The following is a 70,642-nucleotide window of genomic DNA, read 5'->3' as shown; positions in this document are numbered from 1 at the left end:
GGAGAGGGAGTGAGCGAGAGAGACTGTAGGCAAAATTCCGATGTACATTACTCATTAACACCATCACTGCCTATTTATTTTTGTAGCTTTTCTATCTTTGATTAGTATCAAAACATCTGAAGTCATAATAATGTACATGGTGTGATCTTCAGTAAACCAAATCTTGAAATAAATAGTCAAAATGTATATATATATATATAATTTTTTTTGCACATGTCCATCGTGTTTATTTACTTATAATACACACAGCTGCTTTTCTAGAAAGGTATTGTATGTATTGACAGGTGTAGAGAGGTACTGTAGGTAGTTTAACATTCATAATCTATAGGACAAAGGCAAAAATGAATTTAACATCGTGTTCATCTTACTTCAACTGATATTTGTGGAGAAACGTTAACATAGGCCTGGTCGGATCTGAACATCACATGCAAGTCTATCTTGCACATTCTAAAGAAGACAGAATTGATCAGAAATAGTATGATCATTGATTTAACAACTAATCTAAACTAATCTAAATTCAACACAATGCATTTTACAGTAGGAGATTGAACAGTTCTGTGTATAATACCTTTATTCAGTATTGCACTGCCCTCAAGTGTTCATAGATCACATTGTTATCACATAGCATTGGAGATGTACAGGCCAAAAGATAAACACTCTGCACAATAGCAAAAACTTGAATGAGTTTTTATGATTTACCATTCAGAGACTCAGCTGTATCGGTGAGTGGTCCTCCATGGATGGCTGCTCAGGTCAGCTGGTCAGATACAGTCACATACAATACACTCAGAAAAAACTGTAGAATAATAATCTCAGTCAGGCAAACTCAAAGATAAACCTATGGCAGTTTTATACACTGTCAACCCTGTGATCATTTGGTATGTAGGCCACAGTGACGCTGCAAGTTATTGTGTATGATGAACAGTAGGTCTATAGAAGTCATTGACCACCCTGCTGTTATGTTACGCCCCTGAAAAAGGGGAGAAATAATCACGAGAGTGATACGGTATTGTTTCCTCAATGAGAACTTTTACTGTAATGAGGAAAAGACCGCGATTTCCCCGCGAACTTGGGTGGAGACCAGAGCAATCGATCTCAGGCTCATGGATTAAAGAGCATTTAGTAGATCACAGATTAACACTTTTACCCTTCAATTAGGCACCACAAAATAAAGTAATCAATATAACGTTTGCACATTCCTTTTACAATTCTTACCCTTTGTACACTTGATGGATTTTAACTTTAACACAATTATATGAATGTTATCAATCTCTATCAACTAATACAGAATGCATGATCTTTTTAACCTTAGATGTTTTAAGATCCTCACATTCTATGAACTTACTAATACTTTTTAATGTATAACAGGCTATGAGTATTTCCTTTAACCTGTCACACTCTCCCCGACAAAATAAATGTTGTTCCAACATTACCAACATTGTCTTCTTCAACAGTCTGTATGCACTGGACCTAGGAAATCCTCTTCTGTAAGGTAGTACTTGAGCAGAGGTCAAGGGTCACAGTTCAAATATAACTAACAAGTTATTTCCACAGTCCATATCTGTTGACCAGCTGTATAAACAGTCCATAAGCAGTCTTTTCTCATACTATTGATCAACAGTCCATCACTTTTAATGATCTATATGCATAGTCTGCAAATTGTCTCTTGTGACAGTCTGAAATCAGTCAGTAGTCCATGGTCAAACATGTCAACTCTGTAGCCTCATGTTTGCTGAAGCCCATACATGTAAGGTGGCTGAAAGTAACATTGCTGTAGTGATGGCAGCCATGGAACCATTCCTGGTGCAGAGTAGACAGGGAACAACTGTGGCTGTGGCTGGATACTGTAGCAGGAAGGGATACCAAGATGATCATAGGTGACACGTCTTGGAGGGTGTCTCTCTCTTTGTGGCAGCTGGTAGGCTGGTTCCTCAGGTTCAGCAGCCACAGTTAATGAAGGAAAGGCACTTGGTGGACGATCATCAGGCAAATTTTCAGCAGGCAAGTTCATCTCCTCAGCAGGCCGGTCTTTAACTGTTGTCTCCTCCAGCCGCTTTTCAACCAGAGGCTGTGCTGGTTGCGTATCAGGGACTGGCACGGCAACTGTCTGTTTCACTGGTGGGGGCCTGTGTTCCCACTCTCTCGCTGGTTCAGCATTCCTCCCCTCAGGTACTGTAGATGTGGGAACCTGTAGCGGCTCATGATGAAGGTCATATTCATCACCGCTGTCTTCATCAGAATCTAGAGGCTCTGATTCAGGCTGATGTCTCCTTTTTTTCTGACTTTTGTCATCTTTGGTCATTTCTGGTTGCGTCTCAAAAGGTAAGTGGTCACAGGACATGAGCAGGTTTCTGTGCAGGACCCTGGAGCGTCCCCTACCCTTTTCTGGTCTCAATTCATAAATCGGCAGGTCTGAACCCATTTGTCTCACTACTGTGTGAATTGTATCTTCCCAATAGTTACGGAGTTTTCCTGGTCCTCCTCTTGGTGTCAGGTTTTTAATCAGAACTCGCTCGCCAGGCTGTAGCACTGAACTCCTAACTTTAGTGTCATAGTACTTCTTACTTCTTTCAGCGGCTTTCTGAGCATTTTCATTTGCAATGGCATATGCTTCTTCCATCCCTCGTTTCCAGTTCTCCACGTAGTCTCGCTGGTTACTGGAACCTGCCTCTGTGCACAATCCAAAGAGCATATCAACTGGAAGCCTGGGTGATCTCCCAAACAGAAGATAAAATGGTGAATAGCCAGTCACTTCGCAACGGGTGCAGTTATAGGCATAAACCAGTTTGTTCAGAGACTCCTTCCAATTTGACTTTTGTGTCTCAGTTAGTGTCTTTAACATTTGCAACACTGTTCTGTTCATGCGTTCCACTTGACCGTTCCCCATCGGGTGATAGGGTGTTGTTCTGGACCCCGCCATGCCACTGAGTTTCTTTAACTGATGGAACAACTGATTTTCAAATTCTCCCCCTTGGTCATGGTGGATGCGGGACGGGAACCCGAACTTCAGGGCAAAGTCATTGAAGATGAGATTTGCAGCAGTTTTACCTGACTTTGATGTGGTGGCGTAGGCTTGGGTGAAACGTGTAAAATGATCAACAATCACAAGGATGTACTCATATCCCCCTTTGCATCTGTCGAGATGAAGGAAGTCATACATACCAGTTCAAATGGCTGTGTCGTCACAATGTTTGTCAGAGGAGCTCTTGTTTCATGGGCTGGCTTTTTCTGCTTGACACAGCTACAAGTTTTAGTCACATAGTGCTCGATGTCAGCTTGCATATATGGCCAGAAGAAGCGGTCACGTACTAGTGATACAGTGCGGTCAGTACCTTGGTGTCCCATGTTATTGTGCAACTCTTCCATCACTTTACCTTTGTACTGCTCTGGTAGAACTAACTGCTTGCGGGCTGTAGTGATTCTGTACAGAATGCCATCACTGTCTATTGTCAATTTGTCCCATTCCCTGAATAGGCATCTTGTCTTTGGATTGCCTTCCTTTTGCTCTTTAACTGGCGGTTTGGAACCAGACAGTTTGAAATTGAGCACAGGACAGATGACTGGATCAGATTCTTGTGCTTCTCTTATCCCATCTTTTGGGATCGAGCTGATTGTTGCAGTGGTTGTCTCACCTTCAGCTGATACTGACATAGATGCAGCTGAAAGTGACCAAGGTACAACAGCCTCTTTCTGTACCTCAACTGCTTGTATCGTGGCGGCAATGGTGTCTGGTGGAAGCTCCTCAGAACATCCTTCCATCAGTGACTCTACATCCAGTGGCATCCTTGACAAAGCATCGGCATCACCGTTCTCTCTGCCTGGCCTGTACTTTATTGTAAAGTGAAAATCAGCCAATTCTGCAACCCACCTGGAAGTGGTTGCGTTCAGTTTTGCAGTAGACAGAATGTAGCTGAGCGGGTTGTTATCGCTGTATACAGTGAAGGTCGGAGCATAGTACAAATAATCACGGAACTTATCAGTGATTGCCCATTTCAGAGCTAGAAATTCTAGCTTGCCCGAGTGGTAGTGATAGTTCTTCTCAGCGGCTGTTAAGGTTCGAGAGCCATAAGCAATGACCCTAAGCTTCGCATCTTGCTTTTGATACAGAACTGCTCCCAAGCCTTGGTGCGACGCATCAGTGTGTACAACAAATGGCTGAGTGAAATCAGGGAAACCTAAGACTGGTGGGTGAAGCAAACACTCAATCAGCTGTTCAAGTGCCTGTTGATGCTGGTCAGTCCACAGGATTGGCTTGTTTGAGGGCACCACATGACTTGCTTTCTTTGTTTTTGTTTTCCGTGGGTGGTGAGGTAATTTCTCTGAATCTGCTTTCAGGAGGTCATACAGGCAGCTGGCCCTCCTAGAAAAGTCTTTGATGTACTGTCTGTAGTAAGTGAGCAAACCAAGCATTTTTCTGAGCTGGCCCACAGTCTCTGGTCTGATTTCTTTCAATGCTCTTACTGCTTCAAAATCGGCTGGGTCAACTCGGCTGCCCTCTGCAGACACTATTCTTCCCAAATAACGGACCTGGGGTTTAAAGAGATCACACTTACTTGGTTTGAGTTTAATGCCATACTCTCTGAGACGCTGCAAAACTTTTCGCACATCATTCACATGGCTGTTGAAGGTTTTACTGAAAACTAGCGTGTCGTCCAGATAAGGAATGCAGATGTTATCCCGGAGCCCTTCCAAACACTCCTCCATACACCGCTGAAAAGCTGCAGGAGCGTTCATGAGGCCGAATGGCATACGTATCCACTCATAGAGTCCCCATGGGGTCACAAATGCTGTCAGTGGTCTGCTTTCTTCAGAGATGAACCCCTGGTGATACGCTTTTCCCTGGTCTAAGAGGGAGAACCAGGGATTACCACCTAAACTGTCCATGATGTCTTGGACCCGAGGGATGGGCTGGCGGTCGGGATGTGTCTTTCTGTTCAGGTCTCTGTAATCTATACACAACCGGAGGGTCCCGTCCTTCTTCCGAACGCACACGACAGGTGAAGAATATGAAGAGTTTGACTTCCTAACCCAGCCCTGGGCTATGAGGTCATAAAGGTAACCCTTCATCTCCTGATACAGTGGCCTGGGCACTGACATGTATGTGCGCTTGACTGGTTCAGAGTCCTTTAGAGAAATAGTCATTTTCAATCGTTCAATACAGCCAATGTCATTGTCTGATCTGGAGAAGGAGTGGCACTCTTCTCTAAGCATTTGCCTAACAACCTCTCTCTGCTCTTCGGTGAGGTGATTTAAACCTACTGGTGGATCCCACTGTTCAGTAGCAGTACATGGGGTTCGAACGCTTGTGTGATTCACTGTGGCTGGGGTGACAGTTTTTTCAAAGACTTGGGCAGGTAACACAGTCATAATGGTTTGTACTGTACCGATTATTGTGCGTCCTAGCAGGGCAATGTCGTGGTCAGTGGGGTTAGAGACATCAAGCATGACAACTGGAAAAACACCTTTCCTGACTCTGACTAGTGTGTCAAACAACTCAAGGTCGTCTGGCCACTGCGGGTTCAGGTCTGGCTGGAAAAGCATTGTCATGTCCTCTTTGAAAGGCTGGGAAGCTACACGGCACTCAATCTGAATGCTACTGTGTTTTGGTACAGCAACCTTCTCTTTCTTGGTTTTCACTGCATATTCATCTGTCTGTTCTGCACTAACAGCCTGTATAAAAGCTCTCACCTTGTTTCTTTTGAGGCTTGGGAAAGCTGTTTTTACTGTACTGTATCGTTTAGTCTTTTCAGTCATTGTCAGGATGTGCTCGATAACATTGAAACCTATGATGGGATGCGATAGGTGACAGCCTTTCATTACCAGCACTGGGATGATCAGTTCCTTTGTTTGGTCAGTTTCAGAGGCTAGCCGAAAAGTTGTTTCAATCCATCCCAGGTACGGCATTTCAGTCCCATTTGCTGCAGTCAACCTTAGACCATCAGGTGAGTCCAGGATTTCTGAAACATCTCTCAGCCTTGCGTTTGGGAGAGATTTCTCTTTCCATCGTTCATCGATGACCGATACCTGAGAGCCTGTGTCCCATAGAGCTTGGAGGTGGTGGCGATTCAGGTGACACGCAATAAGGCACTGTCTGCCGACTAGCGAGGTGACCTTACGGGGGTGGCAACCTTGAGCTAGGGATGGTAAAGAGTGGGCATTTTCCTCTGTGCAGGAAAACCTTTCCCTGGTAGAGTCAATTTTCAGGTGAGTGCATTTTTCCCTATGTTTAGTCCAATGTTGGTTTTGACATACTTTGGAACAGTACAGTGTCTCTTTACATGATGAACATTGTTTCAGGTTCTCAAATGAATCTTCTCTGGCACAATTTGCACATTTCTGGGACTTTTTGGTAGCTACGGTTAACACTCGTCCCTCAGCGGTAACCCTTCCCCGTTTAAAGGGGCCTCTCTTGATGGTCTGACTCCCCGGATTTTACATCCAGCTTGAAAATGTTCTCCACTCCCACATCGGAAGCAGTGTGTGCAGCGTGCATCTGTTCTGGCCTGCTGGCAGACAAAACACCTCCTTGGAGCTTGAGCAGAACGGTTGGTATACAGGTTAGGTGCATATTGCTGCTGCGCAGGGTCAGGTGCTTGGGGGTGACTGTAGTTGCTGTAATACTGCTGCTGGGAAACAGGTGGCTGGGGGTCCCTATCTGGCCTCCTAACTGGAGGTGGGGCATAGACACAAGGCGGTGACTGAAACATAGGCTGCCGTAATGTCTCCTTAATCTGAGCAATCTCTGCACTGAGACCTTTTAGAGAAGCTACACCTGTCTTAAGTTCAGCTAACTCTGTTAACAGTTCTGCGGGTATCTTAGCGTTGGCTTCCTTCACAGGACACTTTGCCGATGGCGTATCTTCTAACTGGACTACACTTACCGTTGTAGCAGGCTGTGGAGAATTAAACCGCCTTTTGTTTCGTCTTTCTATCTCATTAGCACAAGCAATGTTAAGCTTCTCTAGCAAAACCTCATCTGGTGTTTCGCTATCTAGCAGGAGAGGCTGCATGTCTATCCTGATACTGTCACTCTGGAGACCTGTAAGGACTGTGTGTAAACACATGCGCTGGACTAGAGCAGGGTCATACTTAAGCCCTGATTCTGACTCCTGGGATGCAAACAGTACTTTCTGCCTCAAATCTAAGACGCGCATCAGGAAGCTTTGAGGGGTCTCCTTGCTATGCTGTGCTTCTGAAGCTAGCTGTTTGTAAAGCTCTGTTGCACTCTTCTCTTGGAAGTGGGAACGCAGGATACATCTAAGTGTGGTAAGAGTTAGCTGGGGTTTACCTTCCAAGTAGCTGCGTAGCTGTGAGCCTGGAGAAATAGCCCTGACTACTGCGTCTACTATTTCTACCTCAGGATAGCCTCTGTTAAGTCCATTCTCGATCTGATGGGCAAGGCTGGAAAAAATCTGTTTATCTTTCTGGCCCGGTTCACCTATCTGACCAGAAATTTTAAACTCTTTGCGCCAGTATGAGCTGGGCTGTGCACTGGGTGAGAGCGGCACGCTCACCTGAAGATTAGCATGGGGTTGGGGCTGACGCAGAGAATCACTGGCTTTGGCTGCAGTAATCTGCTCAGTTCCCACCCCTTGTTGTGGGGTTGCAGTTCTCAGTTCCTCTATTCTGTGATGTGTTCCGGCTGTTTCAATATCATGGTCAGTTTGCCCTGTTTTGTTATCTATGCCACTGATCATCTCTGTCATTTTGTCTTTAAGTAGCAACAATTCCGACATGCCGCCATCTTCTAACTCTGCAGCTTCCTCTCTTTCAAGGAACCTCATAATGTGAGTCATCAATGATATGCGGGATTTGTCTTGAACATCTCTTCTCTGTTCGCCTGAGATGTCAAGGAAATCACATATCTCTAGTAATTTGTCTTTAGTCAGGGTGTGCAATTCTCCTACTACCTCTTCCTGTAGTTCTTCCAAGGCAGTCGTCATGTTGACAGAACAGGAGAAACTTTTACTGTGCAGGAGTTGACTCTGAATTAGATGGTCCTTACTGTCTCTGATGGTCGATCAATGGCCTCAGCTGACACGTACTTAACCACCAACTTCCAGCTCTCCTCGAACAGCAACACTTTCCTCACTGCAGCCTGCCTGAGTTGTTATGTGGGGATTTAGCTGGCTCGGAATTCAGCAACCAGGATGTGGAAACTGGACATCTGAGCAGCCATCTCAGCGGAGCCTCCAAAAATGTTACGCCCCTGAAAAAGGGGAGAAATAATCACGAGAGTGATACGGTATTGTTTCCTCAATGAGAACTTTTACTGTAATGAGGAAAAGACCGCGATTTCCCTGCGAACTTGGGTGGAGACCAGAGCAATCGATCTCAGGCTCATGGATTAAAGAGCATTTAGTAGATCACAGATTAACACTTTTACCCTTCAATTAGGCACCACAAAATAAAGTAATCAATATAACGTTTGCACATTCCTTTTACAATTCTTACCCTTTGTACACTTGATGGATTTTAACTTTAACACAATTATATGAATGTTATCAATCTCTATCAACTAATACAGAATGCATGATCTTTTTAACCTTAGATGTTTTAAGATCCTCACATTCTATGAACTTACTAATACTTTTTAATGTATAACAGGCTATGAGTATTTCCTTTAACCTGTCACAGTTACAGTACTATTACTGTAATGCTGTGTGTTACTGACCATGGTGCTGTTTGCCACATTCTGTGTGTTTTATATGTAGGCCTAGTATGTATGTCCCCATCTGTGCTGTAGTATGTAATGTGCGACCCCCCCTACCCTCTCTATGGATCACTGTGGCATCAGCACATTTCTAGCCTCTGCGGGGTCACACTCACTGTCAGTGTTAATCTCTGTGATAGTTTTATTGAACTCACACAAAAGCATACAATCACACAATAGGAATAGAACTAACTATGAGCTGCATCGTCAGACACCAGACATTTCAGAATGGAGTTGGTGTCACAAGGACTAGAGTGGTGAGTAATACAGAATGATATTAGTAAATCCTTCCAACTCAATACCTAAATGTATTTTGAAGCAAGTGGAATTGATGAAATGTTGTTGAGATCTACTAAAATTACAATCCGTTATGATGTTATGAGGTTCATTCTCAGGTTAGGCCAATCAAAATGTGTTTGGGTGCATTGGTGTTTCACAAATGGACTAAGATGGCCTCAGTCTCTTGAAAATGGTTAATATTTAATGGAGTTCATAGTACAACACTGCCAAGATGAGATATACTGTTAACCGTTTGTTGACACTTTTACAGAGCTCTTTTCAGAATAAGCAGTTGCCTGGTTTTTAGGGCATGCTAGGGTTGCTATTTGTGTTATCATTCACCATAGCCAATGCGTGAGAAGGTAGGTCTATATTTTCCCCTAATACTTTTGCTGCATTGATAAATTATGTACATAATTTTTTGTTTTACACCCCGCCCTCTGTCTGTCTGTGTTCAGTCGTCGCTGTGTGTGTTGCATTTTTTGCTGTTTCGCTCATGTGCACCTCTATCGACTTAAGTTTGCATTGAAATACGTTTTTTCCAGACACCGATTGACATTTCGTGAAATGACAACTACTAGGTGAATACATAGCCTGTTAACGTGGCAAACTAGTTACGCTACTCAACTGAAAGAAAGGAGATTCATAGGCTACTGTAGTAATTTTGTTTGATAAGGAAAAAAGATGAAAGTGACTGCACTGTTATGTTTTCTGGATAACAAATTTATTGTGTAGATTTCTTGCTCTGTCATGGTAATTGTTTAGTATTGTGCTAGTCCAGTAGGCATTTTTACAAATGAAAAAAAAAACTGGTGTTGACAAGTAGGCTAGTTTTGCATGTTGTCCTTAATTTTCTTTGGGTAATTTGAGGTCATCCCTGTGGGCACCGATCCAAGCCCAGCTGTATTTTCAATGCAGTTTGTAATGCAGTGTAGCCTAGTTGTATTGAGAAGGGTTAATTGCAATCCACAATTCAGGGTGTTCCTGCATGTGGGCATTCCTGCATCTGCAGGAACTCCTCTTTATACATATATTGGTCCATTTTTAAGCTAGGACTCCGGTACACAGGCGGGAGGCGGGGGCGCTCCAGTACAGTAGGTGGAGTTAATGCACAATAACGTTGGTTGCCAACCTCCGATAAACCTTACAGAAGAAAAATAGGCAGGGATGACAACGGTAGCTAGTTAGCGAGGACACAGGTATGTCATAACAACAGCGAGGTCAGGTGTTGGCAGACAGAAGTGAAGGACACCGTGTGCTAGCTAGCTAGGACGCCGGTACACAGCAGGCTGATAGAAATAATCATATAGACAATCAGGGAAACTCCAGAACATCAAAAGTGTCACACAAGTATGAAGATGGCATGTTCGGGGAGTGGGGGGGAATGAAGGGGATGCTCAAGGGAGGGGGGTGTTCATGCAGTAACCAATGGGATGCTCGGGGTGTTCCCACATGCAAGATCCCAATCCCAAAATCATTTGGGGTTAATGCTGCGTTCGTAACCAAGTGGGAGGTGGGACTTTACCAGTTGTGAAGTCGTAAATACCAGTTGGATGCATTCACATGCTTTGAACTCGTTGAGAAACGCAGATTGGCTAATGGCCAAAAAGCTGCGTAAACCATAAACTAAAAGTACAACTATCATGCTTGTAATTAATATTAATAGATTGTTTTTTATACATAATGTTTTGTTGTTGCATTTGTTATCGAGTTAATTTCCTTAGTAGGTGAAATCAGAGGTCAGCATGTGGGAGAAGTGGGAGCTCAGGATGATAGACGAGTTGTCTACATGGAGGACCATTCAAGTGGATTTTTACCAGTCGTATGTGTTACGTTTCCACTTCCTTCTTGGTTACGAACGCAGCATTAACCCTCTGTAACGTGTGCGCTGGGAGTCAGGAATCAAGTTCAGTGAGTGAATAATTTAATAAATAAACTAAACATTATACAAAACAAGAAACACGAACAACGCACAGACATGAAACTGAAACAGAACCAATAACACCTGGGGAAGGAACCAAAGGGAGTGATATATAGAGGGAAGGTAATCAGGCAAGTGATGGAGTCCAGGTAAGTCTGATGCCGTCGCTGGTGCCATAACGATGGTGACAGGTGTGCGTAAAGAGCAGCCTCGTGACCTAGAGCGCCAGAGAGGGAGTATACGTGACACCCCCAGGTTCTGGTGACGCCACTGAATGTATTTGTGAATTTGTGTAAAATATGCACCAGAAGATGTTTGCAGTTATTGTATGCATTTAAATTGCACAATTTACAACTCAGCCTACAACAAAGAACAGTGTTTTTACTATTTTAAATCTCCACAAATGCCATAAGTATTTATCCATTCTGCTTTTAATACAGGATTACCTGATAGTGTAATTGACATATTGATAGCATTTCTTTTCAACTGCTGTCCCTGACAATGATCATATATCATACAGAGAGGGGACCTGCTGTGCTGAGATGGCTATGGTATGTCTCACAGACTTTGAGGAGTATGCGAAGGAGCACCTCTCCAAGGCCACATGGGACTACTACGCAGCCGGAGCAGACGAGTGCTGCACCAGGGATGACAATCTGCTGGCCTACAAACGGTAGGTACTTCTCCCAATCCTGCAAACTACAGTACCCACGATTCAATGTCAGTCACTAACATCACTCAATAACAGCACACCTCAAACTGTAGTGCTTGGAAGATCCAAAATAATCACTTTGTCTCGGTCCCAGGATCCGTCTGCGACCACGGATTCTACGGGACGTGTCAGTGAGTGACACCAGGACCACGGTGCAGGGCACAGAGATCAGCTTCCCTGTGGGCATCGCCCCCACTGCCTTCCACTGCCTGGCCTGGCATGAGGGAGAGATGGCCACCGCCAGGGGTGAGGACTAGGAGGGGTTTAACAGCTGTAGAGGCTGAGCTCTTTAGACCAATAGCTTTGTTGTCACTGAGTATCCTAGGGGTGGTCCACTCAAAATCTCTTTCTCTTGTTTACTATTGCTAATACTGCACAATTTAAACACTTTCCCCCAATACTCCCTTCCCTGATGCATGTGTAAATAAATTGTGCCTTCCTGTATTATACTTGTGCAAAAAAATATATATGTTCTACTTGAAACTCTCTCTCTCCTCAGCTACGGAGGCAGTGAACACATGTTACATCACCAGTACCTACTCCACCTGCTCTGTGGAGGAGATCGCAGCTGCAGCGCCTAACGGCTACCGCTGGTTTCAGCTCTATGTGTACCGGGACAGGAAGCTGTCTGAATCAATCATTCACCGTGTGGAGGCCCTGGGATACAAGGCCTTGGTCCTCACCGTCGACGTGCCCTACACTGGGAAGCGCCGCAACGATATACGCAACCAGTTCAAGCTCCCGCCACACCTCAAGGTCAAGAACTTTGACGGTGTCTTCCAGGTCAATATTTTTACAGTAATGATTTTTACCATAAAATCATATAGGGATGGTTTCCTGGACAAAGATTAAGTCTAGTCTTGGACTAAAAAACACTGTCAATGGAGAATCTTAATCTGTGTCTGGGAAACCAGCCCATAGTGCCATAGTAGCGAGACAGTAGCTGCTCTAGAATTATTTAAGAATAATCCAACTAATGTATTTCCCATGAGGCCTCCTTCTGTGTGTATGTGTTTTGTTCTGTACTGTACTGTCTCCTGTATTGTATTGTGTTCTGTATTGTATGCATCTGTCGTGTCTGGGTGGGTGTCCCTCTGACTACTTCTGAAGGAGGCTACAGGTCCTGCGGGTGAGGAGTATGGGGTCCCTGCTAACACCCTGGACCCCTCCATCAGCTGGAAGGACGTGTACTGGCTGCAGTCTCTCACCCGCCTGCCCATCATCATCAAAGGCATCCTGACAAAGGAGGACGCTGAGCTGGCCGTGGAGCACGGCGTCCAGGGCATCATCGTGTCCAACCACGGAGGACGCCAGCTGGACGGAGGGCCAGCCACAGTAAGAACGGGCACAGAGTATATCACTTCATCATCATCTCACCTCTATTTGACCCTACAGTCAGCAAGCCAAACACCATTTTGTTTATGAAATGTTGATTTTAAAGGACAGGGTCGTTCCATTTGATTTCAATCACTTTTGACCACACCCCTTTTCATACATATTTGCCCATTTTAGAAGTGGTCAGAAGTGAAATTTTGGACCTGAATGCCCACACATTCAAGACATAGAAGTCCTCAAAGTTGACCCTTTTTGCAAAACCCACCATACCATGAGACATCCGTGTCCTCATCACTGGAAAAGATAAACAATTGAGTTTATCATTGAAGATCTTAGAAACAGGGTTGTCAAACTGTTCTATACTTTTTTTTATTTCCTAGCCTAGACCCTATTTTACATAATCTGAAGTGTTTGTGTTGTGCCAGCCATCTGTTTAGATACAGCATGCTCTTGAATACAGGGTGGGTGTCATGTTTTGGCTGAGAAATGTACTACAAGGGAATACAATATAAATGTTCACTTTCAAATGGTACCACAAAGATGGTTGGAGGTCCACACATCATAGAATGTTGATTTGAATATCAGTTGTTTTAAATGATACTGTTAATATTCCATAGGAAGTTTCCTCTGCTCTCTTCTCTACCACCCAGATAGATGCCCTGTCTGAGATTGTGGACACAGTGCAGGGGCGGATCGAGGTATATCTGGACGGTGGCGTCCGCACTGGTAGTGACGTGCTGAAGGCTGTAGCTCTGGGAGCCAAGTGTGTGTTCATCGGCAGGCCTGCCGTGTGGGGCCTCGCCTATAAGGTAACAATTAACATTGTGTGAGATCAACCTATTAACTTGAGAAACTGAGAATAACAAACTGTCTTGCTGCCTGTGGTTGTTCCTTCAGGGTGAAGAGGGGTTGAAGGAGGTACTTCATATCCTCAACGATGAGTTCCGTCTGTCAATGGCTCTGTCTGGTGAGTGAGGAACCAAACTTCTTACATAATCATATTTTTTCCAGTCTGAGATTCAAACCCCTTGCTTAGCTATCATTTCCTCAACCTCATAACATTGCAACACTCATGTTTTGTTGGTCTTTCCTCCCTTAGGGTGCAGGAACGTGGCTGAGATCAACAGGAACCTCATCCAGTTCTCCAAACTGTGACTTAACAGCAGGGGGCGCCAGAACCAGCTTGACGAATAACGACGAAAGCAATACAGCGCTATCCATTCAATCAATAGAACTTCCAATTAAACCAGAATTTGGGACAACAAAATGAAACCTCTCATGTGAATCATAATGAACTGAAACTGAATCTGACATCAATCAAATAAATCCTGAAATCATAATAAATCTGAATAGTTTTATCCAATGTGGCTGCCTTAGTTCTTGTGAAAAAATAACCAGACATATTTAAATATAAGCATCTTCCATATGATATAAGCAACAAAATATGGTTTTCACTCAGCTATTCCTAACTCTCAATGGCTGCCGGCCCCCTGTCAACCCATCTATGAGTGAGAGAGGCCTGATATTGTGTCTCTGATGAACAGGGGTGGCAGAGAATATGGTGACTAAAATACAGTGCCTTCAGAAAATATTCATACCCCTTGACTTATTACACATTGTGTTGTGTTACTTCCTGAATTCAAAACGGAATAAATATATTTTCTCTCACCCATCTACACAATAATATCAAAGTGAAATCATGCTTTTAGATTTCTTTTTGAAAATGTAGTGAAAACTAAATAAAGAAATTGTAAGGAACAACACTGCAGAAGAGAAGCAGGTATGGGGAGTTGACATTTAATTAGGAATGGACATGTAACAGGAACAGCGTCAGAACTGGGAAAAACAAAGACAGATGACAATCAATGCAGCACCGGGGAACTGACAAATATAGGGGAGGTAATAAACAGATGATTGAGTCCAGGTGAGTCCAATAATCGCTGATGCGTGTGACGAAGGAAAGCAAATGTGCGTAATGATGGTGGCAGGAGTGCATAATGCAGGGCATCCTGGCGCCCTCGAGTGCCGGGGGGGAAGAGTGGGAGCAGGCGTGACAGTACCCTCCCCCCTCTAGGGGCACCACCCGGCGTCCCACCTGGGCGAGCCTGACGGGCCGGCCGAGACACGGGCGCTGGACAAGCCGGCTGGGGGTAGAATCCCGACGAACCAGCAGAGATGTGGGAGCCTGGCGGGCCGGCTGAGGCATAGGAGCCTGTCGATCCAGCTGAAGCATAGGAGCCTGATGATCCAGCTGAGGCGTAGCAGCCTGATGAACCGGCTTGGCGTAAAAACCTGATGATCCGGCTGAGACCTGACGTGGGATATGCGCCTTCCGAGCCAACCTGGGCAAGGAAACCTCGCGAGCCGGCTAGGGCATGGAAGCCCAACAATCCAGCTAAAGTACCCCCAGTTCCATCGGCGCCAACCCCTGGACCCAACGTCACCACCAACCGAACCGCCAGCACTCCCCGATGCTTTATTTGATGGCGGCTGCATTCTGTAAGGAACGACGCTGCAGAAGAGAAGCAGGTACGGGGAGTTGGCATTTAATTAGGAACGGACATGCAACAGGAAAGGAACAGCGTCAGAACTGGGAGACACAAAGACAGATGACAATCAATGCAGCACCAGGGAATTGACAAATATAGGGGAGGTAATAAACAGGTGATTGAGTCCAAGTGAGTCCAATAATCGCTGATGCGCGTGACGAGGGACGGCGTAATGATGGTGTCAGGAGTGCGTAATGCAGGGCAGCCTGGCCCCTTGAGCGCCGGGGGGGGAAGAGTGGGAGCAGGCATGACAGAAATATCAAGTTTACATAAGAATTCACACTCACATCTCTGAGTAAATACATGTTAGAATCACCTTTGGCAGCGATTACAGCTGTGAGTCTTTCTAGGTAAGTCTGTAAGAGCTTGGCACACCTGAATTGTACAATATTTACCCATTATTCTTTTCAAAATTCTTCAAGATCTGTCAAGTCTTGCCTTTGATTTTCAGGCAGATTTAAGTCAAAACTGTAACTTGCCCACTCAGGAACATTCATTGTCTTCTTGGTAAGCAACTCCAGTATATATTTGGCCTTGTGTTTTAGGTTATTGTCCAGCTGAAAGGTGAATAAATATCCCAGTGTCTGGTGGAAAGCAGACTGAACCAGGTTTTCTCTAGGATTTTGACTTTGCTTAGTTCCATTCCGTAAATCTTTTATCCTGAAAGACGCTGAATGTGTTGTATTGGATTTTCCCCAGAGATAACATTTTGTATTCAGGACAAAAAATGAATTGCTTTGCAACATTTTTTGCAGTATTACTTTAGTGCCTTGTTGCAAACAGGATGTATGTTTTAGAATAATTTTATTCTGTACAGGCTTCCTTCTTTTCACGCTGTGTCACGCCCTGACCTTAGAGATCTTATTTATTCTCTATGTTTGGTTAGGTCAGGGTGTGACTCGGGTGGGAATGTCTATGTTTTCTATTTCTTTGTTTTTGAGCCGAGTGTGGTTCCCAATCAGAGGCAGCTGTCTATCGTTGTCTCTGATTGGGAATCATACTTAAGCAGCCTGTTTTCCACCTGAGTTTTGTGGGAGGTTATTTTCTGTTTAGCGTGTGTGCCTGAACTGTGCGTTTTGGTTTTTTACTTTTGTTATTTTGTTTGAGTGTTTCTTGAAAATAAAATATCATGAGCACTTACCACGCTGCGCTTTGGTCCACTTCTTTTTATTTTATTTTTATTTTATTTTTATTTTATTTATTTATTTTATTTCACCTTTATTTAACCAGGTAGGCAAGTTGAGAACAAGTTCTCATTTACAATTGCGACCTGGCCAAGATAAAGCAAAGCAGTTCGACAACATACAAAAACACAGAGTTACACATGGAGTAAAACAACATACAATCAATGATGCAGTAGAAAAAAATAAGACTGTATACAATGTGAGCAAATGATGTGAGATAATGGAGGTAAAGGCAAAAAATGCCATGGTGGCAAAGTAAATAAAGTATGGCAAGAAAAAACACTGGAATGGTAGATTTGTAGTTTGAAGAAAGTTAAAAGTTAAAATATAAATAATATGGTGCAAAGGAGCAAAATAAATAAAATAAATAAATACAGTAGGGGAAAAGGTAGTAGTTTGGGCTCAATTAAAGATGGGCTATGTACAGGTGCAGAGATCTGTGAGCTGCTCTGACAGCTGGTGCTTAAAGCTAGTGAGGGAGATAAGTGTTTCCAGTTTTAGAGATTTTTGTAGTTCGTTCCAATCATTGGCAGCTGAGAACTGGAAGGAGAGACGACCAAAGGAGGAGTTGGCTTTAGGGGTGACCAGAGAGATATACCTGCTGGAGCGCGTGCTACAGGTGGGTGCTGCTATGGTGACCAGTGAGCGGAGATAAGGGGGGACTTTACCTAGCAGGGTCTTGTAGATGACCTGGAGCCAATGTGTTTGGCGACGATGATGAAGTGAAGGCCAGCCAACGAGAGCATACAGGTCGCAGTGGTGGGTTGTATATGGGGCTTTGGTGACAAAACGGATGGCACTGTGATAGACTGCATCCAGCTTGTTGAGTAGGGTATTGGAGGCTATTTTGTAAATGACATCGCCGAAGTCGAGGATTGGTAGGATGGTCAGTTTTACGAGGGTATGTTTGGCAGCATGAGTGAAGGATGCTTTGTTGCGAAATAGGAAGCCAATTCTAGATTTCACTTTGGATTGGAGATGATTGATGTGAGTCTGGAAGGAGAGTTTACAGTCTAACCAGACACCTAGGTATTTGTAGTTGTCCACAAATTCTAAGTTAGAACCGTCCAGAGAAGTTATGCTGGATGGGCGGGCAGGTGCAGGCAGCGATCGGTTGAAGACCATGCATTTAGTTTTACTTGTGTTTAGGAGCAGTTGGAGACCACGGAAGGAGAGTTGAATGGCATTGAAGCTCGTCTGGAGGGTTGTTAACACAGTGTCCAAAGAAGGGCCAGAAGTATACAGAATGGTGTCGTCTGCGTAGAGGTGGATCAGAGATTCACCAGCAGCAAGAGCGACATCATTTATGTATACAGAGAAAAGAGTTGGCCCAAGAATTGAACCCTGTGGTACCCCCATAGAGACTGCCAGAGGTCCAGACAGTAGGCCCTCCGATTTGACACACTGAACTCTGTCAGAGAAGTAGTTGGTGAACCAGGCGACGCAATCGTTTGAGAAACCAAGGCTACTAAGTCTGCCGATGAGGATGTGGTGATTAACAGAGTCAAAAGCTTTGGCCAGGTCAATGAATACGGCAGCACAGTAATGTTTCTTATCGATGGCGGTTACGATGTCGTTTAGGACCTTGAGCGTGGCTGAGGTGCACCCATGACCAGCTCTGAAACCAGATTGCATAGCGGAGAGGGTGCGGTGGGATTCAAAATAGTCGGTAATCTGTTTGTTGACTTGGCTTTCGAAGACCTTAGAAAGGCAGGGTAGGATGGATATAGGTCTGTAGCAACTTGGGTCAAGAGTGTCACCTCCTTTGAAGAGGGGGATGACAGCAGCTGCTTTCCAATCTATGGGAATCTCAGACGACACGAAAGAGAGGTTGAACAGGCTAGTAATAGGGGTTGCAATAATTTCGGCAGATAATTTTAGAAAGAAAGGGTCCAGATTGTCAAGCCCAGCTGATTTGTAGGGGTCCAGATTTTGCAGCTCTTTCAGAACATCAGCTGAATGGATTTGGGAGAAGGAGAAATGGGGGAGGCTTGGGCGAGTAGCTGTGGGGGGTGCAGTGCTGTTGAATGCAGTAGGGGTAGTTAGGTGGAAAGCATGGCCAGCCGTAGAAAAATGCTTATTGAAATTCTCAATTATAGTGGGCTTATCGGTGGTGACAGAGTTTCCTATCCTCAGTGCAGTGGGCAGTTGGGAGGAGGTGTTCTTATTCTCCATGGACTTTACAATGTCCCAGAACTTTTTAGAGTTGGAGTTGCACGAAGCAAATTTCTGTTTGAAAAAGCTAGCCTTGGCGTTTCTAACTGCCTGTGTGTATTGGTTTCTAACTTCCCTAAAAAGTTGCATATCGCGGGGGCAGTTCGATGCTAATGCAGAACGCCACAGGATATTTTTGTGTTGGTTAAGGGCAGTCAGGTCTGGGGAGAACCAAGGGCTATATCTGTTCCTGGTTCTAAATTTCTTGAAAGGGGCATGCTTATTTAAGATGGAGAGGAAGGCATTTTTAAAAAATAACCAGGCATCCTCTACTGACGGGATGAGGTCAATATCCTTCCAGGATACCAGGGCCAGTTCGATTAGAAAGGCTTGCTCGTTGAAATGTTTCAGGGAGCGTTTGACAGTGATGAGTGGAGGTCGTTTGACCGCTGACCCATTACGGGTGCAGGCAATGAGGCAGTGATCGCTGAGATCTTGGTTGAAAACAGCAGAGGTGTAATTAGAGGGCACATTGGTTAGGATGATATCTATGAGGGTGCCAGTGTTTGCGGCTTTGGGGTTGTACCTGGTGGGTTCATTAATAATTTGTGTGAGATTGAGGGCATCAAGCTTGGATTGTAGAATGGCTGGGGTGTTAAGCATGTCCCAGTTTAGGTCGCCCAGTAGCACGAGCTCTGAAGATAGATGGGGGGCAATCAGTTCACATATGGTGTCCAGAGCACAGCTAGGGGCCGAGGGGGGTCTATAGCAGGCGGCAACGGTGAGAGACTTGTTTTTGGAGAGGTGGATTTTTAAAAGTAGAAGTTCAAATTGTTTGGGTACAGACCTGGATAGCAGGACAGAACTCTGCAAGCTATCTCTGCAGTAGATTGCAACACCGCCCCCTTTGGTCGTTCTATCTTGTCTGAAAACGTTGTAGTTAGGGATGAAGATTTCACAGTTTTTGGTGGACTTCCTAAGCCAAGATTCAGACACAGCCAGGACATCCGGGTTGGCAGAGTGTGCTAAAGCAGTGAATAAAACAAACTTAGGGAGGAGGCTTCTAATGTTAACATGCATGAAACCAAGGCTATTACGGTTACAGAAGTCATCAAAAGAGAGCGCCTGGGGAGTAGGTGTGGAGCCAGGCACTGAAGGGCCTGGATTCACCTCTACATCCCCAGCGGAGCAGAGAAGGATAAGTATGAGGGTACGGCTAAAAGCTATAAGAATTGGTCGTCTGTGACGTCCAGAATAGAGAGAAAAAGGAGCAGGTATCTGGGGGCGATAAAATAGCTTCAAGGTATAATGTACAGACAGAGGTATGGTGGGATGTGAGTACAGAGGAGGTAAACCTAGGCATTTAGTGATTATGAGAGAGATATTGTCTCTAGAAATATCATTGAAACCAGAAGATGTCATAGCATGTGTGGGTGGAGGAACTGAGAGGTTGGATAAGGTATAATGAGCAGGGCTAGAGGCTCTACAGTGAAATAAGCCAATAAACACTAACCAGAACAGCAATGGACAAGGCATATTGACATTAAGGAGAGGCATGCTTAGCCGAGTGATCAGAGGGTCCAGTGAGAATCAGACAGCTAGCCGGGCCATAGGTAGCAAGCTGGTGGAAGATGGGAGGGAGGTCTGTTTTTAGCCGCCTCGTGCGTTTCCGTCTGTGGGTTAGTGGGGTTCCGTGTGGAAGGGGGGACCTGTCCAAGTTGGCAAAATAGTTAGTTATAGTGGCCCAAGAAAAGTGTCCGACAGACCTATTCAGATCGCAGCCGAAAAGACAGCTAACGATTAGCTGGCCGCAGATGGGCGATCAGGTTACGTCGCGACGGAGGGGCCAGTTGAACAACTCCCTCGGGCAGATAACGTCGGTGATCCAGTCGTGAAGACCCAATGGGGCTCCGCATCGGCAGTAAAACGGGTCAGGATAGGTGAGTTGTAGCCCGGGAGACACTTCAGCTGGCTAGCTCAGGAGTAGCCCACGAGTGGCTGACGGAATTCTTCAGCTGGCTAGCTAGCTAGCTCCGTAATAGTGTGTGTTAATTCCGAGACCGACGTTGCCAATAGTCACTCAGGTAGCAGCTAGTTAGCTGCAAGATCCAGGTGTAAATGTCCAGAGCCTGCGGTAGAAATCGAGGAAAGGAGAGAGAATAGGTCCGATATGCTCTGGTCTGAGTCGCGCTGTACAAAAACTGGCGATAGCTTTTCGAGCTAATGGATAGCTGAGGACAGCTAACCGTAGCTAGCTGAACTTCAACGTTAGCCAGTGAAAATAGCTAACCTCTGGCTAGCTTCTGTCGTGGAATTCAGATGAGGTAAATAATACTTTCTTTTTTTTTTTTAATTGATGAGGCGGGTTGCAGGAGAGTGCTTTGAGGTTGAGTATTTAGAATAAAAAAAATGTAAAAAGATAAGTGAAGAAAAAAATATGTAAATATATATATATATACACGGGACACGACAGGACGTCTGAACTGCTACGCCATCTTGGATAGAAGATGGCGTAGCAGTTCTTCAACTACAAACGACAGGTGTTACACTCTGTCAATTAGGTTAGTATTGTGGAGTAACTACAATGTTGTTAATCCATCCTCCAGTTTCCAGTTTTCTCCTATCACAGCCATTAAACTGTTTTGAAGTCACCATTGGCCTCATAGTGCAATCCCTGAGCAGTATCCTTCCTCTCCGGCAACTGAGTTCAGAAGGACGCCTGTGTCTTTGTAGTGACTGGGAGTATTGATACACCATCCAAAGTGTAATTAATAACTTCACCATGCTTAATTTGTAAAACATTCTAGAAATATGATTCCACTTTGATATTATGTGGTATTGTGTGGAGGCCAGTGACAAAAAATCTAAAATTCATCCATTTTAAATTCAGGCTGTAACACAACAAAATGTGGAAAATGTCAAGGGTTGTGAATACTTTCTGAAGGCACTATAAGTGAATTGTGAAGGTGAATTTGCTTTTAGATCAGTGGCCAACAGAGATCCATCAGTCAAAAAATGTTGAGGGTGAAATGATTGATCCCTTCTGGTTTGATTGTAATAACTGTTCTGGCTGGTGAGGTGGAAGCGAGAGGAGTGTGGTTGGTTGATAGAGTGATGTAACAGGGCTGTTTGGCATTCCAGTTCCTAATCCTCTGAGAACAACAGCGTGATTTGATTCAGAACCCTGGAGACACAATGAGATGAGAACTACTGTAAAACCACTTTGAGAATAAAATATATTTTAAAATACTTTCTGCCTCCTGTCATACATTTACTTTTATTTGATGCTAAAATATTTGATGGGGTTTGTTATTTGTTTCTTCTTACAATTTAATTGACATTTCTTTAGATATGACATCTTTGAAACATGAGATTATAATGGGATTCTTAAAAAGAATTGTAAGAAACTGTAGTGCCACATTTGACACTAGAGAAGTATAGGAGACTCTAGGGACTGAAAGGATGAGCAAAAACCCACTAGGCACACACTGGTTGAATCAAAGTTGTTTCCATGTCATTTCAATGAAATATTGTTGGACCAACGTGGTATAGATGTTTATTTGAAGTCTGTGCCCAGTGGGAAGTCATTGTATGCTTCTGTCTTTACAACAACTAATGTGTAAAAATAAGAGCGGGGAGGGCTAGAACAAAAAGAGAGAGAAGGAGAACTGACACAGGAAGTGGCTGAGGTCTTGGTTAGCTGTGAGAAACTGACTGTGTTGCTGCTTACCCCATTCTACATAACGGTTCCACTCTGCATCCAGCTGCTGCAAGGAGACATTTAGTGATCTGTAAAGAAGTTAATCATTTGCTGTATGTTGGTTATATGTCAGAAGAAGGCCTTTCGGTTAAGGAGAGCCTGTTGAAAAGAATAGCTTCAAGGTAGGTTCCTTCCTTTCCTATAATTTATGTTAATGCAGGTGTAAAGTTCGTACACTTGATATAGAGTACAGTCTTGCACAGAAACTAACTGCCATGACCCAAAATAAAGAATATAAATACATATGAGGAATACGAAGCGAAGCGTAAGTTCAGTGTTCAGAGGCTACTGAGTTAGATCTTATTAACACTACAGTTATCCACTTGAAACATTAACCAATGTGGAAGTAGTGAAACAACACCACAGCACGATAAATCAAATAACATTTTATTGGTCGCGTACACGTATTTTGAAAATGTTATCACAGGTGGAGCGAAATGCTTATGTTTCTAGCTCCAACAGTGCAGTATACTTAACAATACAAAACAATACACACAAATCCCCAAAATTAAAGAAAGAAATTAAGAAATATTAGATACTGCAACATAATCAAGTTGAGGACAACAACATTAAAATAGAGAAGTTAATGAGTTAAGTTACAGGAGTTCAATGTATTAACATTTACAGCAAATACACATAGTATAGTAACAATGTTATCAGGAAAGCCCCACATCTGCACATGTTCTCTGGGCCTGTTGATTAAGTGAGTCATACTGCCTACCAGACAACCTACATATAAAACAAAGACATACTTAACAGTTTCATTTCCCATTTTGTAGCTTGTTCAGAGTGAAGAGGCTCTGAAAAAGAAAACAGCAAATGATTTGGTACTGACAGACCAGACATCAATTTAATCCTGCCCTGTTAAAGTGTTGTCTTATGCATCTGTTTAGGAACCTTTCACTAAGGTGCCACAGGAAATCCAGCAACACACCAACTGATATGGGGTAGGCTGAAACAATTTTTGGGGTCATTTTTAGGTAATTTAATAGTACATTATAGTGAGTAAATACTGTACATTTCATAACAATCAATATTAGAATGTACTTGCTTCAGTAAACTGCAATGTGAACTGCCAAGCAGTGGACTAAACTACTACAGTGGCTGAAGATGGTACAGCAAGGACCCCTGTTATTTTGTGTTCCAGGGGCAGTGGTGAGGAGAAGGAGAGTGGTCCGGGGAGGCTTCACAGGAGACTTTCTCGTCTGGGGAGCAGAGGCTCTCTTAGAGAGCCCGCCAGACCTCCACCCCAACCTGTCCAACCCCCAGCACCATCTCCGGCCCCAGCCCCAGCTCCGGCCTCAGCCCCAGCTCCGGCCCCAGTTGACAGACCCACTCCCCCAACATCAAACCCTCCAACCCCTCCAGATCCAGCACCTAAACCATTGGAGCTTCCCCCGAAACCCCCTGATATCAAACTGAAGCCAAGCCTCCCCCCAAGGCCTCTAACCAGGATGTTCAGCAGCAATGAGCATGGCACCGCAGTCCTACAGGTACAACCCAACCACACCGCTCATACACCAGCCAGAGTTATGAAAGGGTTATTGGGGTTATTACTTTGCTGGGAAAGTTGTCAAGATGTATTAGGATCCTAGGACGATTATTTTTGTAATCTATCTGAATGGTGTCCAACACATGCATATATCAATAGGATACATGGGGAGATAGTTATTCCATTTTGTACCGTCAAACTGTGATTATATGTAGAAGCCAGACAACATAGTTTAAATTAAGCCTTTAAAATTGATAGATCAAGAATATCACTAAACAAACGGGAGAGAGTGAGCGGCTAGTAATACACAACAGCGAACCAATCTGTGAGTAAAGTGACGCTGAGATTCGAATCCGACAAGCCTTGGCTTCCCTTAGAGGTAAAGACAAAGAACAACTTGGAGATGCAAATGAGAGCAACGAACAGCTGAAGGATATCCAGGAAATCATAGCTAAAGTGCTCTCAATGCTCACCCAAAAAATAAAGTAGAGTCTATCATGTCAGATATGCATATACAGGGCAGGCATGTGGACGAACAAGACAACGAAATTGGCCTTCTGGAAACAAATGTGTAAACTTTAGAAGATGAACTGATTCAGCTAGAAAACAGATAGAGACAAAATAATATGATAATGTTGTCCCTACTGGAAGATGAGGAAAAAGGGGACCTTTCCAGCTACGTGAATCACCGAAGGATCTGGAGCGATGCCATCGGATCTGCATGAAGCAGAACAACTCTAAATACCCTCGCATGGTAATCTTTAAGCTGTGGAACTATCATACCAAAGTCAACATTCTGCGGGCACAGGGAGGAAAGGAGATCAAGGTCCAGGGCCAGTCCATTCGATTCGCCCAGGACGTGTCTGCTAGGCTTAGGAAAAAACACAAGCAATTCATTCCAATCAGACAGTCACTGGAGGAAAAACAAATCAAGTCTCATCTCCAATTCCCGGCAGTACCGTGAACAGGCTGCAGGAAACCTTTCCAGTTGAAGAGAGAGAGACCAGTGCCCTGAGGAGAAGCAGAAGTGGAATAAACAGATAAGCACACTACAGTAGGCTACATACATTGATGCCCAAGACCAGCTTATCGTAAGTTGAGACAATATTCGTTCCCCCTCCACCCAATAAAATCTAGACTCTATTGTCCCCAAGTAATTGTTCTTCTCTATGAAGCAACTATAGAATTAGCCGATACCAATGAGATACATGGACACTGAAAAGACAATATAAAAGTGTGAATACAGCTAATAGTTGTCAATAATTGTTCTACATTTTTTTTTTTTTTTTTTCTATGGATGTGTGTGTGTGTGTGTGTGTGTGTGTGTGTGTGTGTGTGTGTGTGTGTGTGTGTGTGTGTGTGTGTGTGTGCGTGTGTGTGTGTGTGTGTGTGTGTGGGAAAGAGGGTGTGAGTGGGTGTATGTGTGGGTATGTGTTTGTCAGTGGAGGCAGCTGAGGGGAGAACGGCTCATTATAATAGCTGAAATGGAGTAAATGGAATTGTATCAAAAACATATTTTTTATGTATTTGATACCATTCCATCCACTCCATTCCATCCATTATACTCCATTCCAGACATTATTGTGAGCCGTCTTCCCCTCAGCAGCCTCAACTGGTGTCCCATATGAATGGGAGAGTGAAGGAGGGTGAATATGAATATGTGTAGGAAGGATGGGTGTGCGGAGGCATCGGATATATGCTGTGTGTGAATGAAGGAGAACGGATGAGTAAGCAGATGTATAGTAAATAATTATAGTAAATAAATGTATAGAGGTGTGAATGTGTTTGAGAAGAAGGGTGGGGGGAAGACGGAGGTTAGGATAAACTTAGCCTGGGTGGGTAAGGGAGGGCAAGGAGGGGAGGTGGTGACAAGTTTCGCTTGGGGGGACAAGGGGGAGTAAATATGGGAGGTGGGAATAAGCTTGACTTGGGTGGGATAAAAACAATTGGATTTGGATTTGGTTTGGGAGAAAGAGAAGAAAGGAATTATACTACAATGTCATTGTATTTGTTTTTTTATAACTTGTAAACCTGTTGTAAAATGAATAAGAGTTCTGGATAGATTAGGAAAGGATGTCGAATCATTATTATTTCTTGTTTGTAATTACAACGAAGATTTAATGGTGGTTATTGGTGAGAATGGAGAGGGGCCATATCCAGCGGATTGGGTGACTGGGAGGCCATCACACACTTCTCTGAGGTGTGTGTGGGGCCTCCACTCATCCCATTTCAGTCTCTCGGAGGACCCACTCACCCTAAGTAGACCCCCACCAACCACTATAATATAATTTAGAACATAATGCAAACCAACCACAGTACTTCAGTGGCAGTCTTTCTTCAAATATATGTACAATGTATGTATCCACAGTTTTTTAGGGGTAACATTAGGAGAGGAGTCTGCGCAAAAAAATACATACTTTGCTTTATGTTTTTTAATTTTATTTCTGCTCAGCTCACATGCCCGCACACTCTGTATATGTAATGTAATGAATGATTAGTGATATCGGATCATTCTCCGGTATCCTGTTTAATTATGCCAATTTAAAAAAATTGACGACAGAGTTTGGAGAATGAACAGAATGCATCTTCTGGACACAAAATGTATTAAATACGTAAACAAAAACATTTCAACCTTTGCCATTACAAATGTAGACATAGAGGACAGAGAAAAGCCAACCCTGATATAATTTAGGATGCCTTTAAGGCATACATTAGGGGGATGATAAGATCATACTTGGCAAAAGTTGTCTGCTTTAGAAATGAAAATGAAAGAAAAATAAATCTTAGAAAAAGCCCAGCAAAAAATCTTTACAAGGTAAAGAAGAAAATACAATTTCTGAACATAAGCAAGAATACGATATTTTACTTTTGAAGAGAGCCAACAACTACAAGTTAAACTCAAATAAAACATACTACTTAATGGCAATTAAACCTGTTAAATATCTTGCAGCTCTCACAAAACGAATACGTGCTAAACCAGTTACAATTTCTAAAGATAAAGATACAAAAACGGTCATTAGAAACAACAACGTGATTAATGACAATTTTAAAAGCTTCTATGAAAATGTATATAAAACAGAATTAAACAACAGTTGGAAGGATCTGAAAGCCTTCTTAGACTCAACAACTCTGAAGCAATAATCAGCAGACAAAAAAATGTCACTTAAACATTCGCACAGAGAAAAGCACCAGGAATGGATTGCTTTCCCATAGAATTCTATTCAACATTTTGCTTCAAAGTAGCACCCCTATTTACACAAATGACAACACACATGTCACTCATTTCAGTACATCCTAGTTCCATGTATTAAACAGTTATTTCAGTTATATTAAAACCAGAAAATTCTGGAGAGTCCACTGCTGACTACAGACACATAAGTTTAATAAATTGTGACAACAAAATATTAACAAAGATTATAAGCAATAGAATGGCAAAAGTCTTACCAGACCTGATACATATCATTCAAACAGGGTTTATAAAAATAGGCAGTTACAAACAAATACAATAACATATTTCAGTTTAATACAATACCCCAAAAAACAAGATATAGATTCATCAATAATGGCTGTTGATGCCGAAAAGGCTTTCAACTACCTTGAATGGCCTTTTCTATTCAAAATTGTGTAAGCTTTCAACTTTCCAGCTGAAATAATAAATGTAATAAAATATTGTATAAATGCCCTAAAGCAAAAATATACACAAATAATACATTGTCTGATTAAATTGTTTTAGAAAGGGGCACAAGATAGGGATGTCCCCTCTCCCCCCTCCTGTTTGACTGGCATTTGAACCGCTTGCAGAAAGAATTAGACCCAAAAGTAGCAAGTGTCAGTATTGGTAAATATAAATGAATATAAACTATCTTATTTGCAGATGATCTCCTGATATACCTGACCAATATTGAAAACTCAATGCACCTTTTGCTAAAGATATTTTCAGACTACTCAAAAATCTCAGGATATAAAATGAACGTGGAAAAAAACGAAATAATGGCAGTAGGAAAAATAAATAGAATAACTCACGATCTACAGCTATTCTTTAAGTGGACCACAAAACATATTAAATACTTAGGATGCTTAAAAAGTGACAACAAACAACAAATATATAAAGATAACTTTATTCCATTACTCAACAATATGAAAGCAGATCTAATTAAATGGAATAAACTTCCCAGAAATATTACAGGTAGAATAAACCTCTTTAGAATGGCATGGCTGCCAAAGTTTTTGTATTTATTTTCAGTAATACCAATTACCCCACCGAGGACATTCTTTAAAAAAGTACACTCGGTCATAGCATACTTTATATGTGCAAATAAAATTCATAGAATAAAAAGGAAAGTTTTACATCTTCCTAAGTCTGAGGCTGGTTTTAACCTTCAATTTGCTACCCAACTATTCTACTTCTGACATATAGTTAAAGAGGAACAAGTGGTACATATTGTAGATACGCATGGTCATCCCCAGAATCTTTTTCGTATCTATTTTCAAAGGATAAAGCTAACAACTTTGTAGTTAAGAACATTATAATAATATGGAAGAAAATTAAACGTATTCCACAGGAACAATATCACTCCCTAAAAACACAACCTTATGGAACAATCCTTGGATAGTTTTTCAGAATTCACCGATAAATTGGTCCACCTGGAAATGACTTGGTAATAGGAAATACATTTATTTTCATGACAGAATTAAAAAGTAGTTTCAAATAAAAGTTAAAAGTGACATATCAGAGCAACCTGGAGTGAATCTTAGTTGAGTCAGAAAAGGATGTCCATATGATAGGGAAGATATACAAAACCTTGCAGGGAGCTCATCCAACTACAATCTCTTATAAAAAATATATAATCTATTGGAACCAAGGTTTAAGAAGAACGGATGTTGGCACAAGATGGAGGGAAAGTTGGAGCATAACTGACTAAATTACAGTTAACTAAAATGTACACTTAATCCAGTATAAACTAATGTGTATAATTTATTATACAAGAGACAAAATTCACAAATTCTAAATTGGCTGTCAGAAGTATTACAATGTAAACTTACTTTTAATCCATCTGTCTGCATATTTCAAGACATGGCACATGGGGGTGTAGTGAGATACCCGATGGGCTGGACGATTCTCTTCTCATCACTCATCTAAAAACTTGGAAATCAATCAATCTGCTATCATTAACACAATGGAAATAGCATGGGCGACTGAGAAAAACAAATTGGTACAATTTAAGGCCAAGTGGCAAACAATAACTAGGGATGGGGATAGGGGTGTGAGCATCCAGGTCAGGGCAGATAAGATGTAGTAGTCATATGTTGTTGTACTTACGTATAATTTTGTATCTGGAGTGAAAAAGATATATACAGTACCAGTCAAAAGTTTGGACACACCTACTCATTCAAGGGGTTTTCTTAATTTTTACTATTTTCTACATTGTAGAATAATAGTGAAGACATCAACTCTATGAAATAACACAGATGGAATCATGTAACCAAAAAAGTGTTAAACAAATCCAAATAGATTTTATATTTGAGATTCTTCAAAGTAGCCACCCTTTGCCTTGATGACAGCTTTGCACACTCTTGGCATTCTCTCAACCAGCTACATGAGGTAGTCACATGGAATGCATTTCAATTAACAGGTGTGCCTTGTTAAAAGTTAATTTGTGCAATTTCTTTCCTTCTTAATGCCTTTGAGCCAATCAGTTAGAGGTTGTAGGGGTGGTATACAGAAGATAGACCTATTTGGTAAAAGACCAAGTTCATATTATGGCAAGAATAGCTCAAATAAGCAAATAGAAACAGTTTCACTGGTCAGTCTGTGTCCATCATTACTTTAGGACATGAAGATCAGTCAATACGGAAAATTTCTAAAACTTTGAAAGTTTCTTCAAGTGCAGTCGCAAAAACTATCAAGCGCTATGATGAAACTCTCTCTCATGAGGACTACTACAGAAAAGGAAGACGCAGAGTTACCTCTGCTGCAGAGGATAAGTTCATTAGAGTCACCAGCCTCAGAAATTGCGGCCCAAATAAATGCTTCACAGAGTTCAAGTAAAAGACACATCTCAACATCAACTGTTCAGAGGAGACTGCGTGAATCAGGCCTTCATGGTCGAATTGCTGCAAGGAAACCACTACTAATGGACACCAGTGAGAAGAAGAGACTTGCTTGGGCCAAGAAACATGAGCAATGGACATTAGACCAGTGGAAATCTGTACTTTGTTCTAATGAGTCCAAATTTGAGATTTTTGGTGCAAACCGCCGTGTCTTTGTGAGATGCAGAGTAGGTGAACGGATGATCTTTGCATGTGTAGTTCCCACCGTGAATCTTTGAGGAGGAGGTCTGATGATGTGGGGGTGCTTTGCTGGTGACACTGTCATGGATTTATTTAGAATTCAAGGCACACAACCAGCATGGCTACCACAGCATTCTGCAGTGATAAGCCATCCCATCTGGTTTGCACTTAGTGGGACTATCATTTCTTTTCAACAGGACAATGACCCAACACACCTCCAGGCTGTGTAAGGGCTATTTGACCAAGAAGGAGAGTGATGGAGTGCTGCATCAGATGACCTGGCCTCCAAAATCACCCGAACTCAACCCAATTGAGATGGTTTGGGATGAGCCTGACCTCATGTGAAGGAAATCATCCAACAAGTGCTCAGCATATGTGGGAACTCCTTCAAGACTGTTGGAAAAGCATTACAGGTGAAGCTGGTTGAGAGAATGCCAAGAGTGTGCAAAGCTGTCATCAATGCAAAGGGTGGCTACTTTGAAGAACCTCAAATATAACATATATCTTGATTTGTTTAAAAAAAATTGGGTTACTACATGATTCCATATGTGCTGTTTCATAGTTTTGATGTCTTCACTATTATTCTACAATGTAGAAAATAGTAAAAGTAAAGAGAAACTCTTGAATGAGTAGGTGTGTCCAAACTTTTGACTGGTACTGTATATCATGAAGAGAGAAAAAATATGGTGGCCAACACCATTAGACAATGGAGGGGATCCAGACCATAGATGTAACATTTATGTTGTTCTTCCTTTCAGGGGTTTCAGTTGTTCAGAGGTGATGAGACTCTGTGTGATGTCATCCTAGTGCCTGGGGACAGCAGTGACACCTTCCCAGTACACAGAGTCATTATGGCCTCCGCCTGCGACTACTTCAAAGCCATGTTCACTGGTCAGTCTGTGATAAATAACATTCAATGAGGTTTTTCAATATGTTAATATATTTCAATATGCCAGTATATTTCACTGGTGATTGTTTCACAATGTGTGATCGAGAGCAGTCATCGAGTAAGTAAGTAAGTAAGTCATGTTTTTTCACAGATGAGTCTTTTAGGGCTGAGCCTATGAAAAGTCTCTCTCTTACTGTATTTGCTCTCATGACGTCCACTCAGACCATTTTCAAACTATGTTTGAAAATTCTTTCACTCTTACACCATTAACTGTAACAGCATTCACCCTCTATATGTCTAAACTTTTCCTCTTTCCCTCTCTCTAGGGGGTATGAGAGAGCAGGAGATGAGGGAGATTAAGCTCCATGGTGTGAGCAAGACGGGCCTGATGAACATCATAGAGTTCATCTACACATCCCGGCTGAGTCTGAGCATGGCCAACCTGCAGGACACTCTGGAGGCTGCCAACTTTTTACAAGTCCTCCCCGTCCTCGGCTTCTGCAACGAGCTGCTCAGCACTGAGGTGAGTTGATCAGGTTACTTACTGGTACTGAAACAATGAACAGGTGGATGTGCTGGATGGGTGGATTGAAGAGACAGTGATAAAGCATGGCCAATGTAAAGACAGGAGACCTGTCACAAGTTCATCCAGTCGTGTCTGTTTTCCTGTGTGTGTGGTAGATCACCATTGATAACTGTGTGGAGGTGGAGCGCATCGCCGGGGACTTGCTCCTGGAGGACGTGCAGGCCCACATTGGGAAGTTTGTCTGTCAGAACCTGTCAGCGTTGCTGCAGTCTGGCCGCTACCTGCAGCTCTCCGGGCCCAGCCTAGCCAACGCCCTGGCCAGCGACAGCCTCAAGGGCTTCTCTGAGATGGAGCTGTACCGCATCGCCCGCTCCTGGCTGGACCACGACCCTCCTACCCGCCGCACCGCCGCCTACTCCCTGATGCGCCACATCCGCTTCCCCCTCATGACCCCCACGGAGCTGCTCGAGATCTCCCAGGAGGACGAGGGGCACGACGACGGCGGGGCAGCCATGATGCGCTCGGACACGGCCTGCGTAAACCTCCTGCTAGAGGCCAGCAACTACCAGATGATGCCCTTCCTCCAACCTTCCTTACAGACAGAGCGCACGCGCATCCGGTCCGACGCCACACACCTGCTGGCACTGGGTGGGGTGATGCGGCAACAGCTGGTGGTGAGCAGGGAGCTGAGGCTGTACGATGAGGAGAGCGGCCACTGGAGGGCGCTGACGCCCATGGAGGTTCCATGCTACCAGCACGCCGTTGCTCTGCTCGGGGGCTTCCTCTACATCGTGGGCGGCCAGAGCACCTACGACACCAAGGGCAAGACGGCGGTGGACAGCGTCTACCGCTATGACCCGCGCTTCGACCGGTGGCTGCAGGTAGCCTCGCTCAATGAGAAGAGAACCTTCTTCCACCTGAGTGCCCTGAAGGGGAAGCTGTATGCTGTTGGGGGCAGGAACGCCTCAGGAGAGATCGGTGGGGCACTAGTGCACTGGAGATGTTTTTATTGCAATCTGTTACAGAGAAATAGTGATCTTTAAGGTGCATATTGAGTGAATTTACGTTTGTTTTACTCTTTTAGACACCGTGGAGTGCTACAACCTCAGAAAGAACGAGTGGATGTTCGTGTCACCCATGATCGACCCCCACTACGGGCATGCAGGGACAGTCCATGGTGACCTGATGTATGTCTCAGGTAAGTTTCTCAGACCACTGACAGTTAGAATACAAACTCACCAAACAGTTAAAACCTACAAAGTGAAGGCTTGAATTGACTGTGATTGTTGTCCTGATGCAATCAGCTCAGTCAGACCAGAGAGGTTTACAGTTAATGTATTCAGCAAACAAAGGATGTGTTGTTGACCTATTTTGATCCACTCTCGCCGCTTAACAGCTTTGATAGACTTTAACATAACATAGTAGCTTTGGATCATTATCATTCTCCTCTTGGTCGATTTCTATGATGGTCTCCTAGCAACCTTGGAGTAGAAACCAATTTCTCATGTTGAGAACAGAAGTTGTAGATATGGGATTGAGGGCCAGGAAACACAAAGACCTTTAGTTGAAATGGGTCAGAGAGTAGGTTAACCACAGCTCTCTGATGAGTAATTGTGTCGATTTTATGCTCGCGGAGACAATCAGAAAACAGCTAATTCTGAAAAGATGCTTTAAAAAGTCCATGCAGAAAATGTATTATTTTTTATCTGCATTCATTTCAGCATCCAAGTGTTAAAGTTACAAAGCAGTGGCTAAGTAGTTTGAGCCCAAGGGTGAGTGGGGATGGTATGGCAAAGAGTAGGTGGATTTCATCGGAGGCGTGGTGACATGTAGGGGATGGTGTAATGGAATAATGGTCACAGCTCTCTGCAGCTCACAGCACCAGACCACATCCTTCCTGTTCAGACCCAAACGGTCTGTTTTTCACAGTAGGGCCCTACTGCTCCTGTCCCACTCTATGGTTGATCATGTGGGTAGAAGAGCACCCGACCACTGCCTCACAGTTCAGCCCCCTACACCGTCACTCTTTCCTTCTCAACGTCCATCCTTTACATATGCTACAGTACCAAAGTTACACTGCCCTTCCCTTGAACTCTCTCTGTGGTGTATTCCACATCAGATGAAAATGTCATGGATGGATTGAAATGTTTGACTTATTAAAACCAGAGGATATTAGTTTGTACACATAAAACTGTATTTTAGTAAACATGTTTTCATGGTATCTATCTAATAAAACCAATGTCAATCCACTGATCCAACAGGTGGCATCACACAGGACACATTCCAGAAGGAGCTGTCATGTTATGACCCTGAGACTGACACATGGAGTCACCGTGCCGACATGATGGAACTGCGTGGCCTCCACTGCATGTGCACGGTGGGCGACCGACTCTACGTGATGGGAGGGAACCACTTCCGGGGCAGCAGCGACTACGATGACGTACTGGACTGTGAGTTCTACAGCCCCGAGGTAAGGCATGGCACTGGCCTTAGTTTTGGTCCCAACAATATGATAGGCAATTTGACCACTTTCTCGATACCTTACCCTTTTCCTAACTGTTCTGACTTTGATGGTCACATGTCCGGAAGTTTTAGGAGCTTTCTGGCTTGGGCGAAAATGATGACCAAACAAGGAACAAATTAAATTAGGGGAGAAAAGCGGAATTCTGTGAGGCAGCTAGCCAATCAGAACTCAGATCTTATTATGATGTTGTCCCAAGACAAAGACCTGTGTTTTATATCTTCCCCCAGGTGGACCAGTGGACGGTGGTGGCAGCCATGCCATGGGGCCAGAGTGATGTGGGGGTGGCCGTGTTCCAGGGCCAGATCTACGTAGTGGGGGGCTATTCCTGGAACAGCCGATGCATGGTGGACATTGTGCAGCGGTACGACCCAGAGAAGGACGAGTGGGACCGGGTGTTCAACGTGCTAGAACCACTGGGCGGGATCCGGGCCTGCACCATGACTGTGCACCTACCTGAGGGTGCTGTGGACGACGGACAGATGCATGAGTGCCCGCTGGACACTGCCAAGAACTGAGAGCTGAGAGCAAGGACATATGGCTTTAGCCTCTGTGTTTGTGATGCTGAAAAATGTGACCTTTTTGCAAGCTTGAACTGTGTGAGAAGTGGAACGAACGTCTGCAGTAGCATTTCTCTAATGTATCTCTTTAATGTGAAACACCTCTCAAAAAGCTCCTTTTCATGGAGAATATGTTTTTTACTTTTGACAATGTATTTTCAAACTACAAGTGATGGCTTGAATTATGTTTTATTGATGGAAGAGTATTTTGTATTGTATATGAATGACTAATGAAAATAAAATACATACTATTAATCATCATACTTTTCAATACAAAACAGACACCACACAATCTAACAAGTCAACCCACTAACTAGTCTAGGGGCTCCACCCTTCTTGGTTACTGTTGCAACCTCAGACAACCTTTTCCCGGGAAGCCCAATTCCCCATTCAACCATTGGCGAAATCCCCTCACAATGATCTCAAACTGTGTTTCTAATACACACTGGAATTTAACTCAGACTACCCATTGCTAAACAGGAAAGTCTTGGGTATGTTGTGGTGGACTGTCATTACAATTGCTTCATGGGAGCATGGTACAATTAGGTTTGTAATATAGCTACCGATGTAGGATCTTAAATTGATCACTCTTTTATTGATAATAACTTTACTGTACAGCAGCTAATGCAAACTTTTAGTGTGTTTGAGGTTTAAAAAGGCTTTTAAAGTTTGTAATTTCCACTTTCAAATGACAGACTTGATTTGCCCTAACAAAAATGTATCAACCCCTACAAAAAATGTCCATTAATTAGAATTCACATATTAATTCACATTTCCTGTTGCTGTAGCAAACTGGCTCAAATTAAGATCTTACACTGAATGGCTGAATGGCTCTGAATTCACTGCCAGCAGGCAGTCAAAGCCATAACCACTGTTGGAGCTAACTAGTGCTCTCAAATCGCATCCTGATGTCTAGAGCAGATGGGAGTTGTATTTATAACATCGCTAACTTAGCTAGCTGACACGTTTTGAGAGAGAGGAAGAAAAAAAAAGTACCTTCTCAGCTCTCTTGCCTGTCACTTTACCTAGTGGCAATCCCCATCGAAATCAGATGCAGTTCGACTACAATATTAAGTTGAGATCCAATTCACTAAAGTTGCCCCCTCGATTTAGCTTGAGGGAGCAAGTGAAGAATTTTGATCACTTTTGGGGTTGATATTACCCACAATTCAATGCAAACTGTAGTCACGTGTCAAACTCCGGTGACCGCGAAGTGTCAAATTTAATCAACAGAACTGCATTTTCAGGATGTCAGTTAATATGATGATAGTAGCTTGCTAAAATATATAGATGACATTGATTTTAGAGTTGGGAAATTGGCTTCGTCTCATAGTGAGGAGCCTATAATACATAACTAGTTTCATAAACATATTTTGGGGAATTATGACATTTATTGGAATAAATGACCAAACTATTAAACTAATTAGCCAGCTATGATTAACTGTAGCTAGCTGGGTTAGCTTGCTCGGTACATTAATAACTTTAGGTTGGTTGTTTTTAAGCACCAAGGATGTTGCCTCTCCGATCATCGCTTGGGTAAGGGACATTTAGTAAGGTACACTTGGATGTGACGATGTAAAAGGTCATTCAAGGGCTGAGGGTTTAGGGCCGAGGGCTGTCTACTTTGAGTTTGGACTGCAGCCAAGTTATATTAAATGGCTAGCTAGCGTTAGCAACGTTTGTTGGCCAATGAGACTGAGAGCTAGCTAACCAGCTGAGCTAGCAAACGATGTAACAAAAGTATAATTTCATCAACAGGCTCTGTATTTCAGGGATCACAGTAGCAAGTTCTCCTTCTGCATTGTTAAATTATTTAGCCATTTCAATATTTATTTTTTAAAGAAAACTCAGTTTTTGCCATAGTCCTCACTGGCTTTCATGCGATTTAAACGTAAGCTTTTCCAAGGTTTTGGGACTTGACAACAGTTCCTATCCACTGGAGCGGTGTGATTGTTTGCCCAAAATTATGGGGCGGGGCTTAGTGAAGGGTCAATTGAGTTGAAGTGATGCAGGTGGAATATGGAGGCTTTTGCATGTTTCAGCTCTAAGCCTTGTCACAGTGACGTCATCCTCCAGAGAGAGCAGAGAGAGAGGCCCTGACACCAGACCAAGGACAACTAACGTTTTTGACACGTTTACAGACACAAATAAACAATTTAATCCATTTTAGTATAAGGCTGTAACGTAACAAAATGTGGAAAAAGTAAAGGGGTCTGAATACTTTCCGAAGGCACTGTATATATATATATATATATATATATATATGTATATATATATATATATATATATATACAGTGCCTTCGGAAAGTATTCAGACCCCTTTACTTTTTCCACATTTTGTTACGTTACAGCCTTATACTAAAATGGATTAAATTGTTTATTTTTTTCTCATCAATCTACACACAATAGCCCATATTGACAAAGCAAAAACAGGTTTATATAAATCTTTGCAAATATATAAAATAAAAAAATGGAAATATCACATTTACATAAGTATTACTCAATACTTTGCTGAAGCACCTTTGGCAGCAATTACAGCCTCGAGTCTTCTTGGGTATGACGCTACAAGCTTGGCACACCTGTATTTTTGGAGTTTCTCCCATTCTCTGCAGATCCTCTCAAGCTCTGTCAGGTTGAATGGGGAGCATAGCTACATAGCTATTTTCAGGTCTCTCCAGAGATGTTTGATCGGGTTCAAGTCCGGGCTCTGGCTGGGCCACTGAAGGACATTCAGAGACTTGTACCGAAGCCACTCCTGCATTGTCTTGGCTGTGGCTTAGGGTCATTGTCCTGTTGGAAGGTGAACCTTTACCCCAGTCCGAGGTCCTGAGTGCTCTGGAGCAGGTTTTCATCAAGGATCTCTCTGTTCATCTTGTCCTCGATCCTGACCAGTCTCCCAGTCCCTGCTGCTGAAAAACATCCCCAGAGCAGGACGCTGCCATCACCATGCTCCACCGTAGGGGTTGTGCCAGGTTTCCTCCAGACGTGACACTTGGCACTCAGGCCAAAGAGTTCTATCTTGGTTTCATCAGACCAGAGAATCTTGTTTCTCATGGTCTGAGAGTCTTTAGGTGCCTTTTGGCAAAACCCAAGCAGGTTGTCATGTGCCTTTTACTCAGGAGTGGCTTTCGTCTGGCAACTCTACCATAAAAGCCTGATTGGTGGTGTGCTGCAGAGATGGTTATCCTTCTGGAAGGTTCTCCCATCTCCAGAGAGGAACTCGGGAGCTCTGTCAGAGTGACCATCAGGTTCTTGGTCATCTCCCCGACCAAGGCCCTTCTCCCCCAATTGCTCAGTTTGGCTGGGCGGCTAGCTTTTAAAAGAGTATTTTTGTGTCCTCCATCTTCCCTTTAAGAATGATGGAGGACACTGTGTTCTTGTGGACCGTCAATGTTGCAGAAATGTTTTGGTACCCTTCCCCGGATCTGTGCCTTAACACAATCCTGTCTCGGAGCTCCACGGACAATTCCTTCGACCTCATGGCTTGGTTTTTGCTCTGACATGCACTGTCAGCTGTGGGACCTTCTATAGACAGGTGTGTGCCTTTCCAAACATGTCCAATCAATTGAATTTACCACAGGTGGACTCCAATCAAGTTGTAGAAACATCCCAAGGATGATCAATGGAATCAGGATGCGCCTGAGCTCAATTTCGAGTCTCATAGCAAACGGTCTGAATACTTATGTAAATAAGCTATTTCTGTTTTTATTTTTAATAAAGTAGAATTTTATCCATTTTAGAATAAGGCTGTAACATAACAAAATATGGAAAAAGTCAAGGGGTTTGTACATTTTCCGAAGGCACTGTATATATAAAAAAAAATCGTTAAAGTTTTTTTTTAGTACTGTTACTGTCCACACTACAGCAATCAAATACTTAAATACATGTAATTTTGTCCTTGAAACATTTAATTGAAATTCCATTAATTCCTATGGAGGACTGTGCCTACTTGGGAGTGCCAATATGGCCGGACAGTGGCTTCAAAGTCTCTCAATGGCCAATACATAGTGTCAGCAATCCAGGGTTAATATACATCATTGATATTGTAGCCTCTCATTATAAGACATGTCCAGGGTGTTCAAAACCCCACAAAACCAGCTGCAATCACATACATTAGGCAGTCTCTGAGAGGATGAAACCACTTCAACATATGCTACTCAGATATAGAATAAATGACACTGTTAGGGTGAAAATACTGCAGATGCTTTATAGATCACGTTGAGAATCAGTGGCCAAGCCAGTCAAAATAAACCCAGCCACTAAATCTGCAGCGTATTGACTCTACCCTGACCAGAATCAATTCATCACTGTGTCAATGGGAGAGCAAAGCGAATCGTTAGTCATCTGGCAGACGTCGTCTTGACTTTCAAGTAATCTCAAACTGTTTTCCTTGGCTGGTCTGGGGCCAGCAGCCTTGGTGGCCATCCTTGGCAGATACTGGTTGAATAAAATGTCCCTGCCCTCTCTCCCTCTCTTGCGTCTGCCTGCCTCTAGAACATGCCTCACTTCTCGCCCCAGAGTGGCAGAGTTACTGTCACTTCCAGCACATTCCCTCAGGCTAGAAAAAGGGGTTGTCGCAGAGGGGGATAACAGAGTGGGGTGATAGGTTTGGAGTGGGGACCAAGTCCGGAGCATTGGTCATGTAAAGGGCATGTTCAGCATGTTGATGAGCTGCCGGTTTATGGGCAGGTACCTGAAGCCCAACGGCGACTCATACAGTCTCTGGAAAATAAATACTGTACCAGCTCTCCTTTTGTTCTCCGTTCCTACCAGGGTTGGTGTAAATATTGATATTTAAAAAAATGTATTTGGTTTGTTTCTTCTCTGATTCATTTTTTTCTTCTCTGTTTGTTGGTAGAGGTCAGAGGTGACATTGTGGTGAGTGTGTTTGAGGAGGACATCAGGGACAGTGAGCTGCTGAGGACAGTGTAAAGGGAGCATCGCTGGTCTACCACAATGTGTCCCTCGTAGATGTCATCGAGAAGGTGGACTACAGCGAGATCCACGGAGTCAACGTCAAAGGTATGGTCTGGTTTCACTGAAACATTGTGTTGGGATTGGCAGCAGTCCTGAGTGAAATGTCCAATACTTTCAAATGCTTGAGCTGCACTTGAAAACTGAATTGACCCTGCTAATATACTCATTAATCAAATTTCTTCCTCAGGAACCCAGCTCCTTCTGTAGACGTACGTCCGGGAAAATGTGGTGTCCAAAGAAAGAAAGTGAATAAAGGCTAAATAATTGCCCAAGGCCCTGCCTGTAAGACTGTTCCTATAGCTGACCATCCCCTGGTCCATGCTTATAATCATTATTACAGTGGTCTGTAAATGTGTAAATTAAAGTTGTGTGATTACAAATCAAATGTCTGGCTTTTTCTTTCCTGGTCTGTTCCCATTTACAACCACTCTGCCTAATCCAGTTGATAACATTGTTAATTAACAAGAGAAGAGGAGACAGATTGTATTCTCAATCCCAGAAACAATAAATGCACTTGACCTAATTCTCTGCTACAGTCAGATTGCAGTTGCAGGTCCATCTCTATGTTCACATGGACTAGCATAAAGGTAGAATTGGTAATCCATTGCTGAAATGTAGCTTATCACCATATAATACAGTGAGTGTCACCCCCAGATGGCCAGAGTCCAGCATGAAAACAAACAGGCATTGATCATCGGTGAGGTCATGGATCCACGGCCTGTGTCCCCCCCCCCCTCCCCCATACAGACTAAGCACTTGACCAAGCACTGGGTCCTAAGCAAAACACCGACCAACGACTGGAGCAGGAGGGGTATGTGGGTATGTTTTCATAAGCCTAGGTTACTGTGCCAGCTGAGCTTTACGAGAAAGCAGGGAAGGAAATTCCTCCAACCCCCCATCTCTGTACTGTAATCAGATGTTGTAACTTAATATTTCAATGCCAGGCATTGTGAAATAACGTATTTTCTTCGACTTAATTCTCTTAAGGAGATTCCTGCCCTGTTTGAGGTTACTGTTGAACAGTAGAGGATTGAATGGCATTTCTAGATCCAAAGTGAATTTACAGTACTTTTAAATAGTCATTGCATAACTTCAAGCACTGTTGGGAGGGATAATAGGTTTTCCAAAGCTAAGGATCTGAGGCACAGACCACCAACCTAAGCGGTAAAGCTACAGAACAAGTTACCATTCGTGACATTCTTTCAAGAGAATGGGCTGGAAACTGAAAACAGCGGAAACTTTTCTCAGTATTTTAGCATTCTACATCACGTCCACAGTAGGTAAGTACCACTCATCTCTATTGCAGAAGCTTCTTCCTCATACATTTTCATGTAATGAATAAACACGATCCTTGCTCTAAGCATATTTATTATAGCATATGCCACTTCACTGTATGTAAATAACTCTGTTGTGAAACATGGTTTTTAATGCAAATGGTGCATCTGTCACTGTTGTTGTTGGTGGTGGTGTTGTTGTCATCAAGGTTCTTTATGGACATTTCTCATCTGAACCAGCAGGGAAGGATGAGGAGTCCAGATCAGAATGTGCTGACTTCAACAACACGACCTGGCTGGAGTACCGTCAGCAGGGCAGCAAGCTACAGGTGCAATACCTGCTCCTGACACGCAAGAATACAGACTGTGCTAGCCTCTTCAGTCAGGAGTCCCTCAGCAACAACACCTCCTACTTCAACTCCTCCCTACCCACCAAGATCATTGTCCATGGATACAGGTGAGGAGAAGGGGAGGGAGGTCAAAAACTTGACACAGTAATTTCATACTCTTTACAGAGGTGAGAGAGATAGAGAGAGAAGTTATGCTGATGGGCACATATAAAGTGCGAGGGGATCTACATATAAAACGTATAAGCTATCTCCCTCCCCCCTCCCTCCCTCCCTCCCTCCCTCCCTCCCAGGGCTCTGGGCAGTAAGCCGTCCTGGGTGAAACAGCTGGCCCAGGCTCTGCTGCGGGCGCAGGATGCCAATGTGGTGGTGGTGGACTGGGTCTATGGGGCCTCCTTCGCCTACAACCTGGTGGTGGAGAACTACAAGGAGGTGGCCGTCCAGATATCTGTCCTCATCAACCAGCTCCAGGTCAGGGCCTACTCATTTGTTTATGTTTACATACTAATAAATGCAATCTCAATGTTCACTGACCAACAGCAAATTAAGTTAAAAGTAATGAAAATAATGTAGAACTGATGTCTGTCTCACAGAACCATGGATGCAAACTGGAGTCATTTCACTTCATTGGGGTTAGCCTCGGGGCACACGTGTCTGGATTCGTGGGGACCCTGTTCAAGGGGGAGATAGGGAGAATCACAGGTGAGCTCCATCTGTGTCTGGCCCAGTAACAGTTGCACAGGGCCCCTACTGTCTGCAGAACAAGGCTCTACAGGGCCAGACAACGACTGGTCACCACAAAGCAGAGCAGTCACTCACCCTTTCATCTCTGCCAATTGGACTGAATGAGGCTTTCAGAGAAAGAGAGAGCGTGCTCCAGAAAACAACAACAGCAGACATTGAAAAGCGCTGCTCTGAATTTGTGAACGATGGAGACGTTACCCTTCTGAGGACACACAATGGCACAACAATGCATACAATTGTCTGTCTTCACATTATCTCTGGTGTTTTTGTCTGAGTAGAGGCATTCAGCCCTGTGATGTGAAGTAGTCTGAATGTTTAGGTGCAGTAATTCACAGCCGTGTGTGTGTGTGTGTGTGTGTGTGTGTGTGTGTGTGTGTGTGTGTGTGTGTGTGTGTGTGTGTGTGTGTGTGTGTGTGTGTGTGTGTGTGTGTGTGTGTGTGTGTGTGTGTGTGTTTAACTATTCTTGTGGGGACCAGAAGTCCCCACAAGAATAGTAAACAAACAACAATTTGACCAACTGGGGACATTTTGTTTGTCCCCACAAGGTCAAATGCTATTTCTAGGGGGATTAGGGTTGAGGTTAGAATTAGTGCTAGGGTTAGGAACTAGGGTTAGTTTTAGGGTTAGGGTTAAGAGCTAGGGTTAGGTTTAGTGTTAGGGTTAAGGTTAGGTTTTAGGGTTAAGGTTAGGGTTAGGGTTAGGGGTTAGAGAAAATACGATTTTGAATGGGATTCAATTGTGTGTCCCAATAAGGTTAGCTGTACAAGACTGTGTGTGTGCCCCTCTTTTTGCTGTAATACTGCCCCATTGCAAAATGAGTAGAATTGCAGGAAATTAACTCTAAAACCACTAGCAAGAGGAGGATCACTTAAATGTTTTACTCGCATGGCTCTGTATGGATGTGGGTACGCAGACCTACGAGCCACCGCGGCCCCTCACAATAAGCTCAGATTTTTTGTGAACTCCAACCCCATCAAAGTTGCCCATCCCTGCTGTAGCCTATCACTCACTCACCTCAGTCATTCACTGCTCTGTCTGTATCTCCTCCTGTAGGCCTGGATCCAGCTGGACCCATGTTTAAGGGAGCCGACACGTTTGACCGTCTTGACCCCTCAGATGCACTGTTTGTGGAGGCCATCCACACAGACTCTGACTGTAAGAGAACACACAAACAATGTTATTGCAAAGAGATGTCTGCTATTATCTTTCCACCTAGCTTGCTGGTTATTGGGCTAGGTAGCTAGCTTGGATGCTAGTGTGTTCTGTTTTGTTGTAGGTCTATTCACTACACAAAGGTTGGCTGCACCCCAACAACACTGCTTACCTGATGATCTCCTGATATCAGCCGTTTGTCTATATTTTCTCTCAGACTTCGGTATCTCCATCCCTGTTGGCCATGCTGACTTCTTCCTGAATGGTGGGATGGACCAGGCAGGTTGTGCACGCTCAAGGTTTGAGTCAAGTAAGTGTGTGCTTTTGCCGCCAAAATGTTTAATTGGTGTAATATTATTTAAATTGAGGAGCACATCCTACTACAATTGGCATAGAGGCCTGTGCAGAGGCGTCATTCCCATAGGGGGCATAGGGGCAGGTGTTCCCTCAGATTTGTCCTTTATTTTAATATTTTGGGGGTTGTTTCTCTGTAATAATACTGGCCCACCAAGCAATTAAATGGTTGGATTTAGCTAGCCCAGATAGGTTCACAATCTCCCAACATGATAACAAGCTATCGAGAAGCCATTTCAGGCTATCAATCAAGTTAGAGTAGCTAGCGTGTCTAACTATCTTAGATGGCATGCCTGCTAGCAAGGTTGGTAGACTTCAGAAAAGCAAGCAATAACTAAATGTTCTGTCTAAGACTCACATTCCTTTCAATCTTTTACCCAGATTTTAGCAGAGATAAAGAGAAGCATATTTAGTTTCTTTAAAAATAAGAACCACCAGTCAGATGGATACAAACACCTCAAGAGGTATGCTTAGATATGCAGAAAAATAGGCCTATCTTTTTTTATATATAGAATCAATTATAACAATTATGTCTCTAAATTGCAGGAAAAATCTGTTTCAGGTGTTTGAAAAATTCTATATTCTACAACGTCCATGATGCCCCTGGTCCTGTGTATGATAGTATGATATGCCTAAATAAACTTCAGACATATTTGGTGGTAGATATATTTGGTGGTAAGCTGATGGCTACCTGAGCCTCTTCGTTTGTTGTCAGTTCTTGTCTACTTTCCAGTGTATGGCTATGTGATCTGTGACCACATGAGGGCGCTCCACGTCTACATAAGTGCACTGAACGGGACCTGCCCACTGACTGGCATCCCTTGTTCCAGCTATGAGGAATTCCTGAAGGGGCGCTGTTTAGGCTGCCAAGGTGTCTTCAATGGCACATGTCCACAAATAGGTAGGGTTATCAACATGACACAATTTCCTGAAAACTAATCCAACCTGTTGTCTGTGAGTACTTTGATCATGGGAATGTAAAAAATATAAATAGCCACTTCATACATGTATAGTAGGCTATATGTAAATGATTTTCATCATGTTCATATTTTGATATTTTGAATAGGCCTAATCATATTAAAAGTTCCCAGCACACTTTCCATTTTCACCTTAATTAGGTTTCACTCATTGAGAGATAGGGCTTCTGTCTGACCTAGCAAGTGTCACGTCTGGTCTGGTGTCCACTTACAGTATCACTGTGGCCACTGGCACTGCAGATACAGTTACAGACGTACAGTATACAGACAAAGCGTTTAATGTAGTCTGGAGGCCTTTCATCTGTCATAGATGTGATAGGAAGGTCTACTTTACTTCTCACTCTCTCTGTCTTTTGTACATCCATGTGTCCTTGTGTGTTTCAGGGTTATTGGAGAACAGCGGTATAACAGCCTCTCCTCTTCCTCAACAAGAGAAGCTTTTCCTCCTGACAACCTCTGTACCTCCTTTCTGTGGTGAGTAGGTGCATCTAGCCTACCTCTCGTGATCTCAGACTGACTGTCCAGCAGAAGATTGTTGAATTTTCATGACACATCACCACTACTTTCACCCCACAGTTTAATGCTTAAATAAGGCAATACTTGAAGTGTTGATGATAAAGTTATTTTCCATCCCCTTCCTCCACCCTCTCCCCCTCAGCCCATCACATCCTGGTGCAGCTGGAGGTATCCCCCCTGGACAAGACTGCTGAGGTGCAGGTGACCCTAAGAACCAGGGGACTTCCTGAAACAGAGCACAGACTCAGGCTGTAGGTATAACAACCTCTAACCTCACTGTTAGAGACAAAACAAATATTTAGACAGCAGCATGAATCACAGCTGTTCACTTTATGATACGTAAACATGGATTATATTCTCAGTAACAGTCATGCTGTGTGTGTGTGTATTCCAGAGAAACAGACGGTACCGTTTACAGGAGGGTGATAGCCCACCTGGTGCCACTGTGTGAGATAGACTCCATCCAGCTGAAGAACACTGGAGCACGCTTCTACAGACAGGGAGACATCCACTTTGTGTCTGTCTGTATATCAGAGTTCCCCTCTGTCGGGTATATGTCCTTTCATCTATTTAACACACACACACACACACACACACACACACACACACACACACACACACACACACATACACACACAGCAGCATGCAGTCTGTGTGTGCGTACCTGTGCATGCATATGACACTGTTTCTCATCTGTTTCTCTTTCAGAGAAGTGGAGTCGTTGTGTGTGAAGAAGATTGACATTAGACGAGGATCTCCGTGGAACCATGATTTTGTGCAGCTGTGTGGGAATGACTGAGAACCCTTATGTCCTGAACACACCATTCACACTATGCACCAACATCTGTTTCTTTGGCTGTGTCAACATCCCTATAGTTCTGAACTAGCATCCTCTCCTCGTCTCCTTTCCTTCATCATCAATGATGTGGAATGCTTTGATAGGTTTAAGCAGTAAGGAGGAAGCCTATCCTGTCCTTATCATTAGGCATGAAGGAAAGGAAATTAGGAGAGTTTTACTGGGACGCAGCCTGTTTCCAGCTCACACAGAAACACACACACATGCAGCCAATAGCTCCTGTTGGAAATATACATACAAACACACACTCATATGTTACTGATGGACCACCTACAGCCAGACTACGCTACAATTTTCTTATTGTTACATTTCTTCTGTATTTTCTAATAGCATTAGTATTGCTGTACATAATCATTCCGATGCAGCTGAATGTTACTTTCTTAATAAGAGCTTCTGTTGAAGCGAAACAGTTCTTAGAAGCAGGGGTGAGCAATGTGTTCGAACTGTGATGAGTTTGAATACCTCATCATGATAAACTTGAAGACTCAATCTTATTCTGACTGAGGATGGAGGAGAGAGGAGACATAGATGAAAAAATGACAGTCAATGCATTTTCACCAAGACCTTTACGGAGAAAGATTGGCCCCATGAAAATACATGTTTATCACATTATGTATATGTAGGCCCACATTTTGGGGGGGAAACAACAAAAACAAAATACTCCTGTTCTATGTTTTCTGACAAAATGTACAATGTGTGAGGCATCTCACGTTTACAAGCATGTAGACAAAATGCAGAAGTGCCTGTTACATTTGGAATCATGATTTGAAAATATGTATGTATGAAGAGAAAACCCTTTTAGCATGCTCTCAGTCAAACATTATTCTCTCAGATTATGTCTGCACAAACAAACAAGATTAACGTGCCCCTAGCTAGCCAACCCAACCCTGGCTGTTAAAAAATCTAATACTCATGATTAGTTTATGTGGAATCATAATAGCATAATCCTATCTCCACTTCAAAAGACTTTCCACCCAGATGAATGGGAGATGTGAGTGACATAATAAAAAGAGTATACCATTCTTTTCTGTGACATTAACTAATAAATTCAGTTTATAACATAATTATGTTCAGTGTCCAGAGTCTCACTCTCTCCTTTATTGTCATGCGTAGATGACATCACAGGAGTGAGATAATGTTAGGTGAGAGACTGGGATGTGGTGTTGGGTGGGCCTGATTCCACCCAGGACAGTGGTGATAGTTATATCCCAGGTTGTCTTTCCTGCAGTTCCACTGGTTTTCTCAGGAAAATGCTATAGATATGCATAAACATTTTGTGATAGTGTTATAAGCTGCACAGCATGACTGTAATTAAGACAACCTGGAACTGTTTGCACTTTGGGTAAAACTATCACAGCTTAGGGGTGTCCGTGGGAGCCAGAGGAGCTCTTCCTCTCTGGTATCGCATTGGTAGAGTCCCAGCGGTTTCCCCTCCTGTGGAATAAACAGAGGACATCTGTCAAAAAACAAGCATAACTGTTACTACGACAAACTTCCTTATGGCAGGCAAGCAGATCATATTCACCTTGTCCAAGTACAGAGAGTATTTCATTGTCACCTAAATGCTATGTATCACGCATTACAGCTGAACATATAGTATAAGGTTGCAACATGATCTCACAACGAACCTTCCCATTGGTCGAATTAAACTGGCATAGTCCTCACATTCCTGACAACTGGTTAACAGTGAGAGATGGAGGAACTACTGACCTGTGATGTCACAATGACATTGGAGTGATAGGCTGTTCTCTGAGCCTGGCTGGTCTCTGCTTTCACATGACCCACATCCCTCGCCCTTCTCTCATCCATAACCCCTGTCAAACCCTCACCCCTCTCATTCCCCTGCTTGCCGTAGATACTGTCTAACTGACCATAGCCTGCATCTGAAGGTCAGCAGCAGCCGTTACAATGACAGCAGAGCCAGAGCCCTCCACCAACCACCCAGCAGCTGTCCTGGAATCCAACCCCCCTCCTGCCCCCCTCTCCCCCCTCCGCCCGAAACACGATCTGCCCCCGGTTGGGTCAGGGAGGATTTTAGGATAGGGGGGAAAGGGAGGGGGTAGTGGGTAGGCATGTGGATTAATGGCATGGCACTGAATCTCTGACTGCCAGGATATCCCCAGTTTCCAGCAGGTTGTAATCATTGTCTCTGTCAGAGAAAAACACACAGATGATTGCCAGCCTCCCACCCTGCTGTCTCCCTATCCTGGTCAAACTACAAACCTCCAACATATATACAGATGGTACCCCCATCTGTTTGAACCAACATAAGCTATCAGGGTCACCCTCAGGTAAACTGTTGTGTACAACACTGTCTTTCATCTGGCCAAGCTTTGGAATCCAGCCAGAAAGTACAGTCTAACTAACCTAGCTAAACAAACACACTCTCCATACACACTCTACAGTACATCCAGCTACCAAGAGGACATGCCACATACCGGAAGAGGAGTGGTGGAGAGGCTGTAATATACTGTACATACATATACAGTATAATGTAGAGAATTAGACCAGCAAGAGTTTTGGGTGTAGAGATCCTGAGGCATCAGATCTCCATTGAGATGGAGTGGAGGTAAACTTTATAACAACAATCCTCAGAGACAGAGTGCGTACCTAAGAGGCGAGGTGTCCCAGTTCTGCCAACTCTTTGGTCAATCTAATGTTCTTCCCTTCAGGCTCATTCATTTTGACCAAAAAAATGTATTCAATTTACTAACTCACTCTCTAAACGTTCATATCATTTTCAAAAGCGAAGGAGCAAGCAGTGCATAGCCTCTGCATAAGATAGATGGAATATGTGTGAAAACAAACAGAAAATCACTTAAATAATTGTTGAAATGAGGTTCTTTAACACAGGGTATTGCCATTTTAAACTGGATTAGTGAGAGTGTGGACATAGCAAGCAAAACACGCAAACCCCCCCAGCCCACCCTCTCACTGCACACAGCTGTACTTACATGTAGCTTAAGTAGTGGCCCAGTGTGTTAGCTCCAACAACCTGCCCTCTACCTCAAATAATCCCTCTCACTCCCATAATCCATTAAGGACCCGGTCATATCAGCGAAGTCCTCCAGGACCAGGCTGGTGGAGTCCTCACCAGAGAGCATCTCCATGTCTGAGGGCCAAGGCTGGCGCTGGGGGTGTGGGCCCTGGGGTTGGCGGGGGCTTGCAGTTGATGGGTTGGGGGACTTCTCTTGGATCTGCAGCAGTGGGGTCGGGGGTGTTGGAGGCTCTGACTTCTGGTAGGCTGGCACCGGGTCCACATCCACCACTGCTGCCTCCTGCTGCTCCACTGGGTCTACCCGGTCCCTTGCACTACCACTGCTGCTACAGACCTCACCCTCGCTGCCCGGGGGTGAGGGGGCCAGGACATGGTAGAGACTGGGCAGGCGGATGTCGAGGCGCACACCACTCTTGGCGAAGAGCTTATCATTGAGTGAGTAGAGCTTGTTGGCAATGTCGCTGCCCAGCATGACGGAGAAGAGGCGGGTGATGTAGCGCTCCTTGGACAGCAGCATGTAAAGGCGGCGCCGGCTCCACGAGATGTAGCGGCAGTCCGTCTCCGCCGTCAGGGTCACCTGGTGGTTAGGAATGTCAAAAGTCAGGGGTAAGTGTGAAGGAAAAGGCTAAAGCTTCAGAAATTAATGAATGAATGAATGAATGAATGACGAGAATCCGTCCAGTACCTGAAAGTTCCCCTCTTCATTGGGTCTGAGAGACTCCCACTCAGGAGAGTCCAGGAACTGGAGTGGGAAGATGTAATGGAGGAACTGTCCTTCTAGAGACACACGGATCCTACCAGGGAGAGCAGGAAAGGACAAGGTTAGTAAGAGAGGAGAGGGGGAAAAGCATGGATAGGTGATACTGGGAGAAGAAAGAGAATACACACATCACTAGGTTTGATCCAAAACTTTGAAACAAGTTAACATGAATATCTATGTCCTTAACCTCAACACTCAGGGAAGTAATCCAAGTTAAACATAGACAGAGGAAAACATCTATTCTTGGTTTATAAATCACAGACACTCCAGCAGTGCTCTTTCATGTCTGATTAATGTTGATGGTATTCATTTGAATCAATTGAAACTAGGAATTGCTTGTCATAAACAGATGTCATCTTAAGACACCAAATGTTATTTGCATATGATAATTAGCTATCCTGAAGTTATAAACTTGACTTGCACTCACATAGCTGTCAGTACCTTTAATGAACCATTCATTTTAGAGGCCGTATAGGAGTTAGTTAACTGTGTTGATACACAACCTAATATCACAACACTTTAGCAGCCAGACCTGGGTCAAATACATAATATACTTCCAAATTCTTGAACAGCACTTGATTTAATTTGCCCGGTACAATAGAATCAATGTAATAGTCCCACATGAGCTAAATCAAGCACACCTCAAATACTTGAAAATAAAGTGTTTGACATTATGTATTTGACCCAGCTGTCTGCCGCTAAGGGGAGCAAGTACACTACAGTGAGTCAGTGACACGAATACTCTGTGTTTTACAACGTCTGGGGCTCAGACATTTTAACCATACCCTCCCAATCCCAGCACACTTGATACACACACTAAACCTGATATTAGCCAAAAAGCAAAGAAGTGATGGAGTCAATGCTGAGGACCAGTGTTGGGGAGTAGTGAATTACATTTAGTTCAACTAGTAATTGCATTACATTTTGCAGTAGCTTGGTGGTAGTTGAACTAAATTAAAATATTGGTAGTGTTTTCAGTAGGTAATACATTTTTTGCCATGTAGTGGTGTAGCTAACTACTGGAATTACACACTACTTTATTTTAGCTCAAATAAAATATGGGTGAAGTAGTCAAGAATGTCCTTTCTTTTTCATCATCAGACATGCCTAATTCTCACTTGAAACACTTTGTGCCTAATTCTCACTTTTTTTGTGTTTAATAAGCTAAATTACACATTATGTTAACATCTGTCTCCAGAGTGATCTGTTCTTGCAATTTGTAGTCTATGACATTTCGGATTTAGATATGATAATTTTTCACAAAGTAGTTTGGATGTAGTGAACTACTTTTTCTAACTAACTTCAGTTAAGTAAGATGTGTTTTTCTTAAGGGTAGCTTTAGTGCAGCTTAGCTTCTTCCTGTGTGAAGTAATTGGTAGCTTGGTAAACTATATTTTCAGAGTAGCTTCCCCAACACTGCTGAGGACACATGACCTCTTGAAAGTGTTCTGTGTTTAATTATATTGTTGGTAAGTGATATATCTCACTCAGGTTTCCATGAGCCCTAGTCTAAGCCATTGTTTTTTTTGGACAGACAGATCAAGAGATAAAATGCTAAGAGAAGAACATTCACTGGGAACACTAACTCTACTACCTGACAATTGCAATTTACCTACAGCAATGTAATTAAACTACAGTTGGCTATGTTCCTCCAGCAACTCAACTAAAACAAGACTCAGGTCTGTTCCAATATCTCCAGTAACATACTACCAAGAATGAATGAAGTAATGTACTATTGATCATGTATTCTAAGTGGTATGATACGGACATTAGAACTGACACCCTCCTCTCGCTCACCTCCCAGACAGCAGAAAGGATAGCTGGTTGATGGGCGTCTTGCCCTCCACTGCGTACGTCTCCTCTACTCTTAGGGCCAGCACCTTGTTCTCACAGGCCCCCACAATGTCTTTGAACACCAGTACGGGCACATCCAGGGGCAGGTAGACGGCTGAGTAGAGGGCCGACAGCTCCTCGTTGGCCAAGCCATCCTGTTGCAGCCTGTATATGAGGTGGCAGATCTGGAGCACGCAGGCCACCAGCAGCAGCAGGTTCCAGGTGAACACGTCCACCCCACACATGGTCATCCAGCCCCACAGGGCCAGGCAGGTGAAGGCAGGCGTCATGAAACCAAAGATGAACAGGGAGCCGTAGGCGCTGCTGCCCCCCATGTACCCCAGGAACAAGACGGTGTTGCCCAAGTGGTAGAAGGCCCCCTCTGTGTTGTTGGTCCAGCCATCACACAGTGGATGGCCGTAGAAAACTGTCTCCAACAGGGTGGAGTTGTCTGCACTCATGGTGGAGGGAAGCTGTTATTCCAAACCAAACTGTCTAGTTGTTCAATAAGTTCCAAAAAACAGTTACACTCAGAATATTCCAAAGTTTACTACGCTACCTGAGGTCAAAGCTGGAAGGAAAAGTTTGTCCTTCACTCAAGCCTCAAGTTGTTGTTGTTGCTTTACCAGTGAGTCTGAAAAGTTGTCATTGGAGTTGGTCTATTTCTTAAAAGTTCAATCAAGGTATTGTCAAAACAGAGAAAACGTTGCAAAAAATAGTATGAATTGTCAAAGGTTGCTCTGTTGCCCTCTTACGTACAGCTGGACTACAGATTTTCTTTGTCCTGCTTCGGTTATTACACCATAAACATGATTGGAATGGATTTCTCCTCACATTGTGCGTCTCTCCCTCCCTCTCGTCCCTTCTTTTCCCCGTCTGTGTTTTGCTGTGTCTGTCTCTTGATTTTCTCTCTATTTCCCTCAGCCATTTGCTTACTCTGGAGAGCTCACAGTTGGCAGCAGAGAGAGAGAGAGAGGGAGGGAGAGGGGAGAGAGAGGGAGAGAGAGAGACCCCTAGTAGGATAACCATGTTTGGAATTGAAACCCAAGGAGTAGAAAGCCACAGACAGAAAGCAGACCAACTACTTATCATAACACTGCTGGGGAGAGAGAGAAAAATAGAGAGGGAGGAGCGAGATGATAACAAGTGACAGAGAGAGAGAGACCCTTGAATTGAATTGAGAGAGAGGCTATAGTCATGCCTCCAGGTAAGTCATACCAATAAAACTCTCCCTTCTGCCAAAACAGAACCATGTTTTAACAGAATACTTATTTGGCCCCTAAACCTCTGGTTCAATGGGGTGCCAAGAGAGTGGGTCTGCTTGGTGCATATTTATAAATACTGAAATAGTAGAATTACAGTGTAGGTCGGGTTTAAAAAATTCACCATGCCCCACCAGTCAGACACTGTTCTAAGGGGACTGTGTCACTGGAATAGGGGTCAGGGTGAAGTGAGTGGCTTTGTTATCATACCAGTTGGGATATATTCAAAGTACACGTGATTCTGGTGTGTGTGTGTGTGTGTTATCTTAGAGACTCATAAACAATTTGGACTGAAAGTTACATTTGCTTCAAAAGCACAGGTGCTTTGAATCATATAGACGTATCTAATGATTCTATACAAGGTGTGTAGGCTATGCCCCCACTCACATCTTTCTCGTACTGTACACATACTATCTCCTTTACTTGTGTGTATCAAAGACATCAGTCAGGCAACGGCTGTTCACATGGCAGTCCTGAGTAGCTCCCGCCTTCTGCAGCAGCAGATAAGTTGGAAAGGTCACAGTGTAGGGCTGGTTCCCTGGCATGGCGTCCATACAAGGCATTGGGCCAGGGAAAGGGTGCCAATGCAGAGATACCTCAGTGTTCTCTCTACTAGTATATTACAATGGCATTCTTCTGCAGGACACAAAAACAAGATTTATCACAGATACTTGTCCTAAACTACCAAGAAACAAATTGCGCTGGGAAGATTTCTGCAGTTGGTACATTCCAGGTTGTGTTAACTGCCTAAAATACCTACGTCGATCTATTTGCAGAATTTGGGACACTGGCAACGCTCATTACATTTCCATTAAGCACTTGGCTCCTTTGCAGCACATAGGCCATTGAATGACCTCCATATCACTGCTCATTATGTTCGCATATTTAGCAAGCATCAGGTCTTACAACTTCAAGTCTATTGCTAGCAAGCAGGCTTCTAAACTGAAAGGTACTCAGCACTTCACAGAACAGTCGCACCTGCCCAATTAAGATATATATATATATTTTTTTTTACTAACTGGTCTTTTGACCAATCAGATCAGCTCTTTTGCCTATAATTGGGAAAAAGATCAGAATTGGGCTCTGTGTAAAAACAGTCCTTGTTGTGAGAAGAATTCAGATATGCGAAGTGTTGACTTGAGCAGAAGTTATTTTAAGCCAAAGTGCATACCAGAGAGAGCAGCTGTCACAAGCCAGCCTCAGACAGGAAGGAGAATATCAAAGGACATTCAAACCAGGAAGTTTTTTTCAGGGTGACAGGAAGTAAAGTCTGCCTATGTGTATATAGTTATGGCGTCGGTATGGTTCAGCATGAAATTAGGACAGTATTGCATCCTTAAACGGAAATCTACAGTTGAAACAATAAAGCTTTTCTCCCATCCCCATTTCACTAAAAAGCTGAGGGATGGGGCTGGAAAAATGTAATCACTTTTAAATGTAGTTAGAACTATGTACGCAAGGACTGACCATCCATGATATAAAAATGTGTTTTAATCATGTTGAGGCTATATAGGGTTTACATTTACTTTGTTTACAAACATTGGACGTAAAAACAATGTTATATTTTGGTTTCTGGTTGGGTACATTTCAACTAAGCTCATGGGGCATTTATAAAGTTACAGTTGAAGTCGGAAGTTTACATACACTTAGGTTGGAGTCATTAAAACTCATTTTTCAACCACTCCACAAATTTCTTGTTAACAAACTATAGTTTTGGCAAGTCAGTTAGGACATCTACTTTGTGCATGACACAAGTAATTTTTTCAACAATTGTTTACAGATTATTTCACTTATAATTCCCTGTATCACAAATCCAGTGGGTCAGAAGTTTACATACACTAAGTTGACTGTGCCTTTAAACAGCTTAGAAAATTCCAGAAAATTATGTCATAGCTTTAGAAGCTTCTAATTGGCATCATTTGAGTCAATTGGAGGTGAACCTGTGGATGTATTTCAAGGCCTACCTTCAAACTCAGTGCTTCTTTGCTTGACATCATGGGAAAATCAAAAGAAATCAACCAAGACCTCAGGAAAAAACAGTAGACATCCACAAGTGTGGTTCATCCTTGGGAGCAATTTCCAAACGCCTGAAGGTACCACGTTCATCTGTACAAACAATAGTACTCAAGTATAAACACCATGGGACCACGCAGCCATCATACCGCTCAGGAAGAAGACGTGTTCTGTCTCCTGGAGATGAACACACTTTGGTGCGAAAAGTGCAAAATCAATCCCAGAACAGCAGCAAAGGACCTTGTGAAGATGCTGGAGGAAAAAGGTACAAAAGTATCAATATCCACAGTAAAACGAGTCCAATATCGACATCACCTGAAAGGCCACTCAGCAAGGAAGAAGCCACTGCTCCAAAACCTGCATAAAACAGCCAGACTACGGTTTGCAACTGCACATGGGGACAAAGATCGTACTTTATGGAGAAATGTCCTCTGGTCTGATGCAACAAAAATAGAACTGTTTGGCCATAATGGCCATCGTTATGTTTGGAGGAAAAAGGGGGATGCTAGCAAGCCGAAGAACCCCATCCCAACCGTGAAGCACGGGGGAGGCAGCATCATGTTGTGGGGGTGCATTGCTGCAGGAGAGAATGGTGTACTTCACAAAATATATGTCATCATGAGGAAGGAAAATGATGTGGATATATTGAAGCAACATCTCAAGACATCAGTCAGGAAGTTAAAGCTTGGTCGCAAATGGGTCTTCCAAATGGACAATGACCCCAAGCATACTTCCAAAGTTATGGCAAAATGGCTTTAGGACAACAAAGTCAAGGTATTGGAGTGGCCATCACAAAGCCCTGACCTCAATCCTATAGAAAATTTGTGGGCAGAACTGAAAAAGCCTGTGCGAGCAGAGGCCTACAAACCTGACTCAGTTACACCAGCTCTGTCAGGAGGAATGGGTCAAAATTCAACCAACTTATTGTGGGAAGCTTGTGGAAGGCTACCTGAAACATTTAACCTAAGTTAAACAATTTAAAGGCAATGCTACCAAATACTAATTGAGTGTATGTAAACTTCTGACCCATTGGGAATGTGATGAAAGAAATAAAAGCTGAAAGAAATCTCTACAATTATTCTGACATTTCACATTCTTAAAATAAAGTGGTGATCCTAACTGACCTAAAACAGGGAATTTTTACTAGGATTAAATGTCAGGAATAGTGAAAAACTGAGTTTAAATGTACTTGGCAAAGGTGTATGTAAACTTCTGACTTCAACTGTATACTGTTCAAGAAGTACAAAAAAGGATGTAACCACTGCAGATTGCCCCTTTAACACTACCTATACAATTCATTTAATTGTGGTTCATCCTGCCATATAAAAACAAATAGTCATGTTGCATTAGACATATATTTAATTCTAATCAGCAGAACAAGATTCACATAATTCAGAAAATCTGAACATTAAGCCAACACATTTCACTCAGTGGAACATCATCCTTGCAGCGACCACATCTTCCATTCAGGTTGCAGTATAAATACAAACAAGAGAAATATCCCAGGTTTCCTTCCGGACAGCCGGCTACCAACGACACACTGCAAAAGGAGAACAGAGGAGTGTCAACTTTAGCACATATAAACCATTTCAGATAGCAGTCAGACCTTCTGAAATGTTGTTAATCCAATGTGACAAGGTTATGAATACTCTGATCAAAATAAAGAAAAGCGCTACTAATATACAAGCTTGTCCCCATCACTGCTTGCGAGCGTCATTTAATAAATCACATTTAATCCCCTTTAAGTCAATCCAAGAGAAACAAGCCCTGCACCACCAAAGGTTATTTGCTCTTATCCATAAACAAACACTACAGCTGTTGACATCAGCAGCTTGTTCAACTTGAGCAGAAAAAAAGGCAGAAAATGCTAACTTACTGTAACGGCTTGTCTGTTGTGTGGCGGAAAGAAGCGCAGGAAGCAGCGAACACTGTGTGGTAATTTTAATAAACCACAAGCACAAAATAAAAGGTTTCCCAACAACAGGGAAAATACACTCGACAAGCACAGTCGAACAAAACGCAGTCGACACACAGAAAGACAATCCCGCACAATAGGGAGCGGGCCAGCTGAACTAAATAGCCCTCTTAATGACTAACTCAGGGCAGGTGAGAAAACATAAAAAAAGGGAAAAACAAAAAGGGAATCGGTGGTAGCTAATAGGCCGGTGACGACGACCGCCGAGCGCCATCCGAGCAGGAGGGGCGCCACCGTCGGTAGGAATCGTGACAGTACCCCCCTCCTGACGCGCGGCTCCTGCAGCGCGCCGACACCGGCCTCGAGGCCGACCTGGAGGACGAGGCGCAGGGCGATCCGGACGGAGGCGGTGGAACTCCTTCAACATGGATGGGTCCAAGACGTCCTCCGCCGGCACCCAGCACCTCTCCTCCGGACCGTACCCCTCCCAGTCCACGAGGTACTGCAGGCCCCCCGCCCGGCGTCTCGAGTCCAGAATGGCCCTTACGCTGTACGCCGGGGACCCCCCGATGTCCAGGGGGGGTGGAGGGACCTCCGGCACCTCATCTTCTTGTAGGGGACCAGCCACCACCGGCCTGAGGAGAGACACATGAAACGAGGGGTTAATACGGTAATAGGAAGGGAGTTGCAACCGATAACACACCTCGTTTATCCTCCTCAGGACTTTGAAGGGCCCCACACACTGCGGCACCAGCTTCCGGCAGGGCACGCGGAGGGACAGGTTCCGGGTCGAGAGCCAGACCCTGTCACCCGGTGCGAACACCGGTGCCTCACTGCGGTGGCGGTCAGCACCCTGCCCACCTCCTGGTTCACCCTCTCCGCCTGCCCATTGCTCTCGGGGTGATAACCGGAGGTTAAACTGACCGAGACCCCCAGCCGCTCCATAAATGCCTTCCAGACCCTGGATGTGAACTGGGAACCCCGATCAGAGACAATATCCTCCGGCACCCCGTAGTGCCGCCGGAAGACGTGGGTAAATAGGGCCTTCGCAGTCTGCAGGGCCGTAGGGAGACCGGGCAAGGGGAGGAGACGGCAGGACTTAGAAAACCGATCCACAACCACCAGAATCGCAGTGTTCCCCTGAGAGGGGGGAAGATCTGTCAGGAAGTCGATAGACAGGTGCGACCATGGCCGTTGTGGAATGGGGAGGGGCTGTAACTTCCCTCTCGGTAAATGTCTAGGAGCCTTACTCTGGGCACACACCGAACAGGAAGAGACATATGACCTCACGTCCTTAGCCAAGGTGGGCCACCAATACTTCCCCCTTAGACTCCGCACTGTCCTCTCTACACCAGGATGACCCGCCGCAGGTAGCGTGTGCGCCCACCGAATCAACCGATCGCGAACATCGAGCGGCACATACATGCGCCCCACGGGCACCTGCGCAGGCGCAGGTTCCAACACCAGTGCCCGCTCGATGTCCGCGTCCACCTGCCACACCACTGGTGCCACCAGCCTAGACGCTGGAATGATGGGAGTTGGATCGATGGGTCGGTCATCCGTGTCATACAGACGGGACAGTGCGCCGGCTTTAGTATTAAGGGAACCCGGTCTATATGAGATGGTAAACCTAAACCGGGCGAAGAACATGGCCCACCTTGCCTGACGTGGATTCAGTCTCCTCGCTGCCCGGATGTACTCCAGGTTTCGGTGGTCGGTCCAGATGAGAAAGGGGTGCTTAGCCCCCTCAAGCCAGTGTCGCCACACCCTCAAGGCTTTGACTACCGCTAGCAACTCCCTGTCCCCCACATCGTAGTTACGCTCCGCCGAACTGAGCTTCCTTGAGAAGAAAGCGCAGGGGCGGAGTTTCGGTGGCGCACCCGAGCGCTGTGATAGCACAGCACCCACCCCAGCCTCGGATGCGTCCACCTCTACTACGAACGCTAAAGACGGGTCCGGGTGCGCCAACACGGGCGCTTCGGTGAACAGTGTCTTCAACTTCTTGAAGGCTCCGTCCGCCTCCGTCGACCATCTCAAACGCGCCGGCCCCCCCTTCAGCAGTGAGGTAATGGGAGCCGCTACCTGGCCAAACCCCCGGATAAACCTCCGGTAGTAGTTGGCAAAGCCCAAGAACCGCTGCACTTCCTTCACCGTGGTTGGAGTCGGCCAATTACGCACGGCCTTAACGCGGTCACACTCCATCACCACCCCCGTGGTGGAAATGCGATAACCCAGAAAGGAGACGGCTCGTTTGAAAAACTCACACTTCTCAGCCTTAGCGTATAGGTCATGCTCCAGCAGTCTACCAAGCACCTTGCGCACCAGGGACACGTGCGCGGAGCGGGTGGCGGAATATATCAGAATGTCATCGATATAGACAATCACGCCCTGCCCGTGCAGGTCCCTGAGAATCTCGTCAACAAAGGATTGAAAGACGGCTGGAGCATTTTTCAACCCATACGGCATGACGAGGTACTCATAATGGCCTGATGTGGTACTAAAGGCGGTTTTCCACTCATCTCCCTTCTTGATACGCACCAGGTTATATGCGCTCCTGAGATCCAATTTTGTGAAGAACTGTGCTCCGTGAAATTATTCCACCGCCGTAGCGATAAGAGGTAGTGGGTAACTAAACCCCACCGTGATCGCGTTTAGACCTCTATAATCAATGCACGGACGCAGACCTCCCTCCTTTTTCTTCACAAAAAAGAAACTCGAGGAAGCGGGTGAGATGGAGGGCCGAATGTACCCCTGTCCCAAGGATTCCGTGACGTATGTCTCCATAGCCCCCGTCTCCTCTTGTGACAAGGGGTACACGTGACTCCTGGGAAGCGCAGCGTTAACCTGGAGATCTATCGCACAATCCCCTTGTCGATGAGGTGGTAATTTAGTCGCTCTCTTTTTACAAAAAGCGATCGCCAAATCGGCGTATTCAGGGGGAATGCGCACGGTGGACACCTGGTCTGGACTCTCCACCGACGTGGCACCTATGGAAACTCCTAGACACCTCCCTGAACACTCCTCCGACCACCCCTGGAGAACCCCCTGTTTCCACAAAATGAGGGGATTGTGACCAGCCAGCCAGGGGACCCCCAGCACCACCGGAAACGCAGGTGAATCAATAAGAAAAAAGTTAATGCTTTCCTTATGATTCCCCAGCGTTACCATGTCCAGCGGCACCGTAGACTCCCTGACTAGCCCTGACCCTAATGGTCGGCTATCTAAGGAGTGCACGGGGAAGGGGGAATCTATCGGCACCCGTGGAATGCCCAGCTTAATGGCAAGTCCACGGTCCATAAAGTTCCCAGCTGCGCCTGAATCGACTAGCGCCCTATGCTGGGAAGAGGGAAAATTTTTTGAAAATGAAACAGGCAAAAACACATGACCAACAGGGGGTTCTGGGCGAATCTGGTGCTGACTCACCTGAGGTGACCGAGAAGTGTTCTGCCTGCCTTCTCGACTCCCAGACTGGCTCCTCCAGCACCAGTCGGCCGTGTGTCCTCTCCGACCACAGCTGGTGCAGGAGGAGCCACCTCCTCCGGTGCCCCTTGGCACGGCCCCCCCTACCTCCATAGGGGTAGGGGCGGGGGTGCACGGGGGTGGAACGGGCAGGACCCTCTCCGAACGCCCGTGAGCAGCCAGCAAATTGTCCAACCGTATGGACATATCAATGAGTTCGTCCAGGGATAGATTGGTGTCCCTACAGGCCAGCTCCCTGCGGACGTCTGCCCGGAGACTACACCGGTAGTGGTCTATGAGGGCCCTGTCATTCCACCCCGCTCCAGCAGCCAAGGTCCTAAACTCCAGCGCGAAGTCTTGAGCGCTCCTCGTCTCCTGCCTGAGGTGGAACAGCCGTTCACCCGCCGCTCTACCTTCGGGGGGGTGGTCGAAAACAGCCCGAAAGCGGCGGGTGAACTCTGGGTAGTGGTCCCTCGCCGAGTCTGGAGCGTTCCAGACCGCATTAGCCCACTCCAGAGCTCGGCCCGTCAGGCAGGAAACGAGGGCACTCACGCTCTCCTCTCCTGTAGGAGCAGGTCTGACGGTGGCCAGGTACAACTCTAACTGGAGAAGAAACCCCTTGCACCCAGCCGCCGTCCCATCGTACTCCCTCGGGAGTGCCAGGCGAAGCGCGCCAGAGCCAGACGTCGTAGGAGGAGGAGATGGTTGTATCGGGGGGGTGAAGGTGGAGAGAGGATACCACTCCTCTCCCATCGGTCCATCTTCTCCATCATCTGGTCCATGGCGGATCCGATGCGATGCAGGACCGATGTATTATGAAGGACACGTTCCTCCATCGAGGGTAGTGGAGTGCCCGCTGCTCCCGCTGATTCCATGCTCTTGGTGGTGCGGGATTCTGTAACGGCTTGTCTGTTGTGTGGCGGAAAGAAGCGCAGGAAGCAGCGAACACTGTGTGGTAATTTTAATAAACCACAAGCACAAAATAAAAGGTTTCCCAACAACAGGGAAAATACACTCGACAAGCACAGTCGAACAAAACGCAGTCGACACACAGAAAGACAATCCCGCACAATAGGGAGCGGGCCAGCTGAACTAAATAGCCCTCTTAATGACTAACTCAGGGCAGGTGAGAAAACATAAAAAAAGGGAAAAACAAAAAGGGAATCGGTGGCAGCTAATAGGCCGGTGACGACGACCGCCGAGCGCCACCCGAGCAGGAGGGGGCGCCACCGTCGGTAGGAATCGTGACACTTACAGAGGACACTGCAAAACATGCAGAAGTTAGGGAGGGGCCTTATCCACAAAGCATCTCAGAGTAGAAAATGTGTTAGTTATAGAACTGTCATTCTCATTGAAAGCAGGTCTAAGAAGCGGTAGGTCTGTTCCATGAGCGCTATTTCTATACTTCCCTTAAGTTTCGTTTTTGCATCTTTTACTTTTGTACATCAGCTTCAAAAACAGCTGAAAATACAATATTTGTGGTTATTGAAAATATATTTCACAGCGGTTTGGACAGTACAATGCCTACCTACACTTGTTTTGTCAAAGTGAAATTAGGCAAACAGAAAATGGCGGATGGATTTCGGAATATTGTACCCTTAACTTCATTTTAATGTAAATAAAAATGACCTAATAGCAGGAGTGTCTACTACTGATTAGGGATGGATCGAAATTCACAGAATTGGTACCTGGAGGAAAATGTGGGAGGGTCATTAAATTTCAGTCAACGGGAGGGTTTAGTATTTTTTTTAAATCTAGTCCAGGGGAGGGTCATGTAATTCATAATTGATGAAATGTATATTTCCCAGTGTTTTAGAATGTATTGCTTATTAGAAGATGAGATAGACAGATGTACTGTTTATCGATGTGTGCTCAATGCCGCCCCTCATCTCTGATTCTCCACTGGGAACGCAATATCAAGTGAGCCTATAGGCTATTTAGTGTGGTCTAAATCAAATGATACATAGCCTATAGGCTACGAAGTGCATGCGTGTAGACGCACAGAGCAAAGTTATATTTCTAAGATAGCTGCTGGGACGGTGTAAATAAAACTAGTCTGCACTACACATTGCAATGGATATTCCAAACCTGATCCCGGCCTGCTCTGGCTGATCAAATCTAATTTTATTAGTCACATGTGCCGAATACAACAGGTGTAACAGACCTTACAGTGAAACACTTACAAGACCCTAACTGACAGTGCAGTTTAAAAAAATATGGATAAGAGATAAAAGTAACAAGTAATTAAAGAGGAGCAGTATAAAATATTATATACAGGGGGGTGCTGGTACAGAGTCAATGTGCGGGGGCACCGGTTAGTTGAGGTAGTATGTACATGTAGGTAGAGTTAATTGAAGTGCCTATGCATAGATGACAACAGAGTGCCAGTGTTGCGGAGAGGGGAGGTCAATGTGAATAATTGGGGTAGCCATTTCATTAGATGTTCAGAGTCTTATGGCTTTGGGGTAGAAGCTGTTTAGAAGCCTCTTGGACCTAGACTTGGCACTCCGGTACCGCTTGCCGTGTGGTAGCAGAGAGAACAGTCTATGACTAGGATGGCTGGAGTCTTTGACAATTTTCAGGGCCTTCCTTTGACACCACCTGGTATAGAGGTCCTGGATGGCATGAAGCTTGGCCCCAGTGATGTACTGGGCCGTTCGCATTACCCTCTGTAGTGCCTTGCGGTCGGAGGCCGAGCAGTTGCCATACCAGTCAGGATGCTCTCGATGGTGCAGCTGTAGAACCTTGAGGATCTGAGGACCCATGCCAAATCTTTTCAGTCTCCTGAGTGGGAATATGTTATGTCGCGCCCGCTTCACGACTGTCATGGTGTGCTTGGACCATGTTAGTTTGCTGGTGATGTGGACACCAAGGAACTTGAAGCTTTCAAGCTGCTCCACTGTAGCCCTGTCGATGAGAATGGGGGCGTGCTCTGTGCTCTTTTTCCTGTAGTCCACAATCATCTCCTTTGTCTTGATCACGTTGAGGGAGAGGTTGTTGTCCTGGCACCACACAGCCAGGTCTCTGACCTCCTCCCTACAGGTTGTCTCGTTGTTGTCGGTGATCAGGTCTACCACTGTTGTGTCATCGGCAAATTTAATGATGGTGTTGGAGTCGTGCAGTCATGAGTGAACAGGGAGTACAGGAGGGGGCTGAGCACGCACCCCTGAGGGGCCCCTGTGTTGAGGATCAGCGTGGCGTGTTGTTACCTACCCTCACCACCTGGGAGTGGTCCATCAGGATCCAGTTGCAGAGGGAGGAGTTTAGTCCCAGGGTCCTTAGCTTAATGATGAGCTTGGTGGGCACTATGGTGTTGAACGCTGAGCTGTAGTCAATGAATAGCATTCTCACATAGGTGTTCCTTCTGTTCAGGCGGGAAAGGGCAGTGTAGAGTGTAATACAGACTGCATTACAGTCAGGGAAAAAAGTATTTGATCCCCTGCTGATTTTGTACGTTTGCCCACTGACAAAGAAATTATCAGTCTATAATGTTAATGGTGGGTTTATTTGAACAGTGAAAGACAGAATAACAACAACAAAATCCAAAACACATGTCAAAAATGTTATACATTGATTTGCATTTTAATGAGGGAAATAAGTATTTGACCCCCTCTCAATCAGAAAGAATTCTAGCTCCCAGGTGTCTTTTATACAGGTAACGAGCTGAGATTAGGAGCACACTCTTAAAGGGAGTCCTAATAAATCTCAGCTTGTTACCTGTATAAAAGACACCTGGGAGCAGAAGCAATCAATCAATCAGATTCCAAACTCTCCACCATGGCTAAGACCAAAGAGCTCTCCAAGGATGTCAGGGACAAGATTGTAGACCTACACAAGGCTGGAATGGGCTACATGATCATCGCCAAGCAGCTTGGTGAGAAGGTGACAACAGTTGGTGCGATTATTCGCAAACGGAAGAAACACAAAATAACTTCAATCTCCCTCAGCCTGGGGCTCCATGCAAGATCTTACCTCGTGGAGTTGCAATGATCATGAGAACGGTGAGGAATCAGCCCAGAACTACACGGGAGGATCTTGTCAATGATCTCAAGGCAGCTGGGACCATAGTCACCAAGAAAAAATTGGTAACACACTACGCCGTGAAGGACTGAAATCCTGCAGCGCCCGCAAGGTCCCCCTGCTCAAGAAAGCACATATACATGCCCGTCTGAAGTTTGCCAATGAACATCTGAATGATTCAGAGGACAACTGGGTGAAAGTCTTGTGGTCAGATGAGACAAATGGAGCTCTTGGCATCAACTCAACTCGCCGTGTTTGGAAGAGGAGGAATGCTGCCTATGACCCCAAGAACACCATCCCCACCGTCAAACATGGAGGTGGAAACATTATGCTTTGGGGGTGTTTTTCTGCTAAGGGGACAGGACAACTTCACCGCATCAAAGGGACGATGGACGGGGCCATGTACCGTCAAATCTTGGGTGAGAACCTCCTTCCCTCAGCCAGGGCATTGAAAATGGATCGTGGATGGGTATTCCAGCATGACAATGACCCAAAAGACACGGCCAAGGCAACAAAGGAGTGGCTCAAGAAGAAGCACATTAAGGTCCTGGAGTGGCCTAGCCAGTCTCCAGACCTTAATCCCATAGAAAATCTGTGGAGGGAGCTGAAGGTTCGAGTTGCCAAACGTCAGCCTCGAAACCTTAATGACTTGGAGAAAATTTGCAAAGAGTAGTGGGACAAAATCATCCTGAGATGTGTGCAAACCTGGTGGCCAACTACAAGAAACGTCTGACCTCTGATTGCCAACAAGGGTTTTGCCACCAAGTACTAAGTCATGTTTTGCAGAGGGGTCAAATACTTATTTCCCTCATTAAAATGCAAATCAATTTATAACATTTTTGACATGCGTTTTTTGGGATTTTGTTGTTGTTATTCTGTCTCTCGCTGTTCAAATAAACCTACCATTAACATTATAGACTGATCATTTCTTTGTCAGTGGGCAAACGAACAAAATCAGCAGGGGATCAAATACTTTTTTCCCCTCACTGTATCTGTGGATCTGTTGGGGAGGTATGCAAATTGGAGTGGGTCTGGGGTTTCTGGGATAATGGTGTTGATGTGAGCCATGACCAGCCTTTCAAAGCACTTCATGGCTACAGACGTGAGTGCTATGGGTCAGAAGTCATTTAGGCAGGTTACCTTAGTGTTCTTGGGCACAGGCACTATGGTGGTCTGCTTAAAACATGTTGGTATTACAGACTCGGACAGAGAGAGGTTGAACATGTCAGTGAATATACTTGTTAGTTGGTCAGTGCATTCTCGCATTACACATCCTGGTAATCCGTCTGGTCCTGCGGCCTTGTGAATGTTGACCTGTCTAAAGGTCTTACATCAGCTGCGGAGAGCATGATCACACAGTCTTCCGGTACAACTGGTGCTCTCATGCATGTTTCAGTGTTATTTGCCTCGAAGCGAGCATAGAAGTAGTTTAGCTCGTCTGGTAGGCTCGTGTCACTGAGCAGCTCTCGGCTGTGCTTCCCTTTGTAGTCTCATGGTTTGCAGACCCTGCCACATCCAACGAGTGTCAGAGCCGGTGCAGTACGACTCGATCTTAGTCCTGTATTGACGCTTTGCCTGTTTGTATAACGCTCCTTGAAAGTGGCAGCTCTAGCCTTTAGCTCAGTGCGGATGCTGCCTGTAATCCATGGTTTCTGGTTGGGGTATGTATGTACGGTCAGTGTGTCGACGACATCGTCGATGCACTTATTGATGAAGCCAATGACAGATGTGGTGTACTCCTCAATGCCATTGGAGGAATCCCGGAACATATTCCAGTCTGTGCTAGCAAAACAGTCCTGTAGCTTAGCATCCGCGTCATCTGACCACTTTTTTATTGATCTAGCCACTGGTGCTTCCTGCTTTAATTTTTGCTTGTAAGCAGGAATCAGGAGGATAGAATTGTAGTCAGATTTGCCAAATGGAGGGCGAGGAAAAGCTTTGTATGCATATGTGTGTGGAGTATAGGTGGTCCACATTTAACATCTTGATAGAAATGAGGTAAAACTGATTTAAGTTTCCCTGCATTAAAGTCCCCGGCTACTAGGAGCACCCCCTCTGGGTGAGCGTTTTCTTGTTTGCTTATGATGGAAACAACTCATTCAATGCTATCTTGGTGCCAGCCTCTGACTGTGGTGGTATGTAAACAGCTACAAAGAATATAGATGAGAACTCTCCCGGTAGTTAATGTGTTCTGCAGCTTATCATGAGAAACTCTACCTCAGGCAAGCAATGGCTCGAGACTTCCTTAGATATCGTTCACCAGTTATTGTTTACAAAAATACATAGACCGCCGCCCCTTGTCTTATCAGACGCCACTGTTCTATCCTGCGAGTACATCATGTAACCATGTTGATATTGTAGTCGTTCAGCCACGACTCTGAAGCAGAAGATGTTACAGTTTTTAATGTCCTGTTGGTAGTTTAATCTTCCGAATAACTCGTCCATTTCATTGTCCAAAGATTGCATGTTTGCGAGCAGAATTGAGGGGAGTGGGGGTTTATTCGATCGCCGTCTACTCCTTAGAAGGCAGCCCGCCCTCCGGCCTCTCTTTCTCCGCCTCCTCTTCACGCAGATCACTGGGGTCGGGGCCTGTTCCCGAGGGAGCCGTATATCCTCCGCCTCGGGCTCATCAGTCGTGAAAGAAGAAAAAGGATTCTGCTCGTCCGTGGTGAGTAATCGCAGTCCTGATGTCTAGAAGTTATTTTCGGTCATAACAGTTCGGTAGCGGCAACATTATGTACGAAAATAGTAAAAAAATAAGTTACAAACAGCACAGATAAACGAACAAAAATACACAATCGGTTGGGGGCACGTAAAACATCTGCCTTCTGCTCTGCCGCCATTTTACAAAACCTTTTTTTGTGTGCTGCCTAACCAATACTGTGCAGGCTTACATTGGCAGATCAGTAGGAGAGTCTAAGGCATCTTCTGAAAATATTATTTTTATTAGACCTAGTCCAAAAAATGAAATATCTTAGCCTATTCAGTTCAGTTTGAGAAGGCGATCACCGAGAAGGAGGACCAAGAGGTCAACTTGAATAGCTTGCTACAACTATCATTTATTTCATTTTAATTACTTTCCTAACAACAAGAGGGCTTTGTGTTGGAGCCTATTTCTTGCTATTTAAGAAATAAGAGGTAGGCCTACCTGCTTCACAGTCAAAATTAGGCTACAGGTGTCTATTTCCATAGATTTCCTGGCAAATTCCTACACCCACCATGCACTCTTTAAATAGCCTACATCCTTCCTGTCAGTGAAGGGCTATTCAGTTAAAACCAGGACTCTAATTGAGGGGGTATGAGAGGATATGCCACAGGCCTACCTTTTATTAGATAAAATGGCAAAAAGCACAGGCCTACCCCTTGTTAGTTTCAGATTTTGAAGAAAATATTTATAGAAAAGTGATCTACTGTATAACAGCGCTTTGGTCCGCAATGCTTTATGCTACAAACAAGCTGTAAAATACCTGGGAAATATGTGACTCCAATGTATATGGAGATATCATTGTTTCGTTTCTTTGACATTGAGGATGAGCAAAGTCCTCGGCTATACAAGGTTACCACTTTTTTTTCACCTGACAGGTGTGGCATATCAAGAAGCTGATTAAACAGCATGATCATTACACAGGTGGGGACAATTAAAGGCCACTCAAATGTGCAGCTCTGTCATGCCACAGATGTCTCAAGTTGAGGGAGCATGCAACCAATCAGAGCTCTTGCAGCATGAACTGACATGTTGTCCACTCAATCAAAGGATCAGAGAATGAATCTAGTACTTAAAGCATAAGCTACAGCTAGCTAGCACTGCACAAAATGTGGTGAGTAGTTGACTCAAAGAGAGAGAAAGACTATTTTTAAAGAGTTAACAAATGTGTTTCTTAAAAATGAAGAAGCGAGAGAGATTTGTTTTTTATCACTTTCAGTTTCACTTAGCTCGCAAATGCCATGTTAGCTAGCTGGCTATGACTATCCAACACAAGTCTACCAAGTAGAGCTGTTCTTAGTTTTATTAATTTATTGCCACTGGGGCCCACCAGTGTAACTGCTTACTGACTATAGACTAGCATTACTGCATGATTGTAGCGGGTTTGGTAATGCATTAGTTCTAATTGCTATGTTGACTAGGATTACTTAACTAATATGGGGACAACGATGTAGACTGCACGTAGCCGTTATGACATGGTTCGGCTTGTAAAGGTTTTTTCACCTGGTCACATACAGCTGATGTGTTTGTTGAACTTCACAAACGAAGGAAAAAGGTGAGAGGAGTAGAGTGCATAGAGGCAAGAATGAATACAACGTGGCTGCTATGAAAGTGAACTGTGTTTATGCGTGATCAGGGGTGTATTCATTCCGCTGATTCTTTTGAAAAACGTTTCTTAAACGGAAGAAAACGAAACAGGGATAAAAATACTAATTTGTCCAATAGAAACTCTTGTTTGCAAATGTTGGACTAATGATTACACCCTACATAATCTAGATGCAGGCAAGAGTGTGCAAGGCGGTATTGAATGTGTCACTGTCTGTCCATGTGTCACTATCATCTCAAATTTCTCTCTCAACTGGTGTACATTGCAAACTTTCCTTCATAAGCCAGGTTGTAGCAACCTCATGATGGGTAAATGGGAAAATTTGAGTATCATGTAGTTGCCTAAACCTATTGATGTTACATTGAACTGGGTGAATGGAATATGAATTACAGTCATCTAACATAATGTAATAGAAATAAGGCCATACTCATGTAAAAACAAAAATCGTCCTCCCTCATCATAAACGGCACAGACCGCCACTGAACTGAATACTCCAGAGAAGACAGTCCACGAGAAACTGTCACTTTACAAGTATAATGCAATTCAAGTTCCAATACATGTAAGCCTACCGAACATCCCTGACTTTCTTCGTCTCAGGGCACGCACAACTGGGTTTCAGTGGTTTCTTCTCTGTGCCCTCAATGGCCCGACGCTGGCAGCAGACATAGAGGACATTTTTCAGGCTGTACAATAAACAGTGTAAGCGATTAGCTGCATGGCATCATCATAAAACGGTCAATGTTATTCCGTATCCTTGGAACGTCCCTACCCTTAACCATATTAAACGTCAACTTCAAAATTGGGTGGGGATGTCCCAAGGATCCCGGATAGAACGGACCATCATAGAACGCAGAGTGAAAATGGAGGCAACTTTACACGAGAAGATACTCTGCTACATGCGTTTCAAAGTGACAGTTCTCAATATATTTGCTAGCTTCCCAAATTGATGGCAACATTGTGATTGTAGGTAGTTATTTAACTAAAGACAAACAGTTTCCTATAGCTGATGTCACTTCGCTTGTTACATTATAGGTAACTCAATATCACGTAGAAATTCAACTTGCAAAACCATAGTTAGCCATCTGCTAGAACCAAAACTATATGTCTAGGCTAGTTATCTAGCTAACATACAAAGCTATATTTTAGAAAAACATTAGCTTGTAATACTGTATGTCAAGATCACTCGTACTGAATTATTTAAGAGCAGAGCACAATTAAACATTCAGTAGAGAAGATATTTAACAACACACTAACGAAAATAATCCTTATGTAACATACTTAGCTAGCTAGCTGTTATGCCTTCATGTGTGTGTGTCCTTCCTTATACAACACGGTGTAGCCAGGTATGTTTTTTGATTCTCATTTCTTTGGAATCCCTCTGGCTGTTATGTTTATGTTTTGCATGTTACTGTTAATTTAAAAAAAATGTTTTTGATGGTTGCGCTACGATTTCTGGGACATGAAGTTTTCATTTCCAAGCTGCAACAAATTGACAAGTGTAAGTCATTCCACTCATCTTTGCTTCTACCAGGGGCGCAACTTTCACCGGGGGGGGGGGGGCATGATGCCCCCACATTCTGAAATTGCATATTTGTCCCCCCAGTTTTATCATTGCACTGTGATACGCAACGCAGCACCGGTGTGCTTTAGGACCATCAAATCAAATTTTTGGTCACATACACATATTTAGCAGATGTTACTGTGGGTGTAGTGAAATGCTTGTGTTCCTAGCTCCAACAGTCCAGTAGTATCTAACAATACACACAAATCTAAAGTAAAATAATGGAATTAGGAAATATATAAATATTAGGACGAGCAATGTCGGAGTGGCATTGACTAAAATACAGTAGAATAGAATACAATATATACATATGAAATGAGTAAGCAGTATGGTATGTAAACATTATTAAAGTGACTAGTGATCCATTATTAAAGTGACCAGTTATTCCATGTCTATGTATATGGGGCAGGGTTGAGTAACCGGGTGGT

General features: G+C 44.2%; 4 protein-coding genes and 1 long non-coding RNA gene across 10 annotated transcripts; 3 read left to right on the top strand and 2 right to left on the bottom strand.

The window, feature by feature from the left end:
• Window positions 1-9,235: 9,235 nt before the first annotated feature.
• Window positions 9,236-14,323, top strand: LOC115155767 (hydroxyacid oxidase 2). 2 transcript variants are annotated; one of them, XM_029702700.1, is made up of 8 exons: window positions 9,236-9,354; window positions 11,434-11,586; window positions 11,720-11,871; window positions 12,125-12,408; window positions 12,736-12,960; window positions 13,611-13,769; window positions 13,858-13,927; window positions 14,060-14,323. In XM_029702700.1, exons 2-8 carry the CDS (start codon window positions 11,456-11,458, stop codon window positions 14,113-14,115), a joined length of 1,077 nt encoding a protein of 358 aa, XP_029558560.1. In that variant the 5' UTR covers window positions 9,236-9,354; window positions 11,434-11,455; the 3' UTR covers window positions 14,116-14,323. The 2 variants fall into 2 exon arrangements, with proteins under 2 accessions (XP_029558560.1, XP_029558559.1); XM_029702699.1 differs by lacking the exon at window positions 9,236-9,354 and adding an exon at window positions 9,457-9,573.
• An 8,203-nt stretch (window positions 14,324-22,526) lies between these two features.
• LOC115155766 (kelch-like protein 9) lies at window positions 22,527-35,141 on the top strand. Its single transcript, XM_029702698.1, has 9 exons — window positions 22,527-22,729; window positions 23,501-23,554; window positions 23,755-24,100; window positions 31,149-31,281; window positions 31,606-31,802; window positions 31,961-32,783; window positions 32,890-33,003; window positions 34,067-34,275; window positions 34,557-35,141. Exons 1-9 carry the CDS (start codon window positions 22,674-22,676, stop codon window positions 34,842-34,844), a joined length of 2,220 nt encoding a protein of 739 aa, XP_029558558.1. The 5' UTR covers window positions 22,527-22,673; the 3' UTR covers window positions 34,845-35,141.
• Window positions 35,142-40,630: 5,489 nt separating this feature from the next.
• LOC115155764 (phospholipase A1 member A) lies at window positions 40,631-47,147 on the top strand. 4 transcript variants are annotated; one of them, XM_029702695.1, is made up of 11 exons: window positions 40,631-41,143; window positions 41,381-41,594; window positions 41,778-41,955; window positions 42,078-42,186; window positions 43,282-43,383; window positions 43,598-43,690; window positions 44,468-44,635; window positions 45,096-45,185; window positions 45,370-45,478; window positions 45,622-45,777; window positions 45,936-47,147. In XM_029702695.1, exons 1-11 carry the CDS (start codon window positions 41,074-41,076, stop codon window positions 46,024-46,026), a joined length of 1,380 nt encoding a protein of 459 aa, XP_029558555.1. In that variant the 5' UTR covers window positions 40,631-41,073; the 3' UTR covers window positions 46,027-47,147. The 4 variants fall into 4 exon arrangements, with proteins under 4 accessions (XP_029558555.1, XP_029558552.1, XP_029558554.1 ...); XM_029702692.1 differs by having other exon boundaries at window positions 44,450-44,635; XM_029702694.1 differs by having other exon boundaries at window positions 41,378-41,594.
• Window positions 46,631-52,647, bottom strand: LOC115155765 (popeye domain-containing 2). Of its 2 annotated transcripts, none has more exons than XM_029702696.1 (4): window positions 51,639-52,647; window positions 49,767-49,875; window positions 49,038-49,658; window positions 46,631-47,517 (listed from the first exon to the last, which is right to left on the bottom strand). In XM_029702696.1, exons 1-3 carry the CDS (start codon window positions 52,133-52,135, stop codon window positions 49,086-49,088), a joined length of 1,179 nt encoding a protein of 392 aa, XP_029558556.1. In that variant the 5' UTR covers window positions 52,136-52,647; the 3' UTR covers window positions 46,631-47,517; window positions 49,038-49,085. The 2 variants fall into 2 exon arrangements, with proteins under 2 accessions (XP_029558556.1, XP_029558557.1); XM_029702697.1 differs by having other exon boundaries at window positions 49,178-49,658; window positions 51,639-52,646.
• A 3,643-nt stretch (window positions 52,648-56,290) lies between these two features.
• On the bottom strand, window positions 56,291-70,073 carry LOC115155763 (uncharacterized). Its single transcript, XR_003868125.1, has 3 exons — window positions 69,932-70,073; window positions 69,223-69,336; window positions 56,291-56,489 (listed from the first exon to the last, which is right to left on the bottom strand). It is a non-coding gene; the product is annotated as an uncharacterized LOC115155763 (long non-coding RNA).
• Between the last annotated feature and the right edge of the window lie 569 nt (window positions 70,074-70,642).

This window comes from Salmo trutta, chromosome 20 (genome assembly GCF_901001165.1).
Source record: "Salmo trutta chromosome 20, fSalTru1.1, whole genome shotgun sequence".
In the NCBI taxonomy this organism is placed as follows: Eukaryota; Metazoa; Chordata; class Actinopteri; order Salmoniformes; family Salmonidae; genus Salmo; species Salmo trutta.
The sequence above is the reverse complement of the archived record's forward strand: the minus strand, read 5'-3'. Positions and strand labels throughout refer to the sequence as shown.

Bases quoted from the DNA above. Each gene is read 5' to 3' on its own strand.
- LOC115155767 (XM_029702699.1), top strand. The intron at 11,872-12,124 runs GTGAGGACTAGG...CTCTCTCCTCAG, and splicing joins AGAGATGGCCACCGCCAGGG to CTACGGAGGCAGTGAACACA. The intron at 12,961-13,610 runs GTAAGAACGGGC...TCTACCACCCAG, and splicing joins TGGACGGAGGGCCAGCCACA to ATAGATGCCCTGTCTGAGAT.
- LOC115155766 (XM_029702698.1), top strand. From the start codon at position 22,674: ATGTCAGAAGAAGGCCTTTCGGTTAAGGAGAGCCTGTTGAAAAGAATA. The intron at 24,101-31,148 runs GTACAACCCAAC...TCTTCCTTTCAG, and splicing joins ATGGCACCGCAGTCCTACAG to GGGTTTCAGTTGTTCAGAGG. The intron at 34,276-34,556 runs GTAAGGCATGGC...ATCTTCCCCCAG, and splicing joins GTGAGTTCTACAGCCCCGAG to GTGGACCAGTGGACGGTGGT.
- LOC115155765 (XM_029702696.1), bottom strand. From the start codon at position 52,135: ATGAGTGCAGACAACTCCACCCTGTTGGAGACAGTTTTCTACGGCCAT. The intron at 49,876-51,638 runs GTGAGCGAGAGG...TCTCCCTGGTAG, and splicing joins TCCTTTCTGCTGTCTGGGAG to GATCCGTGTGTCTCTAGAAG. The intron at 49,659-49,766 runs GTACTGGACGGA...CCTAACCACCAG, and splicing joins ATGAAGAGGGGAACTTTCAG to GTGACCCTGACGGCGGAGAC.
- LOC115155764 (XM_029702691.1), top strand. From the start codon at position 41,074: ATGGGCTGGAAACTGAAAACAGCGGAAACTTTTCTCAGTATTTTAGCA. The intron at 41,144-41,377 runs GTAAGTACCACT...CATCTGAACCAG, and splicing joins CTACATCACGTCCACAGTAG to CAGGGAAGGATGAGGAGTCC. The intron at 45,186-45,369 runs GTGAGTAGGTGC...TCTCCCCCTCAG, and splicing joins CTCTGTACCTCCTTTCTGTG to CCCATCACATCCTGGTGCAG.